This window comes from Littorina saxatilis, linkage group LG11, assembly GCF_037325665.1.
Source record: "Littorina saxatilis isolate snail1 linkage group LG11, US_GU_Lsax_2.0, whole genome shotgun sequence".
NCBI lineage: Eukaryota > Metazoa > Mollusca > Gastropoda > Littorinimorpha > Littorinidae > Littorina > Littorina saxatilis.
Window position 1 is genome coordinate 11,518,625 of NC_090255.1, and position 60,621 is coordinate 11,579,245.

General features: G+C 40.9%; 1 protein-coding gene across 1 annotated transcript; it reads right to left on the reverse strand.

Moving 5' to 3' along the window:
* Positions 1 to 4,015: 4,015 nt before the first annotated feature.
* LOC138980844 (protocadherin gamma-A4-like) lies at positions 4,016 to 52,768 on the reverse strand. The gene is made up of 15 exons (XM_070353726.1): positions 52,569 to 52,768; positions 43,547 to 43,754; positions 37,964 to 38,134; positions 35,527 to 35,670; positions 33,684 to 33,812; positions 32,572 to 32,772; positions 31,307 to 31,497; positions 29,143 to 29,274; positions 22,682 to 22,825; positions 18,399 to 18,686; positions 16,049 to 16,200; positions 14,852 to 15,001; positions 7,710 to 7,773; positions 6,796 to 6,993; positions 4,016 to 4,150 (listed from the first exon to the last, which is right to left on the reverse strand). Exons 1-15 carry the CDS (start codon positions 52,632 to 52,634, stop codon positions 4,016 to 4,018), a joined length of 2,373 nt encoding a protein of 790 aa, XP_070209827.1. The 5' UTR covers positions 52,635 to 52,768.
* Between the last annotated feature and the right edge of the window lie 7,853 nt (positions 52,769 to 60,621).

The window sequence follows — 60,621 nt, forward strand, 5'->3', positions numbered from 1 at the left end:
GTGTGTGTGTGTGTGTGTGTGCGTTTGTGTGTGTGCGTGTGTGTCTGTGTTTGTGTGTATGTTTCTGTCTGTCTCTCTTTCTCTCTCCCCTCCGCCTCCCCCTATTTTGCGGTTTACTCGCGATGCTTTCGAGACAGAAAGACGGTGTGGCGAAGTGCACACAAGCAATTAGACAAAACGCTTACTGTCAATGATGGTCTTTATTTCATACGTGTAATCATTATTTGTTAATCATTCGTGCAAATAAACAGTAGAACATGGTTGAGACCTTATTATGACATAACAAATAACCAAATAACCAAAAGCAATAGATGACAATCAAACATGGTAACCTCACAGTAACTTTAAGTCAAATTAAAAGTGTTTATCTCATCCGAAAACAAAAACCACATTCAGAATCATATCCATGTTTGAATACGTTCACCGGCCGACCCCCCCCCCCCCCCTTTTTTTCCACGCCCTGACCCCAAAATACATATTTAATCAGTTGTAGAAAACTGTTGTCATTAGGATTATTGGGTAAAGGCAGAAACACTTTCAAACTCGCAAAATACTGGCAATTAGTGATCACACACACGCACACACACACACACACACACACACACCAGGACTAACTCAACACACAATCCCCCCCCCCACACACACACTCACACCACCACCCACCACGCCTACCCCCGGTATATTGACAACATGTAAATAAAGCAAAAATGTCAATGCGTTGAAACTGGACAACAGGAAGATAACAACATATACATGAGATACAAAACTTAAGCTTTACAATTGCCGTATTTCAGCTTGTTTACAACTATTATCATGATTCAAGACGGGGGAAAGCTTACTGACTGGTCGATTTAAACCCACACAATTTGAAGAAGAGGCCAGGGCCAGAGCCCATCATGGAAGAACATCACGCATTTTTGAAGCATGATCAAGACACAGTGGAAATTACACAGAGTCTAAAGTTGACGAAGAGTCAAAGAAGGATGGGTTTGCAAATCATAAAGAATAGAACAATAAGGCTTTGGGAGGGTATAAATCTACTATTAAAACCGAGAAGTTCCGAATGGAAGCCTGTCAATATTATCATAATTCAATCTTTCTTTCTTTATTTTTTGTTTAAACAGTAATTTATTCGTAAACAGACACATGATCATATAACAACATCATTAAGAAGGAGCACAACAAGTTTAAAACTTATGATAAGTGCTCACATAAACATGCCTTTCTTTATTTGGTGTTAACGTCGTTTTCAACCACGAAGGTTATATTGCGACGGGGGAAGGGGGGAGATGGGATAGAGCCACTTGTCAATTGTTTCTTGTTCACAAAAGCACTAATCAAAAATTTGCTCCAGGGACTTGCAACGTAGTACAATGTATTACCTTACTGGGAGAATGCAAGTTTCCAGTACAAAGGACTTAACATTTCTTACATACTGCTTGACTAAAATCTTTACAAAATTGACTATATTCTATACATGAAACACTTAACAAGGGTAAACAGAGAAACAGAATCCGTTAGTCGCCTCTTACGACATGCTGGGGAGCATCGGGTAAATTCTTCCCCCTTACCCGCGGGGGGTATAATTCAATCTGTAACAAAAGCAAGGCAGACACGATTCTGTTATATACTCCTTTCAGTCAAGTTAATTTTCATTTTTATTGTGACAGCTGAATGTGATAATTAAGTAAACACATAGTGCAATATTCTTAATACAATAACCATGCGTGTTTTTTGTGCCTCTTTTGAATGTTCTTGTTCTTGTGATTCCTTTTCGGTGTGTATTTCATGATCGTTGACCGGCAGGTTAGACCTGTCGAAGGCAATTTTCCGTTTTAATGTATTCAATTTCATAGACAATAAAGTGTTGTTATTGTTAATATTGTTACCCCCAAGAGTCACGCTCACGAATGGTGTCCCCGTATCACAATCCTATCACTTTGCTCCCGCTTAATTTGTTCACACATATTATATTTTCTTCTTCTTTTTTCGTCAGAGCTGAAAGTTTGCAATGTGAAATGAGATCAAGAAGTGCAGGATACAAGACAATGGTGCTGAAGTCTTTTACTGGACATAAGGAAGTGTACAGTTATTATTTTGCAGAGTTATTACTGATTAAAAACTAAATATTGAAACCAAACAATGGGAACTATTTCGTGGAGTGATAACTAAGTAAGAGATACACAAAGCAAGGAAATGGAGCTAGAAACTATTCACTGGACATACGTAAGAGGACTATTTCGCGGAGTGATCATTTCCAGGTCGAAGGTCTCCCTAACTTTTATTTTGGGTTTTAACGGATATTTCACGAAGTTGACCTTTCCTTTCTCGGGCTTTTTGGCTTGGTCTGCATTGCCATTTTTGGCATTCGTTTTTCCCTTTGCTTTTTCAGCCTTCGCCTTGTCAGCCTTTTTGGCGTCTTCCTTCCTGGGCGAGTTCTTGTCCGTCTTGTCCTGGGTCTTTGCGGGCTGGTCGTCTGCGGGTGAAAGATATAAAGCGTAACACTTTAAACAAGAAAATGTAAAAAGCCAACATCAGAGATTCCCGTTCACTAAAAAACTTATATTTTTTCCTCCCGACCTTGACACTCTTTTGTTACCCTTCCAATTTCGATTTTAAAACCACAGAAAAGATTGGTTGTCATTGTAACTCATATATGACTCTATGACTTTCAAATTAAAGTAAGGATCTGAAGAATCAAGATAGTTTGTGATCAATTAATTGATCGTGTCAGATTGATTCAGTGGTAGTGTGGCGTCTCCGGCAGATGAATGACTTACTCTATCAATGTACTTTTGATTGATTGCTTTATTTATCCGGTATTACAATAATGTGGCATACAGCAAAAATGATACAGCACATTTTGTACGCGAACAGAAAGGGTATAACTGTCCTAGTTGTTGTTGCTGTTGTTGTTGTTGTTGTTGTTGTTGTTGTTGTTGTTGTAATATAAACTTACTTTCCATAGTCACTCTGCTTTTGGTTGGAGGTGCGCTGAAATAATAAAAAATAAAAACACAAATATTGAAAATATTTTCCGTAAGCTTGTTTCTGAAATGGGTACGACGCAAAAGGAACCATTGGATACTTGAACATGCACATCAAAACATGCACATCAAAACATGCAGAACAAGTTAGCGCGACCAAAGACTTAGTGATGTTTTAACAGAATGCGATGAAAACACATCGCAGGCAAGAACAAAGCTTCAAGACAAATACGATTCAGTTTAATAAGAAACATTACTTTTTCATTAATTAAATATATTACAAGCAAATACAAAATGAATTCATTTTGTAAATATTTCACTGCACGAAAGCGTTCACAGAAGTCGAGCTCTCTTCTCCCTCTCCCTACCTCTCTCTATCTCTCCTCTCTCTCTCTGATTCTCTCTCTCTCTCTCTCTCTCTAATGCTATCTTTCCTGTAATAAAGTTCAATGTTTCAATGTTTCAAGTTCAATGTTTCTCTCATTTTCACTCTCTTCTTTATCTCTGACACACCCACACACACACACACACACACACACACACACACACACACACCCACATACTCACACACACACACACACGCACACACACATACGCTCACACTCACTCCCCACCCCACTCACGATACATAAACCACACAACACTATCACCCGACCACCCAACTCAATTTCACCAGCCCCCTGCCCGCCCCCTCACATCCTCCACCACCATCCCAATAGACGAATTCCGAAAATAACTCTGTGTGGTTCGTATGGGTTGTGAGAGAGTTAGCACCCTTGCTTATGCTCGGACAAATATTGACATGTGTTTCCTGTACACGTGTTTGAGACACACCCTTCCGCTGGTGACTGGCCTGTGTGTCACAATGTGGACTAGTCACAAGCGAAGGGGTGTGTCCCAAACACGTATACACGAAACACATGTCAGTATTTGTCCAAGGAAAAGCAAGGGTACTCACTAGTTCACAACCCATGCAAACCCGATAGAGTTATTTTCGAAAAGCGTCTGTTGTCTTAAACAAAACAACACTACACATACGGGGCGTTCACGAAAGCGGGTATAATCATGCGTGGCTTGCTTGCAACCGTCTGTCCTTGATGCTGCTGTGGGTTGCTGGACTCTGGTTGCTGAGGATTCGATGAATTTGGACCAGGTCCATTGGGCTGTTGGTTGAAACAAAACTTAATCCACATGCAATATCGTGACATACAGCATGACTTCCCTTCTTTGTCTCTGTTAATCTAGGGAGAAAATATCCAGCGATATTTCTCCGTAGGCCTGAAGTTCGGCCATGACCTAGGCAAAATAACTTGCGCAGCCGCAGAAACAAGAAAATGGAAATCTTTTATGAAATCAGAGATCTTGCTACAGTATCTCTGATGAAATGATTGGGAGCCACGCAAATTTGACCTCTTGATTCCGACCATGAACCCGCTGTTGATAATCTGGAAGGTCGTACCAGAAATGCAGATCTATCTCTGGCCGATTCATAGATTCAACCTACAAACTGCGACCTCATCTGTGATCAGATGGCCAAGCAATGCGTGAAATCTTTTATTCTAAAGCCTTATGGCTCGTTTCGACAAGCATTAAACGGATGAAATTAACCACATGCAGTTTATTCTTCAGAAAAATACACACAAAAAATGGGTTGGGTTCGGTGATTTGTACATAAACGTCTTCCTCACGATAGATTCGCTGATTTGTCTTATGAAGCCGTCATCAACACGAACACAATGATTGCAGTAGCAAACTCTGTACCTACACGACCGAGACACAAGACTGATTATTTCACAGCTGCAATGTGAATAGAGAACAAAGACGTTTTAGGTAAGCTTACTCACGTCAGGTCTTCACTGACAAGCTAGGAACAGACAGAAAATTCGTAAATGACGTCAAAGTCTCTTTCGCTTTGCGTGTAACTTTGTCATGACGTCTTTTTGTGACGACAGTATACGCGACAATTTGTTCGCTTCCGGTGTCATTTTAGACTGAGAAGCAACTCAAAAGAAGGAGCTAAGCCTGTGTCTTGAAACAGCTGAAACACTCCTTTGGATTGCCGTTTCAATGTCAATCAAAAAGTTAAAGAAAAAAAACAAGGTTCAGTTGCGAACTGAGAGCGGATTGAGCATTTATTCCTGTTGATGAAGGTACGATTGAAGCTTTATTCTCTCCGTCAACCAACAAGACTAGATTTGTAGCAGACGAAAAACAAACTTACAAAGTGTGCATTTTCCTGTCTTGTGAAGGCGATTATGTCGTTATAAGTTATCTGTACGTTGTGAAGACATTTCAAAACAAAAGTTAGCTTTGATGCGTCACGGGATATAAGCTTATACGTTTTCATCCATGGAATTGTTTTTTTCATCTCGGCAGGGTGAATGAATTTATGATGTCTTTTGCGGAACTGGACAAAACTGGCCTTGCCAAGACTGAAACAAAATATAGTTCTACAACTTCTAGGCTTGGGTTGATTGCCCATGGTGAATTTCCAATGATTTGTTTCCACATCCCATGACAAATTCTCTTTACTTTGGTCATGCCATATATACGTTACAGCTCCGTCCATCCATGGTATCGCGTGATATTTTGTCTCGACGGGGTGAAAGAATATAATGACGTCACTCTCGGCATAGCCTCGAGTGACGTCATCATATTCATTGACCCAGTCTCGACAAAATATCAGGCGATACCATGGATGGACGGAGCTGTAACTTATACATATTCACACATGTGATGATTGGATGCGTACTTAAAGCATAATGCTTATATGTGCAGGTTTTGAGGATAAATCGCTTGTTCATTTAAATTTTTGTTATAGTCTAAGGTGCCAGTTCTGCATAACTCAAACTTTCTCTTTTTGCGCAGTCACGCCTTCCATAGTTAAAAGCACTTAGATCCTTTGTTTCTTGGAAACTTCATAATTTTACAAAGCAGAAATTAAAAACGACGGCGAACATATTTATGTAATTTTTTTTTTCATTTATTTATTGTCCCATCGCTGGGAAATTCGGGTCGCTTCCTCCCAGTGGAAAGCTAGCAGCAACGGGGTCGCGCTACCCAGGTGTCTGCGTGTTTAGGTGTATTCAGCCACCTGCACTTATGGCAGAATGACCAAGGTCTTTTACGTGCCACTGTGGTGACACGGGGGTGGGACATGGCTTCCGTCTCTGAGTCTGCACATAAAGTTGACCCGTGTCCGTCCCGGCCCGAATTCAAACCAGCGACCTTCCGATCACAAGTCCAGTGCTCTACCAACTGAGCTACCGAGCAAAAGGACTTTGAAAATGCAAATACAAAAAAAAAGATTAAAAACACAACAAAGGATTTAACCACGAGATAGCACGGAGAAAAAGAAATGTAATCTTAAAACAAAACAGGAGAAGGATAAGAAGTTATGAAGCACCAATCGTTGGGAAAAGCAAATCTGACGACACGTACTAAACTTAGGTGCACAGAAGTCTCACTAATATACACCTTGCAATGAGGAGAATTTTCGACCGGAATCAGAAATATTTCGAAACATAATTTTTAGCACACCGAAGATACACAAATGAGGGGAACTTTCAACCGAGATCAGCAACAATTCGATACATAATTTCTGATAAAAACTATCACAAAATAAATCCAATAACAAAAGGACTGCGAACGTTCCAAAATTCCGAATATAAAAACAACTATGGTGAGTTGTTGGAACGTTTGTTATTGACAAAACAAACCACAAACAAAGTTTGGTAGTGACTCTAACGTATTGTTTTGTCCATAACAAACATTGCAACAAATCTCAAAATACACAAATGTTAAATACACTGGGCTGCCGTGGGCTGTAGGGGCTCGGCGAAGGTCCTTTGGCTTGTCGCGGATTTGGTGGTTTTGGAGCGGCTCCGTTTGGCTGTGGATGATACGGGCTCGGAGAGGCTCCGTTGGGTGGTTGCTGTCTGGGACTGAGAGGGTCTTGAGCCACTCTGTTTGGATTATACGGAGCTGTGGTTGCACCGGGTGCGGCCTGTTTCGCAAAAGACTGTGGTATGAATTGTGTGTGATTTGTTGAAGCATATTACACAATGAATTAAAGAAGCTTACTAAAAAACAGTTGAAGAACAAGAAAACAATCACAAGCATAAACAAACGGGGACATACAATTCAGTTAGGGTTTCAAATTGCAATGGATAATTCTGATTGAGTTACATTGTACTGTCAAAAAGGAAGGTCGTTTGATCAGTGTCGCAGCATCCTAATTTAACACAACGATTTTTGACAATAAATATATACAAAGGAAAATAAAACATACGAACATACGTAGCATTCAAAATTATGAACAGGATCAAAATAACAACAACAACAACCACAACAACAACAACAACAACAACAACAACAACAACAACAACAACAACAACAATAGCAACAACACATTACGAATGTAACGGTTTTTTGGCAAATGCAAATTGTCCGCAATACGGGAAGTACTACAGACTCATAAAATGTTGTTTTACAGACAGCTACAGATACACATTAGCAGGCAATCCGTGGTTAATCTGACCATGTAATCATTTTCTTGATTTTTATCTTGATATTCAAGTAGTTGCTATGCCTTTCCTGTTGTTGTAATTGCTATATATGGGTTAATCATAGTCTTCAAGCGGGCCCCCTGTGATGCGCTGAAATAAAACGCTGAAACCTTGACACACGAACAAACAGACACAGACAAACACACACACAGACCTGTTGCTGGTAGGCAAGCGGTGGGTTCACTTGACCAGAATCCTTGCCGTACTGCTGAGGGTAGCTATGGAAACAGAACATAATATCCTTCACATTTGTTGGACTATGATAATTTGGGGATGCGTTTTGTCAGCATAATATAAACACAATTTATATGATTAACATGTCAAAAGATTAAAAAGACATTTCAAAATGCATTATGAATATCAAGCAACGATGTAATATTATCACATAATTATTTACTTGTTTCCAAGTGAAACAGCATGTACATTTCTTTGAGGAAAGTTTCACTGAATTGCATTTTAATTAAATCAGGAATGGAGTTCCACAATAAGGCGCCAGAATAAGAAAGACTTGATTTGTAAAGGTCAATTCTAGGGGTTGGGGTAATTAATTTGTTTAGTTTTATTGAATTATTCAGTTTGAAATTTGAGGCAATGAATGTTGGTGCATTCCCTGACATAATTCTATGCATCATTGCACCCTTGTTATACGAGATGCATTTTTTAAAAGAATTAATTTAACAGCTCGTCAATGTAAAGAGCACAAGTGTTTCAAAGTGTTTGCACTTGCAGAGTCCCACACTGTGGACGCATAATCAATAGTTGATTGAATATATGCCTGAAAAAACAGTTTCCGTGTGCGTTGGTCTAGAAAGTGTTTAATTTTTGATAACTGATATATTTTTTTAGAAGTATTTTTACAAAGTGTATCTAATTGTTTTGACCAAGACAGATTATTATCAATGGTTATTTCCAAGACTTTTTGGTTATCAACTTCAGTTACATCTTGATTTTGTATTTGTAGTTTAGGAAATTTTGATGATAGATTTTGTCGTTTTTGTCTAGTGGTTAGAAGCATGCATTTAGTTTTATTTGGGTTCAGTGACATATGGTTTAGTTCTGACCATTCCAGCAATCGATCAATGTTTTCTTGGAGGACTATTGCTAGCTCACTTAGATTTGTGTGACTACAATGAATTGTAGTATCATCTGCAAAAAGTTCACACATACATTTAACAAATGATGGTAGGTCATTAGTATAGATAGAAAATAGTAAAGAACCAAGAATATAACCTTGTGGAACTCCAAACCTTACTGTTTGTTTACAAGAGTATGATTTATTCAGATAAGTACTTTGCTGTCTGTCTGACAGGAAAGATTTTAAAATGTTAACAGAATCAGTTGCCAATCCATAAATTTCAATCTTTTTGATGAGGAGTTTATGGTCAATTAGGTCAAAAGCTTTAGCAAAGTCAACAAATAGAGCAGCACAGAACTGGTTATTATTGTCATTTTTGCTTTTCTATGTACTGTGAGAAAGTAAGAAAACCCCTACCCTCTCGTGCCCACTGTCCCATTTATGGGACGGTAACGTTTTGTCTTCTAAATCACTAATTTCAAAGTTTTACTCCAAATGAGTATGAAATAGGTCAATTATAGACCAAATGCCATGCAAACAAGCAATATTTGTTTGAAAAAAGATGTGGGCATATATGGGTTAAGGGGTGCGTGTTTGTTATAAATATTAATGAATATAGATATCCAAAAATCCAAAGCTTGGTCAGGGTTTGTAAAATTGTAAGTATTTGAAAGTGGACTATTTTTTTTATATCAGAAAGAAATGCACTTTCATTGAAATGAGAGAATGAACGATACGAAATTGTTCTGTGACCTGTTTTTGGAATTGTACCCCTTTACGAGACCATGTAGTGCAAATGGGGGAAAAAGAGAGTGAGAGAGAAAAATAGGGGGGGGAGAGTGAGAGAGACAATGACAATGACAATGACAATGACAATGACAATGACAATTCTTTATTTTACGAGGGTAACAGAATAAGCATTGGTATACTTTTTTGCATCTGGCCCTCGCCCTAAAGAGGGACTAAATCTACTATAATAACTACTACTACATACTTACATAATTAGTAAAACAGTATAAGTGTATATACATAAGTGCATTATATGAAACATTGTAGTTTATAAATGTTCATGACAAGGTGCAAAGTAAAAATTTGCAAGTCAATTAGAGTCAGAATACTATATGCAATAGTACATCAACTCTGTAAGACAATGGATATTATGCAGAACATCATAATTTCGTGAACAAAACAATAAATCAAAAGTGAGTGACTGTGTCCCAAAGGACATAACAATCAAGAATATACTATTTTCATTAAATGGGATATATATTTGTTTTTGAAAGAATCTGTGCTGGTAGCTTCCCGTAAGGCATTCGGAAGAGCGTTCCAGAGACGGCCACCTGAATAAACTAGACTAGACTTAAATAAGTCTATCCTAGGAAGAGGAGTGTTACATTTCATAAGGTGGTGTGAATTCTTCAAAGAGAACTTTGAACAAATGGTTTGGGGTAGAGTTTCGGATATGATTTTATGCATAAAGATTCCTTTGTTAAAAAGCAGTCTTGACTTTAGAGGTAAGATCCCTAAATGTATGTAGTCTAACTCTGTGAGGGTAGTGTGCTTTAGTAATACTACTTTTAGCGCTCTTTTATGTAATCTGCTGAGTGGTTTTAAGGAATTTTCACTTGCGGAGTCCCATAGAGTGGATGCGTAATCAATAACAGATTGAATATGAGCAATGAAGAATAACTTTCTGGTTTGGCAGTTCAGGAAGTGTTTAATTCTAGATAAGAGATACACTTTCTTAGACACCACTTTACTAAGTTGCTCTATGTGGGTTGACCAAGACAAGTTGTTATCGATATTAACACCCAGCAGTTTGTGATGGTCGACTTTTTCCACTATTTCACCATCTATCATTAAAGCAGGACCAGCTGAACAAATATTCTGGCGTTTTTGTCTTGTTGTTATGACCATATATTTGGTTTTCTTTGGGTTAAGAGACATATGGTTTAGTTCAGTCCACTCTGTCAACTGGTTTAAACTCCTTTGAAGTGATTCTGATAAGCGAGTTACATTTGTGTTGCTGGAGTGAATTGTGGTGTCATCTGCAAAAAGTTCACATACATTTTGAATATGTAAGGGGAGGTCATTAATGTATATAGAGAAGAGGAGGGGTCCTAAAACCGATCCTTGTGGTACACCGTATTTTACTTCTTGCATGCTCGACGCCGAGGCGTTTGTTAGTACAGTCTGTTGTCTGCCGGTGAGAAATGAACTAATAAGTTTGACAGTTTCGATTCCGACGCCATACAATGCAAATTTTCTCAGTAATAACGTGTGATCAATAACGTCAAAGGCTTTAGCAAAATCAACAAAAATGGCACCACAGAATTCATTGTCGTTTATTTTCTCCAGCCATTGATCAACAAGAGAAACTAAGGCAGTATGGCAGGAATGGTTAGCTCTAAAACCCGATTGTTTAGGGTGAAGTAAATTGTTTTGGTTAAGATGCATTAGAATATGTTTGTTAATGTGTTTTTCAAGTAGTTTTGATAAAACAGACAATATTGAAATTGGCTTATAGTTTGATGGGTCTTTTTTGTCACTTGATTTAAACAGAGGCATGACTTTAGCCTGTTTCAGGGCGACTGGGAAATAATCTTTGTCTAAACAAAGATTGTAAAGGTAAGTGAGTGTTTCAGAAATTATAGGGGCTGACAATTTAAAAATCCTATCATCGAGGCCGTCGATTCCTCGGGCGCCTGTTTGCTTAAGGTGTGTAAGTGCGTACAAATTCAGGTACTGTAAGTAGAGGAATATTCGCTTGACTTGAAACTTGTTTCGACTCACAATATTCTTCTAACACTTTCAAATTGTTCAAATTGGATTTGTCATTTGTAATAATTTTTTCAGCTATTTTAGAAAAATGCGTGTTTAAATCATCAGGGGATATGTCCTTAACACAACTTGAATGACTGGCAATCGTTTTATTTGTAAGTTCATTTATTGCTTTCCATATATTCTTTGAATTTTGCTTTGATGACGCTAGGTCATGAAAGTACTTAATTTTTTTTGTTCGTTTAAGTGAGTTTACTTTATTTCTCTGTTCTCTATACTCTGCTTCCTTGCCAACTGATTTTAAGAAATCACGATGGCCAATAGCATCTTGTAATTCAGTATCAAACCATTTAGGTTTTACTATTTGCTTGACTCTCTTAATTCTCCACGGGGCATGTTTATCGTATATTTCTGTAAAGACATTTATCCAGTGTGTTATTGCATCATCAGGATCCGTATAATTATAAACATCAGAGAGAGAAGAATTACTTAAGTCTACAAGAAAAGCGTTCTCGTTAAATTTAGTAAAGGAGCGGTACTTTACTGTCTTGTGACCAACTTTGGGGATTTTTACACCCTTTCTTGACCACGTGAGACAAACAGGAAAATGATCACTACAGCCGCTGGTTGGAACACAAACTTCTGCAACGTTACGGGTGTTAGAAACATAGACATGATCTATCAAAGTGCTTGTAGATGCAGTAACCCTAGTAGGGGTGTTCACGACTTGTTTGAGATCATAAAGGTTGAACATATCTAACCATGGTTTATTTTGTTTTAATAAATCAATGTTAAAATCTCCTAAGAGAATGGTTTCTTTTGATTCTAACAAAGCAGCATCTAACATATGTGAACATTTGTCCGTCCAGTTTACACGTTCTGCTGGATTTCTATAGCAGAAACCAATAAGCATTGGAGGTGCCTTTTTTAATTTGACCTCGATCCAGACGGATTCCACATACTGTTCAAAATGTGTTAAACGTGTGTAGGTCAATGATTCACTTATATACACAAGCAATCCAGTTTCTTTACATTGTTGGGGGTTTCTGCGTACAACACTGTAACCTGGAACACAAACCTCAGAATCCGAAATCGTGTCAGATAGTCTTGATTCTGTAAACCCCATAACATGAAAATGTGTTCCTGAGTTTAAAAGCATGGTGGAAACTTCGTGTAATTTATTAATTGCATGGTTTATATTAAGGTGTCCAATACGAAGACCCTCTTTTGTGGGCCATGAGGTAGAAGAATTACTCATGATAAATCTCAAAACAGTGTTTTCACGTTTTAAGAAGAAAAGAAAAAAAAAGAAAAAAAAATCAAAATTACTTTAAAACAGCAAAAGTAATCAATAATCGATAAGGAGAAAATATTGAATTATACTATACACAGATACACACAGAGATGCGACCAATGGAGTTTAACACTGTCTTGGTGTCAAACTCAAACGAAAGACAAAACAAAGACTCGCGAAAAAAAAAGCTACACTACTTTACACAAAGAGAAATAAGTAGACTTAAGAGTAACAAGAATTAACCAGAGCAGATTAACTCAAATTCAACGAGTAAAATGACCCGACAGTGAATAACTGAAACACCAGTAGTCACGTTAATGACACGCGAAGATGAATGACGAGAATGGAGGGCTTTCACACAGTCCCAACTTGATAATAGCGGACACAGTATCAGATCAGAATCATCAGTAACTGATTCAACTCTGAGCGTTTTTTGGCTTCACAAAATGTATCGACACAATCATCAGTTGTAATAGAGTTCTGATTCTCAAGAGTGCAAGGAAAGCTTAATTAAGAATATTCACAGATTCACTTGCATAATTGCCTTTAAGCACACGCTGTAGACCTAAAAGAATAATCAGTCACTGCTAATATACTTTGAAGAATGAATTGTCAGTTTGTGACCAAACTCTCTGTCTTTCAAAACTTCAAGAGAGAGAAAGAGAGCGAGAGAGCGAGAGAGAGAGAGAGAGAGAGAGAGAGAGAGAGAGAGAGAGAGAGAGAGAGAGAGAGAGAGAGAGACTCAGACTCAGAACTTTATTACAAAAGGATAAAGGTTTTAGGCAAAGCCTATTCTTCCAACATGTCCTTTATACAACACATAATGACAGACGCACATAAAACATATAAATTCAATCATATACAATACAGAAATACATTGTATGGAATGCAACACAATGTGCATTTAAGGAATTACATGAGAACTCAAAAATTACAAAATTACATTGACATATAGTTATACCTTTCATTTGGGAATAAAGTTGCTCCGATCAGAGAGAGAGAGAGAGAGAGAGAGAGAGAGAGAGAGAGAGAGAGAGACAGACAGACAGACAGACAGACAGACAGACAGACAGACAGACAGAGAGAGAGAAGCTGGTAGGTAGGTAGACAGACGAAGAACAAGGAAGGTAAAAACACAGACAATCTCTCTCTCTCTTTTTCTTTCTCTATCTCTCTCTCTCTCTCACTCTCCCCCCCCCCCTATTTTTCTCTCTCATTCTCTTTTTTTCTCCCGCAATCAGGATGTAAACTATGTATATGTATCCAAGACAGGCGCAGTGGCGTGGTCGTAAGAAGACGGCCTCCTAGTGGAGATTTTTCCGATCTCCTAGGTCAACATATGTGCAGACCTGCTAGTGACTTAATCCCTTCCGTGTGTACACGGAAGCACAAGACCAAGTGCGCACGGAAAAGATCCTGTAATCCATGTCGGAGTTCGGTGGGTTATGGAAACACGAAAATACCCAGCATCTAATAAACAATGCAACCTCCCCTTTAAGACCTCCAAAACTCTTAGAAAATTAGGTCTTAAAAAGGAGGGAGTCTTAAAATGGGGGTACATTTACAGAGGTTATGAACAGAAAGTCTGAGTACAAATGATCTTAAAAAGGAGGGAGTCTTAAAATGGGGGTGAACTTACAGAGGTTATGAACAGAAAGTCTGATTAAAAAAGATCTTAAAAAGGAGGGAGTCTTAAAATGGGGGTGAACTTACAGAGGTTATGAACAGAAAGTCTGAGTACAAATGATCTTAAAAAGGAGGGAGTCTTAAAATGGGGGTGAACTTACAGAGGTTATGAACAGAAAGTCTGAGTACAAATGATCTTAAAAAGGAGGGAGTCTTAAAATGGGGGTGAACTTACAGAGGTTATGAACAGAAAGTCTGAGTACAAATGATCTTAAAAAGGAGGTAGTCTTAAAATGGGGGTGAACTTACAGAGGTTATGAACAGAAAGTCTGAGTATAAAAAATCTTAAAAAGGAGGGAGTCTTAAAATGGGGGTACATTTACAGAAGTTATGAACAGAAAGTCTGAGGAAATAAGGTCTTAAAAGTTAGCGAGTCTTAAATATGGGGGGGGGTGTCTTAAAGGGAGAGTTCCACAGTAGTAAATAGAGCTAAATGGGAAGGAATGTGCCTGCAACCTACCTCTGTGTTGTGTTTTGTGGGACAGGTTTTCTTGCCCCAGGTCCTGATGGTTTACAGAGGAGACACATGACCACGGTCAGTATGATGACCAGTGCTACAAAGGCTACAGCTGCTGTGGTAATCCAACCCACACTGTGCGAGTATCCAGCCCTGAAAACAGCGAAAAACAAAAGGTGTGTACCATACCATGCCTAACTGGCTACAAAGACTACAGCTGCTGTCGTCATCCAACCTACACTGTCCAACCCTGAAAACAGCGAAAAACAAAAGGTGTGTACCATACAATGCCTAACTGGCTACAAAGACTACAGCTGCTGTGGTCATCCAAACTATACTGTCCGATTGTCAAGCCCTTAAAACAGCGCAGAGAAACAGGTGTGTACGATATAATGCCTCGCTGGCTACAAAGGCTACATCCGCTGTGGTCATCCAATCTAAACTGCCTGAGTGCCCAGCGCTGAAAACAGCACAGAGCAAAAGGTGTGAACGATATAGTGTCCAAAAAACACCAATTAGACTGCCAACGTTCCAAAATTCAGAATCTAAAATCAAGAAAGGTATTTAATAGGAACGTTTACTGTGACAAAATTGACGTTTTGTTTTGTAATTTTCAAACGCTTACAACATACTTTTGTTTATTTTTTTAAAGTAGCGTCCTGTTCGGTGCAAACGAAACGCTCAATCGGATTGAATGCAAGTGAGATGCGTTTGAGATTTGTTCCACTCCAGCTCCTGGATTACAGCCATGTCCCGTGCATACCTGGTCCTGTGCTTGTGTGTTGTACACACGGAGGGGCCGGGATAAGGCACTAGCAGATCTGCACATAAGCTGGCCTAGGAAATCGGACAAATATCCACCCCTAATTAACTGTAACGCGCAGCCGAGATTCGAACCCCGAACTGTCCACTTGGACGTCCCACATATTAACAACTAGGAAATTGCAGGTCTGCACAAAAAACTCCACCATTAAACCACCATGCGCAACCAGGATTGGAACCTCTAACTTTCCACATGGAAGTCCCACATATTAACTACTAAAAAAAAAGTGCAGGTCTGCACACCAGCTGACCTAGGAGATCGGAAAAATCTCCACCCTTAACCAACCAGGAGCAACCGGGATTAAAACTTCGAACTTTCCGCATAGAAGACCCACATACATCTATAAACCCCTCAGATATTGCGCCTGTCGTACCCACCTCCTGTTGCTAGACGTGTCTGTTGCCTTCAGCAGTTCTTCAGCCTTGGCATTCTTGGGCCCAGTGAACTGGGTGGTCGTTGTGGGGGGAGGGGGCGTGGTGGGGGGTATCGGCGTCGTGGTGGTAGGGGGTGTCGGTGTTGTCGGACATGTCTGGAAAAAGGAGAACACCAATAATGTTAAAATCAAACAGCACCGAGTTTATTTTTGTAATGGGACGCTTAATTTTGGACAAAACAGAACATTTAAAACGACATCAACCCAGCCCAAATGGTTGTGTGATGCGTCTCAAGCGTGTTGGCGTTGACATACATGTGCTTAAGTGTCGCATCCGCTTTCAGCCTTCATCGCTGGCTAGCCAAAGCTGCATGCAGCACCGGTCGAAAAGAGAGCAGCCATCCGCGTAGGTCTCTTCTGCCGGTTAGCCTCTCACCAACAAGTCCTATGCATTGCCTCCACGTGGCGTTGGGTGGAAACTGGGAGCCCTATGCTCCCAGGCTAAAATGCAAGGGCGCGGAGGAGATTTTCTCCGTACGTGCGGTACGCAGGCCCACCCGTGTGTGGATACGCCCTGGTGCCCATGAAACAAATCCCCAGGTATGGGTGAAATACCAAGACTAGACATCCCAACGGCGGAACTGGCGGAAGAGGAGAGTGAACTCCCAACGGCAGCGAAGGCGGAAGAGGACGTCTAGTCACCCATCCCAACGGTCAGACAGGCGGACGAGGAGCTTGCTCCCAACGGACGGACGAGGATACCCCATGTTACTGCTGCTTCCACAAGCGCTGGGTAGGAACGACTCGTTAGCCAAGGTAGGCAGCATTCCTAGGAGAAGGAAAACTCTGAAGACAAACCTGGGGGGTTGGACCCATTAGCTGAAACCCCCATGTCACCCCCATGTCACATCCAACTTGCTAGGGGAACACATCCGGCAGAGGTGGCAACAGGACAGATATGCCCACAACCTGGCACCGAAGGCGAATACAACAGCAGACTGGACAGCCCAGGGCGTCAGCATGGATGCGGAAGATGCGACGGCCATCCAGAAAACGGGTAGATTGAACTCGGCAGCCCGGTAAAGCAATCAATCTAGGAGAGCGAACACTCTGATATAAAAACAAGCTGAAGTCGGATGTGGTGGGCCTGACTTGTCAGGCGCGTAACGGCAGCACAACGCATCTACGCTCACATGACAGGAGCGAACGACGAAGAAGAAGAAAATACATCGACCCAATGGTCTTTACAATGAAAAGAATAACAAACAATAATTTTAATAGTACTGTGGAATGATAAGAATACAATATACATAAGTTATTTTGCTTTGTTTGCTTTGTGGGTAAATTTTTCAAAGAAATTAATATGTAAGCGCCTAGGGCTATATCTAGATTAGGCGCATAAAAATGATCACAATAATAATAATAATAATAATATGACAGCAGTCAGCAGCACGATTTGTTATTTTCATTTTTGTCACTTTTTGTCTATCTGCTTGCAGAGAAATTTGTTTCGCTTTTCCCCAGTAGAAAGCGAACAGAAATAAAGTCGTGGTACCCAGGGCTTAGGTGCACGAGAAAGGTACCGCCCGAACAGGAGCCATGCAGCCGCGGAGCCGGATTGGTTGAATTCACACACACACCTCTGTTTCAACCAATCCTACCACGCGGTTGGCTCCCGTTGGGATTGTAACTTGTTCGTGCACGTCAGCGCGGGTGTGTGCATGTGGATGTAATGCCACCTCATCTTCTGGCAGAATAACACGGGAGGGGGTGGGGGTCGGAGCAGTTAAAAGAGGTTTGGGCGTATTAAAGGTCTGTCACACTTATCCACGCCTTAACGGTGACAACAGCCGTCAGCTCCTGTAACTGTACATGTACAGAGGGGTGGGGAGGAGGGCACTTTCAAGTTGGTTTTATTTAAAGGAAAACGGCCCGTGACACCCACCCCAACTTCTACTATGACGATGACCACCAGCAAGGCAAGGCAAGCAATGTATTTCAGCCCGGTAGCTCGGTTGGTAGAGCACTGGACTTGTGATACGAGGGTGACAGGTTCGAACCCGGACCGGGTCAGACAATGGTCGACTTTATGTGCAAACTCTGAGACAGCATTCATGTTCCACCCCCGTGGCACCACTGTGGCACGTAAAAGACGTCGGTCATTCTGCTATAAGTGTAGTTTGCTGATTACACCTAAACAACGCACACACCTGGATAGCGCGACTCTGTTTCTGATAGCTTTCCACTCGGAGGAAGCGACCCGAGTTTCCCAGCCATTCGACAATAAAATAACGAAATGAAATGTAAAACATGTAGGCGGGGGTTTCATTTTCAATTAAATCAACGACACCTACCCCAGCCGTTACAGTGACAACGGCTGCCAGCCCTTGTAAAGGCCCAGGTTCCAGCCCCATGTCCGTGACGAAAGCAGCCCCTGTGACGACCTGTCCGGCGTCCATCTTCTTGGTGAGCAGTACAGTGCCGTCGCTGAGAATTGTGAAGTAGTCTCCAGGTACGTTGCCACTGAACACCAGAATATTGTTACCGTTTCTGTCAGAGTCGTCGTCGGTGGCTGCCACCTTTCCGATTGATGTCCCCGGCTCTGTGCAATCGTCGATGATGCCGGCGATGTCGTACGTTGACTGTAATTGTTAAAGAAATAGACGCAAATATATGTATTTTATTCATATTATATTATATTATACTATGTTGTATTATATTATATTATAGTATATCATATTATATATTATATTATATTATATTATAATATATCATATTATATTATATACTATTATATTATATTATATTATATTATATTATATTATATTATATTATATTATATTATATTATATTATATTATATTATATTATATTATATTATATTATATTATATTATATTATATGATATTCTGTCACACGCATTCCCTCTTTGCCACTGCTAAAGCAAACGTGTGCAAGATTGTACGTTACACGCTTTGATGCCGAAATTTATTACTTTGAGTATGCATTTATTTCAGCAAAACGTTACCTTCACATACATTTAGTCACTACCTGCAACACTTATTTTTTTTGGTTTTCATTTCAAGTGACCACAAACATAGAAAAATTGGTATCAAAGTATTGTTACATTTTGTTGTGCATTCTGAATAGTGTGCCAAGAGGCCTTGGCCAGTCAGTCACGTTTTATCTGTATTTCTTTATTTGGTGTTTAACGTCGTTTTCAACCGTTCAAGGTTATATCGCGACGGGACGTTTTATCTGTGTGCTTCGTGTTTGACGTAACAAGAATAACACCAACTCCGTTCTCCTGTATATATGAAAGCCACATTTTCTTCTTCCTGCAATTTCTTTTTTCAAAAGCTTCGTAAACTTTTCATTTACACGACGAGCTCCCTTTACCAAGCTTTGATTAAGAACCCTGAAAACGAATGGTCAAACAAAACAACAGGTACTACTTTAACTATTGTCGTCTGCAACGAAAACCAAAAATAGTGAAACGCTTTGCCACGTACACAGAGGGCGACATTGCATCGAACCGTACACACCTGTGACTACGAAAAGGTGCACAGACAGTTCAGTGGGGATGTCACCACGTATCGACGTACATGCGATGTTCAGAAACTACATATGTGACCCTCTACCACGAAATGAGTCGCATGTCACCTCGCGCGGTTCTGCGCTAGACTTGATATAAGTCCGGAGAGTGTATGGTAACAGCATGAGGGTCACCTTAGTCACAGGCTTATAACTCAAACAGTTTTTGCTCTTTTCTAAAACGGGTTTCACCACTGGATAGAGCATAAAATACTCTAAGAAAATGTAAAAATATGAAAATCATGCAAAGGTGACATGCGACTCATGCCGTGGTGGAGGGTCACAATTATGGGCGACGCTTTGGCGATGTAGGCTTCGTCTTCAGCTCTAACACGCACGCAGACAGGCAGGCAGGTCTAAGGTGCACCAGCGAGGATGGAAGGATTGGATTTAGAAACACTAGACTGTTCCTTCGACGAGATAAACGCACCGAAAGACAAAAGTGTGCCCCAAATGACAAAAATAGTCTTCCAAAACTGCACTGTAAACATGATCAACATCACTGTGAGAAAATGAACAATCCAAACACATCCAGTTCCCCTGTGGAACAATTTGGATGGACTTTCCCGCGACCTGACCTACACAAATTATCCGTGTTCGTTCGCGCTTTGCATTCAATCTGTGGTTGGTTGGCACAGTCTGTCTTTCATGGGGTGAGTTGGCAGTCGTTTGAATTTAGCTGCCTGGGTGAGGAGTTTGGTGTCCCTTCTGTCTTCCATGGGCTCAAGGCCCATGATGTTTTCCAGCTCTTGGATAGGGGTTGACCGCATGGCGCCAGTGATGATTCTGGCCGCCTGGTTCTGCACCTTGCTGACTCTGTCAAAATTTGACTTGGTTGCTGTGCCCCATGCTGTCACTCCGTACTCAAGTACTGGTCTGACGCTGCCCACGTACATCTGAAAGACTACAGGCTACCATCCAGTACAGGGGCGGTGCGTGTGTGTGTTTTCGCCGTGAGAGTACTGGCTTCGCTCATAACTTTTTTTCTCACTTTTTTTATATTTTTTTTTATAGCATCATTGCGTGAGCATCTCGCGACGGCTACAATGTTTGACCTGTGTACGGGACTCTTTAAAACTGCTCGCAAAGGCAAAAGAAGTTTCGTTCAGGAAGAAGTCCTTACTTGTTCACTGCTATCCAGATAGTACTGGTTTGCCAGGTAATACTGTAACACACGTCTCATATTTCGACGTGAGATCATAACGGTTTCGAAGCAATTCATTCAGACATTGCTGAAATACAGCGCCTTTTGTAATGGTACCCCTCAAAATAAACGCAAAAACCTCTCGTGTTCTACTCCTCATGCGCTCCACACCTGCATCAGTAGAAATGACATAATACAAGAGATACGCAAGATAGCAAAACAAAACAACCTGTTCTGGATAGATAATTGATTTGGCTTTTCCATCGTATGTAACAGTTACCACGTTCCGCCTATTCTGAATTTTTGTCGATTGTTTAATAGGTAATCGATTTGGGGGGGTACCCTTACTTCGGCGGCGGTCACGTGATACCCATTTCAGAAATCTTTAATTCGAAAAGTGTAGCAGATTGCCAAGTTAAAGGTCTTTAATGCCATATGCAGTTTGAATGAAATAACACGGGAATTAATGTTTTAGTTGGGGTACGAAAATGGGTGCAATAATTTGTTTGCTCAGTTTATATAGTACCTGCTAATCAGACTTGGTCGTGTGACGGACGTTTTCTTCCACATGAGATTACGTTGATTGTCTAACAAAGCCGTCAGGTTTGTTCTTTTCTGGATCTTTGTCTTATTTGTACACAACTCTGTCCTTCTAGATTCAGACCAACAGGCCTCGTGAGAGAGCCACTTTCCAATGACAGCTAAATTCGCGTATGAAAACAGTACTGTCGTTTAGGATGCCTTTTTCAGTATTCTCAGCATTGACGAATTTGTAAAGAGAAGAAACGATAACAGCAGGAGAAATGAAAGTCGTGTGTGCATTTTTGGGCTTTTGGAGAGGCGATTTTGAGTTTGAATTCGTTCTTGCCATGCTCAAAAGCGCGTAACATACAATCTTGCACACGTTTGCTTTAGTAGTGGCAAAGAAGGGAAGCGTGTGACATTTGATTATATTAGACTGTGTTATTACAGTTGGGTTGATGTATTGTTAGTGTCGTGTTTTGTTTAAACTAAGACATTACATAACCTTACCATTCTTAATAGACGAATTCCAAAAATAACGCTGTTGGTTGTGAAAGAGTCAATACTCTTGCTTTCAGTGAGCCAAACAAGCCAAAGGACAGAATCTAGCGAGGGTGGTGTCTGAAACACTCAGATAAAGAGTCAATACTCTTGCTTTCAGTGAGCCAAACAAGCCAAAGGACAGAATCTAGCGAGGGTAATGTCTCAAACACTTCAGTGAGCCAAACAACCCAAAGGACAGAATCTAGCGAGGGTAGTGTCTGAAACACTTCAGTGAGCCAAACAACCCAAAGGACAGAATCTAGCGAGGGTAGTGTCTCAAACACTTCACTGAGCCAAACAACCCAAAGGACAGAATCTAGCGAGGGTAATGTCTCAAACACTTAGATAAAGAGTCAATACTCTTGCATTCACTGAGCCAAACAAGCCAAAGGACAGAATCTAGCGAGGGTAGTGTCTCAAACACTTCACTGAGCCAAACAAGCCAAAGGACATAATCTAGCGAGGGTAATGTCTCAAACACTTAGATAAAGAGTCAATACTCAGCTTTCAGTGAGCCAAACAACCCAAAGGACAGAATCTAGCGAGGGTAGTGTCTCAAACACTTCACTGAGCCAAACAACCCAAAGGACAGAATCTAGCGAGGGTAATGTCTCAAACACTTAGATAAAGAGTCAATACTCTTGCATTCACTGAGCCAAACAAGCCAAAGGACAGAATCTAGCGAGGGTAATGTCTGAAACACTCAGATAAAGAGCACGTGTGGTTTGTTTGTCTCACTTCATCCAACAGTACTCAAAAGGTTCATGAAAGAGTGAATATATTATTTCCTAATATCGCCTATTGTTTTTGTTTTTTGGTATTTTATTCTTCCTACCTGGGCAAACTCAGGTTTATTGTCGTTGATATCCAGCACTGTGATCTGGACCTTGAATGTTTGACTGTGAGGTGGCGTGCCAGTATCTTCTACATCGACTGTGATAGCCATTTGTATGTTCTTACTGGCGTCTGCTTTAATCTCCTGCAAAACACGAAGGCGAATAGTTACACAAATGAAAATACGTTCCAAAGCCTAAAGATCTCAACTAGATAGCATTAAGAATGAGTCTCTTTCTTGACACTGTCCTTGAAAGGGACTTTTGTCCCTGGTAGGGGATTATTTTGTCTAGTGTGCAAAGTAAAGAACTATGCGCAATACGTAATTACTGAGATACAGAGAAAGATGAAATACAACACAATGACATACAGCACAATACAGCCCAAAACAACGTTGTCGTCTTTGTCGAGAAACAGAATCTGTGGAATTGTCAACTAAGCGAAAAAGTATCGCACAACACAACACAGCGCAACAAAACACAACGCAACACAACATCGCTATATTAACTCAACAAAGGAATTATCTCTGTGGATGTGACGATACAATAGACTGCAATATAATGCCATGGATTACAGCAAAACACATCATAAGGCAAGGCAACAAAGCACAATCCTATTTTGTTAAATCATAAGATACGTAACATTACTTCTGTGTATGTTGGTGGTCTAACCAACGACAAAAACAATACAACTCAACCAGATGAAACACAATCATACTTCATTAGCTCAATAGAAAACTGCCTCTCCAGAGTTCACCCCAGCCAGCAAGACATTAGCGGCCGATAATCGGCCGAACACCCTTCAAAAAGTCGGGCCGGTGACGTCAAAACATACGACGCGGGTGTTGGCCCGACTAACTTTTGCAAAGAGGCAACGATGCGGCCGATAGGCGGCCGAACACCTGCACTATGGCGGCACGCATCCGGTCCGATGTTAATCGGCCCGATGACTTGTTTGACCTGCGGTCCGACACCTTATGCCGACATCGGGAAGATATCGATTTCAGCGGGAAGACATCGGGACGATGTCGGCATAAGGTGTCGGGCCGCAGGTCCAACAAGCCATCGGGCCGATTAACATCGGACCGGATGCGTGCCGCCATAGTACAGGTGTTCGGCCGCCTGTCGGCCGCCTCGTTGCCTCTTTGCAAAAGTTAGTCGGGCCAACACCCGCGTCGTATCTTTTGACGTCACCTGCCCGACTTTTTGAAGGGTGTTCGGCCGACTATCGGCCGCTAATGTCTTGCTGGCTGGGTGCAGCTACAGATACAGCAGTATGTACCACCACCACCCCACCCCCCCCCCCCCCCAAGTGTAACAGTGCAAAATTCACTTACAGCTACAGCTACAGCAGTATAACCCCCCCTCCCCCCAGTGTTACAGTGGAAAACAAACCTACAGATACAGCAGTGTGTACAACCCCCCCCCCCTCAGTATTACAGTATAAAACACACCTACAGCAACAGATTCAGCAGTATATACAACCCCCCAAGTGTAACAGTGCACAAATTACTTACAGCTACAGCTACAGCAGTACGTACACCTCCCCTCCCCCTTAGTAACAGTGCAAAACACACCTACAGCTACAGCAGTATGTACAACCCCCAACCCCCCCCCCCCACCACTGTAACAGTACAAAACTCATTTACAGCTACAGATTCAGAATTATGTACATCCCCCTCCCCCCGCTGCCACCACTGTAACAGTACCAAACATACCTACAGCTTCAGATACAGCAGTATGTACAACACTCAACCGCCTTCCCCCGTGTAGAGTGCAAAACACACCTAGACCTACAGATACAGCAGTATGTACAACCCCCCCCCCCCCCACCCCACCCCCCCCACCCCCTGTGTGCAAAACACACCTACAGCTACATATACAGCAGTATGTTCAACCCCCCCCCCCCTCCCCGCCTACTGTAACAGTACATAACACACCTACAGCTACATCAGTATGTACAAACCGCCCCCCCCCCCCCCCAAGTGTAACAGTACAAAACACGCCTACAGCTACAGATAGATCAGTATGTACACCCCCCCCCCCCCCCAAGTGTTACAATGCAATACCTACAGCTACAGATACATCAGTATGTACACCCCACCCCCCAAGTGTAACAGTGCAAACCACACTTACAGCTACAGATTCAGCAGTATGTACTCCACCCCCCCCCCCCCCCCCCCCCGTGTAACAGTGCAAAAATCACTAACAGCTACAGCAGTATACCCCCCCTCCCCGTACAGCTACAGCAGTATAAACAAGAAGGGCAAAGCCCATACGACTCACATGCTTGACCTTGACCTTTACATGACCTTGGCCTTCAGGGTCAAGGTCAAATAACTAAACCTAGCAATGACATCATACACTAAGAACTGCTTTACACATTTTTCCTACCAAAATACATGTGACCTTGACCCAAGGTCAAGGTCATCCAAGGTCATGCAACACAAAGCTGTTAATTCAAGACATAGGAAGTACAATGGTGCTTATTAGCGAGCTTTAGATTGACCAACGAAACTTAGTTCGTAGCGATCCCTTTCGTTTCCGGTTATGCAATCGGGAAATCCCTGCGAACTTTTCTTCGCGCCTGCGGTTCTGAGGCGGTAGCACCTTTAGAAGCAGACGAAATGTTTGTCGTGCTCATCCAAACCAATGGCTAAAACATTGGATAGTGTTCGTGTGTTGCACCACACTTTGAATTGTTGGGTGTGACGAAAACTCGTGGAGACGATTTTAAACCATGTTGGGTCACGCATGGTCCAATCTTACATGGTCCAATCTTACATGGTCCAACCTTACATGGTCCAACCTTACATGGTCCAATCTTACATGGTCCAATATTACATGGTCCAATAATATATATGGACCATGTAAGATTGGACCATGTAAGGTTGGACCATGTAAGGTTGGACCATGTAAGATTGGACCATGTAAGGTTGGACCATGTAAGGTTGGACCATGTAAGGTTGGACCATGCAAGATTGGACCATGTAAGATTGGACCATGTATGGTTGGACCATGTAAGGTTGGACCATGTAAGATTGGACCAATCTTACATGGTCCAATATTACATGGTCCAACCTTACATGGTCCAATCTTACATGGTCCAATATTACATGGTCCAACCTTACATGGTCCAATCTTACATGGTCCAATATTACATGGTCCAATATTACATGGTCCAATAATATATATATGGACCATGTAAGATTGGACCATGTAAGATTGGACCATGTAAGATTGGACCATGTAATATTGGACCATGTAAGATTGGCCCATGTAAGGTTGGACCATGTAATATTGGACCATGTAAGATTGGACCATGTAAGATTGGACCATGTAAGATTGGACCATGCAAGGTTGGACCATGTAAGATTGGACCATGTAAGATTGGACCATGTAAGGTTGGACCATGTATGGTTGGACCATGTAAGATTGGACCATGTAAGGTTGGACCATGTAAGGTTGGACCATGTAAGGTTGGACCATGCACGATTGGACCATGCAAGATTGGACCATGTAAGATTGGCCCATGTAAGGTTGGACCATGTAATATTGGACCATGTAAGATTGGACCATGTAAGATTGGACCATGCAAGGTTGGACCATGTAAGATTGGACCATGTAAGATTGGACCATGTAAGGTTGGACCATGTATGGTTGGACCATGTAAGATTGGACCATGTAAGGTTGGACCATGTAAGGTTGGACCATGCACGATTGGACCATGCAAGATTGGACCATGTAAGATTGGACCATGTAAGGTTGGACCATGTAAGGTTGGACCATGTAAGATTGGACCATGTAAGGTTGGACCATGTAAGGTTGGACCATGTAAGATTGGACCATGCAAGATTGGACCATGCAAGATTGGACCATGTAAGGTTGGACCATGTAAGATAAGATTGGACCATGTAAGATTGGACCATGTAAGATTGGACCATGTAAGGTTGGACCATGTAAGATTGGACCATGTAAGATTGGTGTGCATCAGTGCAAAACACACCACCAGCTACAGATAGATCAGTATGTACCCCGCCCCCCCCCCCAAGTGTTACAATGCAATACACACACCTACAGCTACAGATACATCAGTATACATACACCCCACCCCCCAAGTGTAACAGTGCAAACCACACTTAAAGCTACAGATTCAGCAGTATCATGAGTATGTACTCCACCCCCCCCCCCCCCCACTGTACAGGACAAAACACCTACATCTACAGATACAGATACAGCAGTATGTCCCCCCCCCCCCCCCCCACTGTATAACAGCAAAACTAACATTAAAGCAAAAAAAACAAAATCACTTACTCGCTGGATCCGTCGGTTGTCCTCGAGTTGACGTTAACAGCTTGAACACACCTGTAGGTTTCCATCCGTCCTTGGCTCCACAATTTTAACTTGTCAACTATCACCGCCACCACGTGGCACTGGGACCAGCACTCAGATTGAGATCCCGAGGCGACATTCGTCTCGGATAACATATCATCAATGTGCTGTCCAACATTCGCAAGAATGTCTCTTCTTTCGATATTAACTTGAACTAAGAAAACAAATAAACTTCGCTCACGCGGGAAAGTAGCAGCTAGCCGGCCATGCATGTTCACACTCAATCTTGTTTGTACCGTAAGGAAAGCTATTAGAGTATTTCAAGTATATATGATGGCGTATTTTTAAAATGTAAAACTCATGGTTTGAGCTCATGCTGTATTTGATTGCAAATATACAAACAAAACTTACAATTAATTATCCTACTCCTATGTGAAAAAGTCAACAAATATGAATAATTTAGTTTCGCATTTGCAGAGTCATGTCACGCCGTTCCCGACGCTTGAACAGGGGACGTAACAAATGCTAAAATAATGATAATAAATTCAAGTTGTTATCTCCCGTAACTCTGCATATTTTTATCGACAGCAACATTGCGTCGGGCCGATGTCGGGGTTTATTACGTACATTTGCTGAGTTTTACACACAGTCAAAACGATATCGGCGCGACAACGGACGTCGACACACGACATTTGACGACGTCACCCGACTGAAATCGTCAGTCGGCCGACGAAAGCTTGCTAGCTGGGACAAGGTCAAAGGTTAATTCAGATGCAATCACAACAGAGCGCAAAACAGCCCAACACAACTATGCAATATGACTTCATCAGATGAATTAAACATGTGGATTTGATAAGACTATTGGTCTTCTGAACGGGTAGAGCAACACCATTTCACACAACGTAAGAAAATGATAAATAAATCAATAGAGAAACTACCTCTGTAGAGTTTAGAATGCGAACAAGAAACACAGCACAACACAACGAAACACAACACTAACAAACAAGTCGCGTAAGGCAAAAATACAACATTTAGTCAAGCTGTCGAACTCACAGAATGAAACTGAACGCAATGCAATTTTTCAGCAAGACCGTATACTCGTAGCATCGTCAGTCCACCGCTCATGAATGGTAAAGGTAGTTGCGCTGAGAAGGATAGCACGCTTTTCTGTACCTCTCTTCGTTTTAACTTTCTGAGCGTGTTTTTAACCCAAACATATCATATCTATATGTTTTTGGAATCAGGAACCGACAAGGAATAAGATGAAAGTGTTTTTAAATTGATTTCGAAAATTTAATTTTGATCATAATTTTTATATTTTTAATTTTCAGAGCTTGTTTTTAATCCAAATATAACATAATTATATGTTTTGGGAATCAGAAAATGATGAAAAATAAGATGAACGTAAATTTGGATCGTTTTATAAAAATAAATTTTCTTTTTACAATTTTAAGATTTTTAATGACCAAAGTCATTAATTAATCTTTAAGCCACCAAGCTGAAATGCAATACCGAAGTCCGGCCTTTGTCGAAGATTACTTGGCCAAAATTTCAATCAATTTGATTGAAAAATGAGGGTGTGACAGTGCCGCCTCAACTTTTACAAAAGGCCGGATATGTCGTCATCGAAGGTATTTATCGAAAAAAAGAAAATAACATCCGGGGATATCATTCCCAGGAACTCTCATGTCAAATTTCATAAAGATCGGTCCAGTAGGTTGGTCTGAATCGCTCTACACACACACGCACAGACTCACACATACAAAACTTGACTAAATGTAAAAAACACGTATCATTTCAACAGGGAAAATGCCTCTGTAGATGTAGCGACCCCGGCGGTCCTAACACATCACAACACAACACAACACAATACTAAACATTGCAACATAAGTTTCGTTAATTCAACGGAAAATTCTCTCTGTAGGTTTAACATGTCTGGTAGTCGTAGCATGCACAACACAATACATGAACAGAACAAAAACAATACAATAAAACACAACACAACACAACACAACACCACACCACACCACACCACACCACACCACACCACACCACAAAACAACACAACACAACACAACACAACACAACACAACACAGTTGATATGGTGTAAGAATTCAGCAAGAACATTACCTCTGTAGATTTGATAAGCCCGGTGCCGGACTCCACGCCAAGTTTTGCACTCGAAACAGCAACCTTCTTTGTGAACGTGAACGTTTCTCCCACATCCGGGTCTCTGAAGGTGAGCGTGGGGGCGTAGGTCAGCTGATCAAATATCAGCACATCGTACAGTTACACATGCCTTCTTCCAATCGGAAGTTTTAACCCTTTGACTGCAATAATACGCATCGGGTTTGAGGTGCACGAAGCACCACTGGAAACCACCCAACTGGGAGGAACACAGACGCGGGGTTGGATAGGTTACAATTGAGATTCGTTGTAATTTCAACCAATCAGACCCCGCGGCTTATTCCCACCTAGTCGATTGGGAGTTCCCGTCTCGCTTCGTGCAACTCATCCCTGCTATACCAACCCTCCACAACTAAAGTGTTCCGTGTTTGAACACACTAGTCTTGTTGTTACCAGTTGTAAACAATGGGTTGATTTATAATTATATGATTCTACTTGCAAAGGTGGCACACATGGTAAACACTCTTTCGTGTTTACCACGTGTGCTTCATTTGCAAATAGAGTTATATAGTATATCGCCCAGTGTTCACAACCGGTTACAAAGAGTGTGTTCAAAAGTGTAACACTTCAATGTACAGTGAACTTTGGTTTCATCAAAAACTCAATACTATGACAAAGCAAACAACTCCTGTATAATTATTGCACTTTGGTTTTCAGTAAAGAGATTGCCTCCCCTGGACACAATTTTTTGTTTTATTAAGATAAGATAAGATAAGAAAACGTCAATGTTTATTTTACACAAACATGGGAATTTTTCTTTTGGCACAACATCGCATTTCTAATAAGACAAACACACGATCATTAAGCATAATCAAACATAAGTATACCACTAAGATTAACTTGTAATTATGAGCATTTAAGCAATAAGCATCATTTATATATTTGTTGTTGGTCTCACTGGTACATGTATTGACTGTATGTTATGATTTCTTATTCACTTTTAAATCCAAAAACAAAGAGACTGCCAACGTTCCAAAATTCAGAATAAATAAAAAAGAAACGTAAGTTGTTGCAACTTTGTTATTGACAAAATTACGTGACAGTCACAACTACTTTTAAGCCTATTCTCCTGGCAGTCAAACATATTTTTTAAGTCAACAACAAGTCTGACCATTTTTACTTGGAATACGACCCATCTGGGGAAAATACCTACACAAGTCTGCACCTGTTTGCCTGCTGTGCAGCATGACAAATATAAGCTAATTTAGTTTGGTAGAATTGACACTGGTGCTATTTTCAAAATGAAAATAGAAAGGGAATTATCCTAAAGAAAGCACCCAGGCTGTCCAAATTTAGAAGTGTGCTCTTTGTTTGTGTGTTTGTTTGCTTAACACCCAGCCGACCACGAATGGCCATATCTGGGCGGTGCTGCTTTGACATATAACGTGCGCCACACACAAGACAGAAGTCGCAGCACAGACTTCATGTCTCACCCAGTCACATTATTCTGACACCGGACCAACCAGTCCTATCACTAACTCCATAATGCCAGACGCCAGGCGGAGCAGCCACTAGATTGCCAATTTTAAAGTCTTAGGTATGACCCGGCCGGGGTTCGAACCCACGACCTCCCGATCACGGGGCGGACGCCTTACCACTAGGCCAACCGTGCCGGTTTAGGGTGCTCTTGAATTATATTAACACAGTATATAACTATGTACACGTTTGGCCGGAACTTCATGTATAATTAGTAATATGGTTGATACAGAATCGAACATATGTTCAATTTCCATAACAATAAAGCAGCACTCAAAAAGGAAAGAAACATGCAGGATTTGCTCTTCTACAAAATACTGCCCAGCCCTTTCCACCCAACCCCCCCCTCTCCCCTCCCATTCCTCCCCCCTTCCCCCCCCCCCCCTTCCCCCCCCCCCCCTTCCTCACCCCCCCCCCCCCCCCGACTTCCCGAGAATACGAATACAAATACGAATACGAAAGTGTAATTGTACTGTAGAAGAAAAAGAAGAAGAACAAGAAGAACAAGAAGAACAAGAAGAACAAGAACAAGAAGAAGAAGGACAAGAAGAAGAAGAAGAAGAAGAAGAAGAAGAAGAAGAAGAAGAAGAAGAAGAAGAAGAAGAAAAACAAGTTACAAATATATACTCACATATCCTTCATTCAAGGTAGTTTCCAGAAAATCAGGAAAGAGCACGAATGGTTCATTCATTTTTTCAATAATGACTGTGACCTTGTATTCCCCAGAGAAACAGAAACCGTCGAAGGCACGAATCGTCAGTTCCACTTCTCTAAGGGGAACATACTCGTAGTCCAGTTGACGACGCACTTCCACACTCCTCCCTTTAAGAAAAACGCATTATTGTCGTCAGTTGCAAATATGTGAATGAAGTTGTTAAGTCTCTGATAAAGAACACACAAAACAAGAAAGGCTAAAACAAAACAATAACAGTCAGATTATCTTAGAATCTTGAATCAAAACACTAAAGCTTCAAACAATTGAACAGAAAATAAACAGCAGAAAACAAGTAATGACGGAGTAAGTTATCGTTTTGAAAAATACTTTATGTTTGTCCCGACACATGCACAGTAACACACACACACACACACACGCACACACACACACACACACACACACACACACACGCACGCACGCACACATACACATACACATACACACACACACACACACTCACACACACACACACACACACACACACACACACACACACACACACACACACACACACACACACACACACACACGTAGCGGATCATGAAAAATGCGAGCTGCAGTGAGCGTTTTCATGACCGCGAACTTCGACCATTATTTTTAATAATCACTGAGACGAGGTGCGTAATCTCTTTATTCCTCATTTCTTCAATTATTCAAAGAAAAGAGGAGTTTTTGTGCGAAAGTTTGATTGAATCATATTCACTCAACCAGTCAACCTTAACGATTAATGCGCGGTTGTATAGTTCCGTGCAAATTATTCCATTCGGTTAACACTTCTTGTCAGTTTCCCTGTTTTGGACTAAAAATCAAGTACACAGATATGTTGTTATGCTGCTGTGGCGATGCGGTATGTTTGTATTGTTTGCTCCAGAAAATTAATGTATACTTCGTACATTAGAGCGCTCGGAACTTTTCATTCGCAAAAGTAGTACCGACACAGAACAGCTTCTCAACCCATTGCGCTATCGAGGATAGAGGCTGTTGCTGGCTCGTCATTTGTTTGGTTGCTGGGTGTGTATCGAAATATAACTAGCCCTACAAGTTTACAGAGGTAAAGAAGCAGAGGGGGGAATAAACACATACACACACACACACACACACACACACACACACACACACACACACACACACACACACACACACACACACACACACACACACACACAAACACACATACTTACCTTCAACTGTGTAAATGTCAAGGCCTTGCTTTGGTTCAGCGTTCATTTCAAAGTGAGGATGTCTGGTACCCATGTTGTTTGGGGGCAGATAGATGGTAGCATCGGTATATTCAATTTCGAACACCTCAGAGCCTATATTTGCGTCTTCGTCAATTCGTATTAGGTTTTTCGTGTTGTCTATTGTCGGAGCGTTGTTCATATCTGCAGCAAAAAGTACATGCACGCACGGATACACCGATAAGGAGACATGCACGCATACGCATGCAAATATGTACGCTCACAGACCGATAGACTAGACAGACAGACAGACAGACAGACAAACACAGACACATTCAGACACACACGCGTGCACACATACACACAAACGTGCGCGCACGCACACGCATGTACACACACACACACACACACACACACACACAAACACAAACACACATACACAAACACAAACAGACACGTGCCTGTGCGCATCCATGCACGCACGCACGCATTACGCACGCACACACACACACACACACACACACACACACACACACACACACACACACGCACACACTACAATCACCACCACCACCGCCACCACCACTCCCATCACCACACAAACTCACAAGCACCGCCAATCTCGTCTCGATTTCTAGTCTACCTGAAAGCATTTTTTAAGGACTTGACTTAATGTAAAAATGTGTTGCCACTAGGACCGGCATTGAATATTAGTGGAAAAGTTGATGTGATGATAGCTAAAATGGCTTTAACTGCTATTCACGTCACCAAGTTAAAAAGACTATCAAGGTTTTTTCGTACATACTCCCTTATCCAAGGACATTACCTGAGGCTTTCCTGCTATCCGAGAGATGCACAGTCAGCGAGGCGCCCCATTGCATAAGACCACTTGGGACTCAGCTATCGAAACATCAATACAATACCGGCGTATCACGCCGCTGGCTATTCAAGGGGAGAGAGGGAGGTCGGTTAAGTCTACAGCCGTCACGTGACTTTGGAGGGACGTAACTTGGTTTCTTGAAAGGCAGTTAGAGCGACTTACAGAACAAACATTGCCAACATGCGGTCAAGTGTCGCTAACAAGGTGTCCTGAATACCTTCCCAGGAGTACTTACTTTCAAAATCTAATTGTATAGTTTTGGGTCCGACTCGGGGGTTGTAATCATCCCTGACGTAGACTTCAAAAGTAACCGGAGTGCTGCACAGGTGTCTCAGGTCTTCCTTTGCTCGGATCACACCGGAACCTTCACACACACATACACACACACACACACACACACACACACACACACACACACACACACACACACACACACTCACACACACACTCACACACACATACATACACAAACACACACCCCACACATATACACACACACACACTCACTCACACATACACACACACACACACACACCCACTCACACACACACACACACACACACACACACACACACACACGCACACACACACGTAAAATGTAAACAAACGGACAGAGCGCTTTTTCAGATAAACAAAAGCACAAATGGGAAGTAAACGATCTAAATGCATACGATATGTTACGTATATTATCTACAAAATAGTATTCTCCTTCATTAGCTTAGTTAACGGGAGCATAGGGTCAGTTATTAACTTAATTTGCCTCGAAACGTGAGATCGACATAACTTACACTACACAAATGCTACCGGAGAAACTCGGAAACCGACGAGTCGATACTGACACGTGCTGGAGAACCCACGTGTAAACTTTAAACTAAAATGCTGTTTAATTAATTAGTCTATTTAGACACAGTGTGTCCGGATTTCTCAGTCGTTAGAACGTAAGAACGTGAAGTCGTTACTTTATTTATTTTACGATAGCAGTCAAAAATATTTTTCAAATTTGTTTCGTAATGTTTCATTTTTTTCTCGTGTGTTATGCATTTTAATCAATTTATTCATTCCCAAGGTTTGAGTGATGTATTGAAGATTGAATTCATCAAATGATTGCATAATAATATTGTCGAAAACTTCTGATGAACAATTTCCCAGAATTACTCATTCCATTTTTAGTAACATTTTGGGAAAATCCCAATGCGCGTCGACTGGATGTAATGATGGTTAGCTACTTCTAATTCATGCACTTCTGGAATGTGCAATAGGGTAAGATGAAAGTCGCTTGTTCATGTCAATGCTTTTCACTCTCTCAGGTGCGAGGAGATTGTTTCCGCATAATTCCCACCTACTGTATTGTACATGTCGTATGCATTTAAACCGCTTACTTCCCCATATTTCTCAGAACAGAAAACAAAGATATTCATAAAAACAAGTCGTTAAATTGATGTCCTAAACTTATTTGTCTACCTTGAAGGACGAGAGATACCTTAGTGGGAACCGGAACCGTAACACACGCAAAATAACAATACTAAGGCAAACCAGTCTCCTAAATCAATACATTTTAACATATTAAATCTTTTTCTTTTTCTTCTTTTTTTTGGGGGGTGGGCGGGAGGCGATGGGGGAAGAGGGAGTAATGGCGTCATCAAATGTTCGTTTTCTCTCACCCAATAAAAGCGTCTGTGAATTTACCGAAACAAATGAATCGGTAATATTGCATAACCATGTTTCTCGTTCCTTTCTGTGTACTGCACACGCACCCCCCCCCTCTACTCCACCACCACCAACACACACACACATACACACACATACACACATACACACACACACACACACACACACACACACACACATGCACACCCACGCACGCAGACACACGCACACAATCCCAGAGTTTTGTATTGTATTGTATTGTATTGTATTGTATTGTTTTGTATCGTATTGACTTGCCTTGTCTTGCCTTGTCTTGCCTTGTCTTGTCTTGTCTTGTCGTGTCTTGTCTTGTCTTGTCGTGTCGTGTCGTGTCTTGTCTTGTCTTGTACAACATTCAAGCACGGTATGACAATTATTTCAGCCCAACTCACCGTACTCAATCTCAAAAAGGTCTGAGCGGTCTGGCACGGATGTCATGGTGAAGTACATGGCATCCCCTTCTGCGTCTGTTGCCAGCACTGGGAAGATTTGGGACCCTCGAGTCTTGTCTTTCGTGTTGCCGATCTTACCGGTCTCTGTAACACGCACAGACAGATATGCCCTACCAGCACCGCATGCGAGCCTCATGTCGGCCCCATGTTATTTTGCACATGTTTTTTGGGCCCAGTTCGCCGATCTGGGTCCCACATGGGTAGCATCAGGGGTAACCACGAATTTAGCGGAGAAATGCCGCCCACATTCATCCCACATGTTCCCTACATAAAGCAGAGCTACCCAGCCAGCACGCCAAGATATGCCCCAGATTGGCCCCATATGTGCTTAATTTGTAAGTAAGACCAAGAAATACGGGTATTCCCGAAAACAGTGTGACACATTTTTATGTTTTCACCGTGTGAATATACACACATCCTTGGTCAAATGCGAAACGACGATACAAACTGTTAACACGAGAAGGCGTAATGGATGAATGTGGTAAGGGGGTGAGGGGAGGGGTGATGTATACGGAATGCACGCGTGCTCAATGTGGGGTGCACCCTGGACCAGTGCTGGCCGAATGTGGGCTGCATCCGGGCCGAATGTGGGGTGCGTTCTGGCTCAAAGTGGGCTGCATGTTGGATGCATCCTGACCCAAAGTGGGCCACATGTGGGGAGCATGTGAATTGCCCAGATATGACCCACAACAATACCATTTTTGCGTCCAGTATGGGTCCTATATGGGTTGCCCAGATCGGCCCCATATACAAGCACATATGGGGCCAATCAGGGGCACATTTGGGCGTGCTGGCTGGGGATAGACGTACGGACAGACATACACGCAGACACGCCTCGATCTGATATGATTCAGCCATTCGAGACATTCAGAATGATAAGTATTGATATCACGGTCAAATCTAACGACAACTATTTTATCGCATTCGATTTCGGAACAGTAGGAACCATTAACATGTGTCTCAAGAAGTCGGACAAACGCAAGGGAGGCTACTGCCATGTTGGAAATGTGGATTTTTCTTTTTCTGCTTTCGCACTGAACTTCGTTGCTCTTACTTTTATTTTTCAGTAACAGTTTCTTTTTCTCAGACAAAAATAACGCATTTAAAATGCAAACAGAACAAAAATATACGGTCTAAACAGATCACAAGCAAAGGCTAACAAGTTCAGTGGAGTTGGAAGGAACAGCAAAGTACGAAAGTCCAAGTTACTTCATCAGTCCGGCGTAGACTTTTTGACTGTGCGATTTGGCAATTCTGAACAATGGGAGGAACTGAAGTGCGCCAGGCTGTATCAGTGAAGTCCTCTGGCTCATTCTGTGTGTCCAATAAAGCTTCCAGGTATTTGTCGGCGTCGACGGATTGAATAATAATGTTGTCGAAGCTCAGTCCAACAGAGTGCGGACGACACATATCCAAAATGGCGTCCTCCGAAGGCGCTTTAAATGTGTGAAACTGAAAGATGCCTAGGGTTGATGTTGTATGGCTACGACTAAGAAGGGTGGAGAATGGTTCATGCAGGTGCGAACTGTTTAAATCGTCTGCTTATTTCCTGCCTGTTTGTGAGTGATGTGCGCTGAAACACTGTAAGAGATCTCACAGTTTTCTGAGTACTGGTACTTTCAAGGTCAGCCTTGTTTATGGCTGTTCCAACCACCTCAGTCAGCAAGATTGTAACATTCTTTTCTACTGCTTCTCTGTTGGGAGGGAGAAGTTGTTTTGTCGTCATTGCACAGCTTACTCTTTCTGATGCAATTACTTTCCTTTTATAAATTTGGGATTTTAAAAGCAGGGAGACATTTGTTTCCTTCAGGTGTGATTTTTTTCTTCAACACTAAAATTCATAAACTACTAGCTTCCTGCACGATATCAAATTCACTAGGCACTTCCTGCACGATATCAATTGATATACAGTTCCTAGTTGACCAATGACAACAGCTGCTTTTGTCATGTGATCAGTAAAAATGCGATAAATATATATATTGCAATTGCTGTGTTGTAACTATAGATGCTTGGACTGTGTGCCTTTGAAGAAGGCATACGGGCCGAAAATTTGGATTTTAAAAAGATGCGACATTCTGGCTTGGTTTTGGACTTTTTATTGTCCAAAACCCTACCGCACATCCCAACCTTCACCCTCAAAACCACAGACAGACAAAAACAACGAATGAAATACTGGCCAATTCCTGGTGTGGTACATACCGGCTGCTCGTTTTTCATCACGGCAACCTCTACGGTTCCCGAACTGGTTGGTTGGTCGTGTCATTCAACCACACTTACCCCCCCCCCCACCCCCCAATACCCCCACCCCTTGCTTACACCTCCACCCCGCCCAACTTCCACCCCACAGACAGGCAAAAGCACAGGACTAAATACTGACCAAATCCTGGTGTGGTAAATGCAGGCTGTTGGTTATTCACCACGGCAACTTCTACGGTTCCCGTAGCCGCAGGGTCAGCCGTGTCATCCGTGCAAACAATATCCACCCGGTAGTTGTCCACTTGGGTAAAAACAAACTTTCCCTGGCTGGGCTGGTAGGTCAAACAATAATCTGCAGACACGATCATAAAATCACTGATAAGTTTCTTGGCTGGTTTTATGGTCAAACATTGTCACTGAAAGGTCGAAGATCATACAATCACTGAAACATTTCATTGATGTGTCAAACATGAGACAATAAAAAAAAATCATTGTAAAATTCCATAGCTAGGTTTGTACGCAAAACAGTAATCAGTAGACACGATACAAAAAAATCCACCGATAAATGTTCAAGGCTGGATTGATGGTCATACAGAAGAAAAGAAAAAAATCATAATAAAACTGAAAGGGCGCAGTGGCCTACTGGATAAAACATCGGCCTCCGAATCGGAAGGTCGTGAGTTCAAATTCCCGCCGCGGCCGCCTGGTGGGTTAATTTTTTCCGATCTCCCAGGTCAGCTAATGTGCAGACCTGTTAGTGCCTTATTCCACTTCGTGTGTACACGCAAGCACAAGACCAAGTGCGCACGGAAAAGATCCTGTAATCCATGTCTGTGGGTTATAGAAACATTAAAATACCCTGCATGCTTCCCCCGAAAGCGGCATATGGCTGCCTAAATGACTGGGTAAAACACGGCCATACACGTAAAAACCGTGGGAGTTTCAGACCATGAACGAAACAAACAAACATATTGAAAAATGTCCACTGCTGGATTGATAGTCGAACATAATAAAATCGCCGAAAAGGCCTTTGCTGGGTTGATCGTCAAACATAAAAACACCGACAAATTCCCTGGCGAGGCAGGTTGGTCAAACAGTACTCTGCACACACAATTATCAAATAACTAAACAAAATCCTTTCCTTGGGTTGGCAAACACCATGTTCAAATCACTGTCAATTTCGTTTGCTGGCCTGGTAGGTCAAACGATACTCTCCAGACACAATTATTAAATCACTGAGAAATTACTTGGCTGGATTGACATCACTGAAAAATATCATTGAAAGGTCAAACATTATAGCATCATAATACCATAATATCAACAAACAAAAAAAACCCACCTTGGCTGTTAAATACTATTGTAATTCAATCAAGTTGGCGTTTTAATTAAACGAATCTTGTGATTGGTCAAAATGCCCCAACTCATTAAAAATTACCGGTCATTAAATATAGGTTACACACTCCGAGTTCTGAATATCGTGCATATTTTCCCTAGGGTCGATTTTTAGGTATTACCGAGCCTCTGGCGAGGTAATACGTGAAAATCTACCCGAGAGAAAATATGCACGATATTCAGGACGAGGTGTGTTAGCTTTTTATCCCATTACTCCGACGTTTTCATTAAAAAAACAAAAAACTTTTTGACACAAACTCTGCGAGTGCCTGTTTTCTGCTCATCAAAGCTGCCGCGACCGCAAATCGTGTCATCAAATTCATGTGCGAAACGAGTCCTCTTTTGTCTTTTTGGTAAACGCGCCATAAAACGTCTGCTTTTAAATTCATCTATACTGCTTAAGAAAGCGAATAACAGTTATTTCTAGAGTGTTGAAATGAAATTGTAAATATTATTTTGCATCGTTGGCTTCTGGCTTTCGTCTTACCTGACCGGTACACCCGTCATATGTTTTTTAGGTTGCGCAGTTCAATGCATTTGCTACTGTGCAGTCACCGGCCGGTTTCAGTCGGTGACCCAAGTCGGTTGTCAGAGGCATTCGCCAAAAAGACTCTGTGTGCGATTTTACAAGCGATGAGGATGATTGCTGAATTTGTGCTTATTCGAGCTGTTGTGCTTCAGTGTTCAAATTTGGATTACTTACTTCTTCAATCGTCATTTAGGTAAGCCTTACTTTGATGTCTGTCGTTCCCTCTTAGGCCAGTAAGTTATCTGTACTGTACTGCGGTAGTTTTGTATCCTTGGCGGATGATGACTTTATTCAGTTATTCTGCAGAAAAACCGAAATGCTGGAGAAAACCCGTTCTTTTCTGCAGCATTTCTGCATAATGTCATCTTTCGCGAGAGCAACGGTTTTTTTTCTGCAGTAAAACAGTTTTACTGCAGTAAAATTGAAATCAAGAATGCTGCAGTAAAACGGAGATGTTGTTTTACTGGCGAAAAACAGTTTACACTTTTTCTTCAGCATTTTGGCATTATTCAGTTATTCTGCAGAAAAACAGAAATGCTGGAGAAAAACTGTCTTTTCTGCAGCATTTCTGAATAATGTCATCTTTCGCCGAAGCAACGCGTTTTTCTGGAGCAAAACATTTTACTGCAGTAAAATTGAAATCAAGAATGCTGCAGTAAAACGGTGCTTTTTACACTTTTTCTGCAGCATTTTGTACTGGCTCTTGGCGGATTATGACATTATTCAGTTATTCTGCAGAAAAACCGAAATGCTGGAGAAAAACTGTCTTTTCTGCAGCATTTCTGCATAATGTCATCTTTCGCGAGAGCAACGGTTTTTTTCTGCAGTAAAACAGTTTTACTGCAGTAAAATTGAAATCAAGAATACTGCAGTAAAACGGCGATGTTGTTTTACTGCAGAATAGTCTGTCACAGTTTTTCTGGAGAAAAACAAACGACCTTGTAAAGTAGCGTTTGTATTCGTCGCCCCCTGGGATAGTATAATAGTTTGTTCTGCAGTGTACCAATCAGAAGGCGTGTAGCACAACTATTGGTAAATCTGGATGAGTTCATCTCTCGACAGAGGGGGACTCGCGTGCTCCAACATTATAATGAGCCAGAACAAAACTCTGCAGAAAAGGTGTAAACAGGTTTTCTGCAGTAAAACAACAGCACCGTTTTACTGCAGCATTATTGATTTCAATTTTACTGCTCAAGAAATACCCGGTGCTTCGGCGAAAGATGACATTATGCAGAAATGCTGCAGAAAAAACAGTTTTTCTCCAGCATTTCTGTTTTTCTGCAGAATAACTGAATAATGCCAAAATGCTGAAGAAAAAGTGTAAACAGTTTTTCTGCAGTAAAACAACATCACCGTTTTACTGCAGCATTCTTGATTTCAATTACTGCAGAAAAAACATTGCTTTCGCGAAAGATGACATTATGCAGAAATGCTGCAGAAAAGACAGTTTTCTCCCGCATTTCGGTTTTTCTCCAGAATAACTGAATAATGTCATAATCCGCCAAGAGCCAGTACAAAATGCTGCCGAAAAAAATAAAAAACAGGTTTTCTGCAGTAAAACAACAGCACCGTTTTACTGCAGCATTCTTGATTTCAATTTTACTGCAGTAAAATGTTTTGCTGCAGAAAAAAACGCTGCTTCGGCGAAAGATGACATTATCCAGAAATGCTGCAGAAAAGACAGTTTTTCTCCAGCATTTTGGTTTTTCTGCAGAATAACTGAATAATGTCATAATCCGCTAAGGATAGTTTTGTTCTGCTGGTCTATTCAATGTAGGTCAAAACTTGTAAATCTATCTGCCTGCATGACCTGAACCTAGACACCCTTGTTTACTTTAACATTGAAAAATAACACACGCAAGATCCGACCTTCTTCGCCACCTTTTATTTTAACCGTATCTCCAACTTTGTAAGTGGCAATTTCCATGTTGCTAGTCAACTTGATCAGTAGCCGGTGATTCTGTAGCAAACGACAGATCTGCAGCAGACGGCAGATCTGCAGCAGACGACAGATCGAGACTCGGTGATGATGGATTATCAATATGGTTGTGATGGATTATCCAGAAAAATCACCTCCTCAGCTAACAGAGACAAAGAGGCAGGTCATGGGATAAGTGTCGATTATCACTCGCTGAACAAGAGGCGAAGCCTTCAAGGCTCACGTAAGAAATCGACAAACAGTAACACAAACTCAATCACTTCGTCACACATACACACACACACACACACACACACACACACACACAGTAAGCGGCATAGGTGACACTGTGCAAGAAAGCGAGACACTAGATCTAGATCTGAATGGCCGATTTCGAAGAAAAAACTAGTCTCGGCCCGCTCGGCAAAATAACAATGACCGAGACTTTCAGTAATTCCTTCGCGTGACGTCTAACCCTCTTACGTCATAATGTGACGTCTTCAAATGTTGTGACGTCTTCAAATGTTAAAGTTTCTACCACAGACATACATACATACATACGCACGCACGCATGCACGCACGCACGCACGCACGCACGAACAGACAGACAAAAGTTAGCATCGCATAGGCTACACTTACGTGAGCCAAAAAGCTGGCGAGGCCCATTGACACAACCTCAACTAGTCTCGGTTAGCGTTGAGGGTCATTTTAGAAGTAGGAAATATGAAGGCCAACGAAATACCGAGACCATAAGGTTTGCGAAGTGATGACGTCGAATACGTGACGTAAGTTGATGCATGAATTTTTCCGGACTAGGTCAGTCAATTCCAAAGATCGCTTTTGTGATGAAAAGAATTTATTTTAGAGTTTGCTGGCCAAAAAACCCTCAAAAAAGAAGGGAAAATGTAAGTGATAGAAAAACGAAATCAGGAGCAGAGTGATAAGATAGGAATACAGAGACATATTTCTTGGGACTTGACCCTTGCGGGTAGGTGGACTGACAGTAGTGTGTGAACAGAACAGAACCAATTATGTCTGTTTACAACCGCATGAAAGCAGGAAAGAGATCGTCGTCAGATTGAATTACAGTAAAATTGACAGGCTTCCATTTGAAACTTCTCGGTCTTCATCGTGGATTGACGCCCTCCCAAAGCCTAATTGAAGCCCTCTGTCGCTTGCTCCGTCCGGTCGGGCTTTGATTAGCTTTGGTCGGGCGTCAATCCACGATGACGACCTCGAAGTTTCAAATGGAAGCATGTTAATGTGTAATTTGCAGACACAACACACCATATTTGTTTCCTAAATGAAAGGTTCCATATATAATTTAAACTTTTCGGATTTGTTAACAGGATAAAGTGTAATATTCAAAAACATTAAAGCACATTGTATTGATCCTTTGAATTAGTCACGCTGATATTTGCATTTCAAAAATTAAGTTTGTCTTGTTTACTTTTAGCGTAATGAACTATATTGGTCAGATATACATATTCCTTATTGTGAATGGCTAGCACCCGTCGCGATATAACCTTGAATGGTTGAAAACGACGTTAAACACCAAATAAAGAAAGAAAGAAAGAATGGCTAGCAATTAACTAACAACAGCAACAACCACAACAACAACAACAACGACAACACCAACAACAACAACAACACAAACAACAACAACAACAACAACAACAACAACAACAACAACAACAACAAGAGCAACATCAATTTGAACACCACCACCACCACCGCCATAAACAACAACAACAACAACAACAACAACAACAACAAACACAAACACCGCCAGCACCAACACCAACACTAACAACAAGAACAATAATAACAACAACAAAACCACAAACAAAAACACCAGCAAAAATAACATCACCACAGCATCAGCAACACCACCTCCACCACCACCACCAACACAACAACAATACCTGTAGGAGGTGTATTCACTCCGCAGATTTCCAGAGCAAAGCAGCCAGCGCAGGGCGTGGAAGGATTCATGGAAGAGATGTAAGCTCTCGTCAGATCACCGTCTGCATCCGTGCAGGTGATGTAGTTTGTACCTTCTGTCAGTATCGTGCGCTTGGCTTCCTTTTCTTCCACCAAAAGTGCGGGTTGCGGGATGGTTAGAAACGGGGACTACAACAATAACAACAAACAAGTCGCGTAAGGCGAAAATACAATATTTAGTCAAGTAGCTGTCGAACTCACAGAATGAAACTGAACGCAATGCCATTTTTCAGCAAGACCGTATACTCGTAGCATCGTCAGTCCACCGCTCATGGCAAAGGCAGTGAAATTGACAAGAAGAGCGGGGTAAAACGTAGTAGTTGCGCTAAGAAGGATAGCACGCTTTTCTGTACCTCTCTTTGTTTTAACTTTCTGAGCGTGTTTTTAATCCAAACATATCATATCTATATGTTTTTGGAATCAGGAACCGACAAGGAATAAGATCAAAGTGTTTTTAAATTGATTTGGACAATTTAATTTTGATAATAATTTTTATATATTTAATTTTCAGAGCTTGTTTTTAATCCGAATATAACATATTTATATGTTTTTGGAATCAGCAAATGATGGAGAATAAGATAAACGTAAATTTGAATCGTTTTATAAATGTTGTTTTTTTTTTACAATTTTCAGATTTTTAATGACCAAAGTCGTTAATTATTTTTTAAGCCACCAAGCTGAAATGCAATACCGAAGTCCGGGCTTCGTGGAAGATTACTTGACCAAAATTTCAACCAATTTGGTTGAAAAATGAGGGCGTGACAGTGCCGCCTCAACTTTCACGAAAAGCCGGATATGACGTCATCAAAGACATTTATCAAAAAAATGAAAAAAATGTTCGGGGATTTCATACCCAGGAACTCTCATGTCAAATTTCATAAAGATCGGTCCAGTAGTTTAGTCTGAATCGCTCTACACACACACACACACACGCACACACGCACACACGCACATACACCACGACCCTCGTTTCGATTCCCCCTCGATGTTAAAATATTTAGTCAAAACTTGACTAAATATAAAAACAGAAACAATACACTCTAAATTTTATAACACTTTGTGAACACTTAAAGTGTTAGAATGAACACACTTTTACACTTTTGGAACACATAATGTGTTCTCCTTAATCATATTTTGCTACCTGAACACTTTCTAACACTTTTAGAACACATGGTAAACACTGTTTTGCACTGTGCAACACCAGGTGAACATATGTGTTCAACAAGTGTTCCACTTCATCGTCATTTAGTCATGCTCCGATTAAAATAATAAACTAAAAAATGTTCGGGCCATGAGTAGATTCGAACCAAGTACCTTTGCTTGTCCATGTCAGCGCTCTACCGATTGAGCCATGGAGACTCGTCGAGATCTAGCTTCGCTTAGAGTATCCAGCTTTCCCAATTGCTTCGTTTCCGGCCGATTTATGTGGAGCACGTGATGCGCACAAAAAATATTGGCGGTCTAGAAGTGTCGTCTGCGCAATGATTGCGGCGGCTTTCTTGACCGCCAAGGACGACCGCGCACGCTGTGAGACGTAAAACAGTACATTTTAAGGGGCTTATTGTCCGTCAGGTCTTAATTGCCTATATTGGACATGAATTGGTTTATACGATTCGAGTTTTACGCCCTCACGGCTTTTTGATGTTTGCGTGTTTAGGTGGTACCAGCAATCTGCACTTACGGTAGAATGACCAAGATCTTTAACGTGCCATTGTGGTGACACGGGGGTGGGAGATGGATACCGTCTCTGGGTCTGCACATAAAGTTGACCCGTGTCCGTCCCGGCCAAAGACGTCATTCGTTAGACCTCAATATTATACCCCTCCGCGCATTGAGACCGCCGCGGGACGTTTTTTTTAATTTTTTTTTTATCGGGTTGTGCTTATATTTGTTCATCAAACATTTATTTCATCTAAGCCGTAAGTATCAGCATATTTATTTTTACAGAGAGAGAGAGAGAGAGAGAGAGAGAGAGAGAGAGAGAGAGAGAGAGAGAGAGAGAGAGAGAGAGAGAGAGAGAGAGAGAGAGAGAGAGAGAGAGAGAGCATAGCGCTTCCCCAAACAAACACACACACACACACACACACACACACACACACACACACACACACACACACACACACACACACACACACACACACGCGCACGCACACACAGACAATCGTGCACACTACCATGAGCACTATCGCACACTTCAATTCAATGTGTATAATCATACTCTCATCCTTGGTAGATATGGTTGATGACAAATGACATACTTATACTGACATTTATTTCTGTAGAAATATTATGAATGTAGCTGCCACTGATATTTTGTTTAACTCCACACACCATGACCATTACTAAAGTCTGACGCGGGATTTTTGGTTTGAACGTTTTTACGCGTCTGAAGGGAATAACCTGAATTTTTATCCATGAATTGCCTTTAAATAGCAGGGTGCATTAATACTTTAATAAATTACCTTTAACATTTGTTCACCTCGTTTTAACAAGTCCTTTTCTCAAACACAAATGCAAAATAGCACTGCTTAGTAATGTTTACGTACCAACCATTGTCACGTACAATTTAAAGTAAAAACATAAGCTTAATGCTGAATTAAAAAACACTCTTTGTGGATATATATATATATGTGCACTCCAACGTATGTTTTTCACATTGTTTATGTTTTCTTAAAACAGTGATCTCTGGAGCGCTAGTAATACAACTCTAGCATGCGCATACAGATTCTTACAAAATGGGGGTAAATTTACAACATACAGGTTATCTCGACTGTTGCAGAGTAAAAACATACCAAATGCATTAACGTGCTATTTAGGGTACATAAAACAATGCTCACATGCTTTATTGGTGAAGCTTAGTACTCTGTCCTCGTAGCAAACACTAAAGTTAAATGCGCTATGACCGGAAAACGCAAAATTCTGACGCCATCATGGATGACGTAATGCCCCATAAAACGCAAACAAAGCTGAACTCTACGACTCTTATCTTCCAGGGATGTACTTTCGAAAAGTAAGAAGTTATCGTTGTTTAATTGAATATAAAACGGTGAAAACTAATGAGATGAATAGCAAGTAGGTAGGAAAAAGACCTCCTGGAGATACCCACAGTTACCCCACATTCCTTCAATTGTCTACAATCGCCACGTCAGAATCATATTTTAAATGTCAAAATCTGATGCAGCAAAGAAAGGGCTAACTTAATTTGTATCATAAAGCCAAACTGTGCATATGTTGTCGGGGTAACTCCTTAACGGACCGTCTTTTTGGGGGTATAATTGCAGCACTGTGCCTATTTCAGTAATCAGAAGTCTTAGTAATGAGTACAGTAAGGCTATCCGGCTAAAAGTGGTATGTGGCTTTGTGTGTGTGCTGGGGGGCGGGGGAGGGGGCATGATAGTAGCACACACATGTTATGAAATCTTCTGATTCTTTCATGAATTCTTATGAATATGATCAGTAGAATATTATAGGGTTTTAACAATAATGTATGTATTTTGCTATACTTGTTTCCATTTTAAATATGATTTCATCTGTTCATCTTGTGCCTGAGTTTGAGCTATGCAGTTCAAACTTAATTTTAAAACAGGTCGCGTGAGGCGAAATTACTACATTTAGTCAAGCTGTGGAACTCACAGAATGAAACTGAACGTAGTCCGCCGCTAGTGCAAAAGGCATTGAAAGTGACGAGCCTGTTTGACGCGGTAGCGGTTGCGCTGTGCTTCATAGCACGCTTTACTGTACCTCTCTTCGTTTTAACTTTCTGAGCGTGTTTTTAATCCAAACATATCATATCTATATGTTTTTGGAATCAGGAACCGACAAGGAATACGATGAAATAGTTTTTAAAACGATTTAGGAAATTTAATTTTAATCATAATTTTTATATTTTTAATTTTCAGAGCTTGTTTTTAATCTAAATATAACATATGCATATGTTTTTGGAATCAGAAAATAATGAAGAATAAGATGAACGTAAATTTGGATCGTTTTATAAAAACATGGTTTTTTTTTTACAATTTTCAGATTTTTAATGACCACAGTCATTGATTAATTTTTAAGCCACCAAACCGAAATACAATACCGAAGTCAGGCCTTTGTCGAAGATTGCTTGGCCAAAATTTCAATTAATTGTATTGAAAAATGAGGGTGTGACAGTGCTGCCTCAACTTTTACAAAAAAGCCGGATATGACGTCATCAAAGACATTTATTGAAAAAAAGGGATGAATTGTTTCGTTGCTAAACCACCTTATGAAACAACCAATACACCCCCTCCCCCTGTCAACCTGTACATACAGTACACAGACAAAATAATGAGAAGGGTTCAACAAACAACCACACCACTCCCCACATTTACCTGTACCATCAGTACACACAACAATACGGGAAAAAAACACCGTTAAAGGCACGATGTACTATATAATCACCAAGCCTTACATAAGCCTCAATCACTGAGAGGACAGTACACACAAATACTAGCAAACAAGGGAAATGAAAAATAGTCATCTATAAATGATTATTCTGAATCGAGGAACAAAAGTGATGAGGATATGGGTTTGAATAGTTGTCCCCTGACGAGGCTACCTTTCAGTTTCCCCAGAACACCTCTATAAAATCACAAAGAAGCTATCCTAGCAATTTGAAACTGTAAATATTGCCGAAAAGTACTATAATTGGGAGAGGTACTTAGGGATCTCTGGGCTGCCTACTGCATTTGCCGGGTTTGGCAGACCCTTGATTTTTTACCCCCACATCACGAGTTTCTCCTGATTCAGACCTACCACGCTTTCCAACTACGCTCCTCGACCTACACCACCCTCCATCACTATGGCCAGCAACTTCAACAATGAGATTGCCGAGACCCTATTCGACTTCTCTTTGGAAAATGAAGAGGATTCCACCATCCACGCCAGCCAGTACCACACCTCCAGGGAGCTGGAACTGAACAGCATGAGAGAACATGACATCATACTCGAGATCAGTCTACTACCCGCGAACGCGGACGCTCCAAACCAAACCCTTCAACTGAACCAGAAACCAACCAAAGAAAGGGTAAACCCCATTCTGGAAAGACTACAGGAAACGTTCAAATCTAGAACGAGCTTAACCACAGCGAAACAATCGATAACACTCGCAATCAAGAAGAATCGGTGTGTACCCTTTTTGAAAGGGGCCACCGACTTCAACCCAGGTTTGTACGGCTCAACTACCAGAATGCAGGGTCTCAGAGAACAATTTCGGGACATCATAAGGGAAAACAACAATTCCCTCCAACACCATTTCGCCGAATTCATCGAGGGGGAAATTGGAAACGAGACAGAAACCATCAAATGTCTCCGCGATGAAGCCCTCGCCATCGCGGGTAAAGATGAAAAAACCCTCAACATGCTGAAACTCAGCCTCCAAAAATTCATCAAGTATGAACAAACTTTGGTACAACGCCACCGTGACTACGGGGAAGACAGGGAAAGACGCGAACACCGCAACCAACAACGAAAACGGCCACGGGACCACTCAACAAGTAACTACAGAATCCCAAAGCTGCCAAAGCGACAATAGGCAAAACTTTTGTCTAAAACCTACACTCTGGTCTGCCCTCGGGCGGACCACCCTCATCTTCCAAAAAGGGATGAATTGTTTCGTTGCCAAACCACCTTATGAAACAACCAATACACCCCCTCCCCCTGTCAACCTGTACATACAGTACACAGACAAAATAATGAGAAGGGTTGAACAAACAACCACACCACTCCCCACATTTAACTGTACCATCAGTACACACAACAATACGGAAAAAAACCCGTTAAAGGCACGATGTACTATACAATCACCAAGCCTTACATAAGCCTCAATCACTGAGAGGACAGTACACACAAATACTAGCAAACAAGGGAAATGAAAAATAGTCATCTATAAATGATTATTCTGAATCGAGGAACAAAAGTGATGAGGACATGGGTTTGAATAGTTGTCCCCTGACGAGGCTATCTTTCAGTTTCCCCAGAACACCTCTATAAAATCACAAAGAAGCTATCCTAGCAATTTGAAACTGTAAATATTGCCGAAAAGTACTATAATTGGGAGAGGTACTTAGGGATCTCTGGGCTGCCTACTGCATTTGCCGGGTTTGGCAGAACCTTGATTTTTTACCCCCTCCGGGGATATCATTCCCAGGAACTCTCATGTCAAATTTCATAAAGATCGGTCCAGTAGTTTAGTCTGAATCGCTCTGCACACACAGACAGACACAGACAGACACAGACAGACACACAGACACACACAGACACACACACACACCTAAAGTGTGGATGGTTACCTAAGAGGCGGCACTGGGTGTAGTGCCTTTCTAGTGCACTTGCACTACAACAGCACTGGGTGCAGTACTCGCTCCGGCATCGAAGAATTTTGCACTAAAAAATGCACAAAATTTGACCTATTTCGTCGCCTATAGAGGACGGAAAGAATGTCATTTTGAACATTGTTATGACATTCTTTCCGTGAAAAAGGTAAATTAAACGGTGTCAATTTAACCATAAGGCAACCATCCACACGTGTGGACGGAAAGAATGTCATTTTGAACATTGTTATGACATTCTTTCCGTCAAAAAAGTCAATTTAACGGTGTTAAATGAAGCGACCATCCACACAATTAGGTTGCCATCCAGAGTTTAGGTTGCCATCCACGTGTGGATGGTTGCCTTATGGTGATTTAGGCAACCAAACCTGTGGAAACATGGGTACACATACACACACATAAACACACACACACACACATACACACACACACACACATACACCACGACTCTCGTCTCGATTCCCCCTCTATGTTAAAGCATTTAGTCAAAACTTGACTAAATGTAAAAAATCTGCATTTTTGTCAATTAAAAATACTTATTTGCTCAAAAATTTGATTTCAAGGTCTTTCTGAATTGTATGACAGTGCAGGATGAAAGTGTTCTAAATGTGTTCTGAAAGTGTTCTGAAAGTTATCTGAAAGTTATCTGAAAGTGTTCTAAAAGTGTTCTAAAAGTGTTCAAAAAGTGTTCAAAAAGTTTTAACCTGAACACTTTTTATGTGTTCAGAAGTGGTTATAGCAGGGTGAACACTTTTTAAGTGTTCAGATGTGAACACATTTAGAACACTGTTGGAACACTTTTAGAACACATTTTGTGTTCAGAGCACTTTATGTGTTCCAAAAGTGTTCTAATGTGAACACCCTTTTACATGCAACATGTAAGAGGGTGTTCAGAAGTGGTTACACAAAGGGGGTTCAAGAGTGGAACACTTCTGTTTAGAGTGTAGAAGCATGTTATTGGACCAAGAGACTGCAGGTGAGAAGAACAAGAACAAGATATAGAGAATACCAAATGGCTTGCTGTGTCGTACCAGATTTACACGAGTTGTTTTTTTAAATATTGAACTGCGAGCGAAAGCGAGCTGTTCACTATTTGAAAAAGCAACGAGTGTAAATCTGGTACGACACAGCAAGCCATGTAGTATTCTGTTTATCCTACATACTGTACTTACGTATATTTTACTGAAAATGTCTTCCAGTCGAGGCAGCTAAATTGAAGACGCTTGTTTTGGAACCTCGATCTCTTCTAAAGCATCGTGCAATCTATTACGTCAAAGCAAAGAAACGTCATTCTGAAAGTGTGGCGTGACGTGTTAGTTCTAAAGATTCATCGAGGGTAATTAGCGAGCGCAATTTTTGTTTCTATAATGATGTTTGTCTCGGTGACTTTGGCATCATAAGCAGTGGAAACACAGGTCCCTGCCAGACTTGCTTGACATGACCTCATTTACATGATATACACACGTGTGATTTGAACGATTATTATCTCACGGGTGTCTCTCTCACGTATGTGGGATAAATTATTGTTATAAATTCCATCTCACACGGCATAAATAGCTCCATGCGCCTTGATTCCGAGGCTGGAGATATGCGCGCGATATAAGACTTCATATAACAGGAGTGGAACACTTCTGTTTAGAGTGTAGAAACATGTTATTGTCTATTAAAATGAGATTTGGACCAAGAGACTGCAGGTGAGAAGAACAAGGACGAGATATTATTGTTTGTGTTCCTAGTACTGGTGAGTACATTTTCATTGTCATCTGGTTATCAAAATGAGTTCATTAAAATGAAGAAAAACAAATTGACGAACTCGATCTGCATGTAGTCGAACATTAGACACGCCATCATGTTATACGAATTATTGGGATATTCAATAAGACAAATACGCATACAGCAAGCTGTAACAATTAATGAACAAACCTATTACCCCTTACTCCAGAGATACACATGAAATATAGATACGATCATTATTCTTTATATATCTATCCCAATCAAATATTCAACTCGATATACCAATGCATATCACACACATTTCGTTTCAGAAATCTTGGCTGAAATACTCTCTCCTTCCCATGTAAATGATTTTGGCTCATCGTCTCGGATATGTCGGGGCTTGTAGATGAGAGGTAATCGCAACGTTTAGACTCATAGCAACGTTAAACAGCCTCTCTCTCTTTTGTTTTGCTCTCTCTCTCTCTCTCTCTCTCTCTCTCTCTCTCTCTCTCTCTCTCTCTCTCTTGCTACCAGCTTGTATTTATAATTACCTGCATAGTATGTATTTGATTTTATGAATAACCACACAATATTATGTATGCTCTTCATGCCTCATCTTCATCATCATCATCATCATCATCATCATCATCATCATCATCATCATCATCATCGTCATCATCATCATCATCATCGTCATCTTTATTATCACGTGCTGAAGTTTTCCGACCTTTTGTTGGTTAACTTTTTAGCTTTTTAATTTTTAATGTTTTAATTATATAATTGTGTGTCTATGCGTCCCAAGGACAGATTGTAAGAAAAGGCGTAGCCTTAAATCTTAATCCTTGTTAAATAAAGTTCAATTCAATTCTCTTACCGCAGCACATGCCCAATGCACGATGCACAGCAACACAAGGGACTGTAGCACCCACGGATTCTTCATTCTCAAACCGTGTCGTCTCCACAACTTGATCTCAAGATAAGGACACTTTCTAGACCGTGATAAAATCAACAAGAAGGTAACTTTTTGAACACATGTTCTCAACCATCCAGTTTACAAAACGAAAAATGCTTTCCTTTCTTTATGAAAACATGTCGAGTTTGTTTGGAAAAAAAACACCACTTGACTGAATGCTACGTTGCACAATTAGTCAGCTTTAGCTCTACCATTTCCACCAGAGACTGTAGAGTACACAGAGACGCGTCATGCTTCTTTGCGCTGCGGTGCGAAACTGAGACCGGCCAGCCAGAGCGCGGGAAAAGAGCCTCTCTGTTAACGCGTGATTTGTAAAAATGTAAAAACATTATACAAATCACGTCCTTGCGTCGAACCTAAAACCGCGATTTGTAAAATTGTAATAATGTAAAAATATCGCATTCCACAAAGTAATGCATGCCTTTTATTATTATTAATATTTGTTGTTTAGAGCCTCTACGCTGAGTGGTGGGGGTGGTTTTAGATCCACATCCCATTTTGGTGCAATCCCATTTTGCCGCTGTCCCATTTTTTGCCCCATCCCATTTTCGCGACATTTCACAAGCCAAGCGTCATTTTACTAACATGTCATAACGCGACATCCCATTTTGACACCATATCCCATTTGGCCGCCTTGTCGTTTCGCCGCCATTCCATTTCGCCTCCATCCCATTGTCGCGACATTTCACAAGCCAAGCGTCATGTTACTACAGTGTCATAACAATAGCGCCACATCCCATTTTGACACCATCCCATTTAGTCGCCATCCCATTTTTGATTTATTCTTCTTGCCAAGCCTCACTATACTACTATACTGCGTTATTCAACTAGGGAGACATTCCGTTTACGCGAAATCCCATGTTGCCACAATCATAAATGTCGCGAAATAGGGATGGCGGCGAAATAGGATGACGGCAAAACGGCATGGCGACAAAATGGAATGTGGCGCTAGTGGTATGACACGTTGGTAAAATGACACTTGGCCTGTGACATGTCACGAAAATGGGATGGGGCGAAATGAGCAAACGGCGAAACGGGATTGCGCCAAAATGGGACGTATGGTGGTAAAATGACACTTGGCGTGAAATGTCGCAAAATTGGGATGGGGGTAAAATGGAATAACGGCGAAGCCGGGTATTCGGCTCTATTTCTTCCCGGCGAAGCCGGCTACCCGGCGAAGCGGATATTCATCTAGTACTGAATACATGGTCAGTTAAGCCTAAGAAAATATGTCAGGAATAAATCGTTTAACGAAATAGTTCCCAGTTAAATCGGTAACTAAGGCATTTAATCAATTTGGCGTCGTCCCAGCACCTCGAAACTGAAATGTGTAGTCAATTACACGGAGCTAAGAAGTTACCATGTAAGGAAAACTGTAAAATACAGCATTAAACAACATTCTTGTGACCAAGCTGACTTAAAAGAGTCTTGATCGATCGATGATTTTCTTAGTTCTTTTCAGTTGCTTCTTTCTTGTTCAGAAAGCTCTCTCACTCTCTCTCCCTCTTTTTACATTTAGTCAAGTTTTGACTAAATGTTTTAACATAGAGGGGGGAATCGAGACGAGGGTCGTGGTGTATGTGTGTGTGTCTGTGCGTGTGTGTGTGTGTGTGTAGAGCGATTCAGATCAAACTACTGGACCGATCTTTATGAAAGTTTACATGAGAGTTCCTGCGAATGATATCCCCGGACGTTTATTTTTTTATTTTTTCGATAAATACCTTTGATGACGTCATATCCGGCTTTTTGTAAAAGTTGAGGCGGCACTGTCACACCCTCATTTTTCAATCAAATTGATTGAAATTTTGGCCAAGCAATTTTCGACGAAAGCCGGACTTCGGTATTGGATTTCAGCTTGGTGGCTTAAAATTAATTAATGACTTTGGTCATTAAAAATCTGAAAATTGTAAAAAAATAAAAAAGTTTATATATAAAACGATCCAAATTTACGTTCATCTTATTCTTCATCATTTTCTGATTCCAAAATCATATAAATATGTTATATTTGGATTAAACACAAGCTCTGAAAAATAAAAATATACAAATTATGATCAAAATTACATTTTCGAAATCACTTTCATCTTATTCCTTGTCGGTTCCTGATTCCAAAAACATATAGATATGATATGTTTGGATTAAAAATACGCTCAGAAAGTTAAAACGAAGAGAGGTACAGAAAAGCGTGCTATCCTTCTCAGCGCAACTACTACCCGGCTCTTCTTGTCAATTTCACTGCCTTTGCTATGAGCGGTGGACTGACGATGCTACGATTATACGGTCTTGCGGAAAAATTGCATTATGTTCAGTTTCATTCTGTGAGTTCGACAGCTTGACTGAATGTTGTATTTTCGCCTTACGCGACTTGTTTTTTACTCTCTCTCTCTCCCCCTCTCTCTCTCTCTCTCTCTCTCTCTCTCTCTCTCTCTCTCTCTCTCTCTCTCTCTCTCTCTCTCTCTCTCTCTCTCTCTCTCTCTCTCTCTCTCTTTTTCTCTCTCTCTCTCTCTCTTTCTCTCTCTCTCTCTTTCTATGGGGTTGATATTTTACCTGTTGTAAACGTGTATAAGTATTTAGGAATATTGTTTTCAACTCGACTCAGTTTCACTGCTGCCTGTAGTGATCTCTCAAGCCGGGCCAAAAATGCTCTGATGTGTATTATACAAAGATTATCTGTGCTTAATAATAATAGTTTGCATGTCTTTTTGAAGTTGTTTGATTCCCAAGTACAACCAATAGTACAGTATGGTGCTGAGATATGGGGATTGGATAAAGCTGCTCTGCAGTGTGAAAAAGTCCATTTAGTTGCATTGAAGAAGTTCTTCGGAGTTCGTATGCGAACACCTAATGACCTGGTATATGGTGAGACAAACAGATATCCAATATATTTGAATTCTATTTTAAGATTCGTTAGCTACTGGATGAAATTGTTAAAGATGGAGGCGCACAGACTTCCTCGTAAATCATATGATATGTTGTATAAAATGGATGAGAGTGGTAAAAAGAACTGGGCCTCAAGTGTCCGTTGTAAACTGTATCACTACGGTTTTGGTTTTGTGTGGTTGAATCATGGCGTTGTTATTGACAAATATTGTTTGCTTGTTTTTAGGGAAAGTTTAGTCGATTGCAGATGGCAAAAGTGGATAATCATGTGAAAATAGTGAAAGATTTGCTCCTTTTCGGCCATTTTGTACTGTACATGACATTAAACCCTACCTTTTGTTGAATGTGGATAGACATCTAAAGTTTATTATGACTAGGTTTCGATTCGGTATTTCAGAAATAAATGTGCATGCTAACCGATATAAACAGCATGATGCCGATCAGTTAATGTGTCCCCTTTGTAAAGTAAAGCAAGATGATGAAGTCCATTTTGTTTTGTGTGGTCCATACTTAAACAGATTAAGAGAAAAATTTATCCCATTTAAACATTATAAAAACCCAAGCACTTTTAGACTCAGCTTGCTCCTGGCTTCCCCTCAAGAAACTGTTGTTAGAAATGTATCCTTGTATTTGTATAAAGCCTTTAAATTAAGAGATGTTTTAACCTCTTAGTTAAATAACGTGTAATGTATGTTTTAATCCGTAGTGTTGTGCGATTGTTATGTTGTACCTTTTTTGCACCTGATGAGTTAAATTATTTGCAACGTTAATCATTTGTTCACACTCCGATCCTTCATAAGGGGCTATGGCCTATGAATAAATTATCTGCGTCTGCGTCTGCGTCTCTCTCTCTCTCTCTCTCTCTCTCTCTCTCTCTCTCTCTCTCACTCTCACTCTCTCTCTCTGTGAGTCAGTCATACACACACATAGATCATCTCTTCTGCAGTGTTGTATCCATTGTTTGCATCTGTATGTCACAAGCAAAAGAATAACATTAATGACTCTCTCTCTCTCTCTCTCTCTCTCTCTCTCTCTCTCTCTCTCTCTCTCTCTCTCTCTCTCTCTCTCTCTCTCTCTCTCTCTCTCTCTCACTCTCACTCTCACTCTCACTTTACATGAGAGTTCCTGGTAATGATATCCCCGGACATTGTTTTCTTTTTTGTCGATAAATACCTTTGATGACGTCATATCCGGCTTTTTGTGAAAGTTGAGGCGGCACTGTCACACCCTCATTTTTCAATCAAATTGATTGAAATTTTGGCCAAGCAATCTTCGACAAAGGCCGGACTTCGGTATTGTATTTCAGCTTGGTGGTTTAAAAATTAATTAATGACTTTGGTCATTAAAAATCTGAAAATTGTAAAAAAAAAAATAATTGTTTATAAAACGATCCAAATTTACGTTCATCTTATTCTTCATCATTTTTTGATTCTAAAAACATATAGATATGTTATATTTGGATTAAAAACAAGCTCTGAAAATTAAAAATATACAAATTATTATCAAAATTAAATTGTCGAAATCAATTTAAAAACACGTTCATCTTATTCCTTATTGGTTCCTGATTCCAAAAACATATAGATATGATATGTTTGGATTAAAAACACGCTCAGAAAGTTAAAACGAAGAGTGGTACAGAAAAGCGTGCTATCCTTCTCAGCGCAACTACTACCCCGGCCCCCGTGGCGCAGTGGTTAGCGCGTCGGACTGCGGGCCGGGAGATCGTGGTTCGAATCCCATAAGGGGTGCGTGGGTTTTTCGAGCTTCGGTCGGCTCCTACCCAGAGTGGAAGTGCTAAAGTTCCAATGGGAAGGCTGGGATTCACTTCACGAATGCGATTGACGCAGAAAGCGCAAAAATAAAAGAAACTTGTCTCGATTCTTGTGACCCTTCCTGCTCAGGGCTCTCATGGTGACCTTGGTTCCAGTGTTCCTGTTCCAGCCGTCCCTGGATACTCTGCTGCCGGCCTGGGATACTCCAGGGGGGTCGACGGAAGGACGCAGTGGCGGTCTGCTCTCTGAGGAGACGCTCACTCAGTCTGGCTCCGCGACTTAACAGTCAGTGTCGTAAGTAGAGGGCTTAGTAGGTAGCGGTGCCTGTGTCCCTTGCCAGGAACAGGACCAATACTGAACACCGTCGAAGTGACTCAGCAGCAGTGCAGTGTCATCTTCCGAGGGTAGCCTACTGCAGCGGCCTGACATCCTTCCCTGGAGTGTCTGTAGAGTTAGTGAGGGTGCCCAGGTGTCTGACCAACACTGGGGGCTCACTGATTCGACAAAGTCTGGCGGCAGAACGAAGTTCAGGGGTGGATGTTGCAGTGAGTGCTGGGACGGGGCGGCGTGGTAGCATACTGGGAGAAGGAACAAGCGTCGGGACAAGCAAAAAGAGAATGAACAAAAATAAAAATTAAAAATAGAGAGAAAGAAAAGAGAGAAAACAAGTCGCGTAAGGCGAAAATACAATATTTAGTCAAGTAGCTGTCGAACTCACAGAATGAAACTGAACGCAATGCCATTTTTCAGCAAGACCGTATACTCGTAGCATCGTCAGTCCACCGCTCATGGCAAAGGCAGTGAAATTGACAAGAAGAGCGGGGTAGTAGTTGCGCTAAGAAGGATAGCACGCTTTTCTGTACCTCTCTTTGTTTTAACTTTCTGAGCGTGTTTTTAATCCAAACATATCATATCTATATGTTTTTGGAATCAGGAACCGACAAGGAATAAGATGAAAGTGTTTTTAAATTGATTTCGACAATTTAATTTTGATAATAATTTTTATATATTTAATTTTCAGAGCTTGTTTTTAATCCGAATATAACATATTTATATGTTTTTGGAATCAGAAAATGATGGAGAATAAGATGAACGTAAATTTGGATCGTTTTATAAATTTTTATTTTTTTTACAATTTTCAGATTTTTAATGACCAAAGTCATTAATTAATTTTTAAGCCACCAAGCTGAAATGCAATACCAAAGTCCGGGCTTCGTCGAAGATTACTTGACCAAAATTTCAACCAATTTGGTTGAAAAATGAGGGCGTGACAGTGCCGCCTCAACTTTCACGAAAAGCCGGATATGACGTCATCAAAGACATTTATCCAAAAAATGAAAAAAACATTCAGGGATTTCATACCCAGGAACTCTCATGTCAAATTTCATAAAGATCGGTCCAGTAGTTTAGTCTGAATCGCTCTACACACACACACACACACACACACACACACACACACACACACACACACACACACACACACACACACACACAGAGGAAACAAGTCGCGTAAGGCGAAAATACAATATTTAGTCAAGTAGCTGTCGAACTCACAGAATGAAACTGAACGCAATGCCATTTTTCAGCAAGACCGTATACTCGTAGCATCGTCAGTCCACCGCTCATGGCAAAGGCAGTGAAATTGACAAGAAGAGCGGGGTAGCAGTTGCGCTAAGAAGGATAGCACGCTTTTCTGTACCTCTCTTTGTTTTTACTTTCTGAGCGTGTTTTTAATCCAAACATATCATATCTATATGTTTTTGGAATCAGGAACCGACAAGGAATAAGATGAAAGTGTTTTTAAATTGATTTGGACAATTTAATTTTGATAATAATGTTTATATATTTAATTTTCAGAGCTTGTTTTTAATCCGAATATAACATATTTATATGTTTTTGGAATCAGCAAATGATGGAGAATAAGATAAACGTAAATTTGGATCGTTTTATAAATTTTTATTTTTTTTTACAATTTTCCGATTTTTAATGACCAAAGTCATTAATTAATGTTTAAGCCACCAAGCTGAAATGCAATACCGAAGTCCGGGCTTGGTCGAAGATTACTTGACCAAAATTTGAACCAATTTGGTTGAAAAATGAGGGCGTGACAGTGCCGCCTCAACTTTCACGAAAAGCCGGATATGACGTCATCAAAGACATTTATCAAAAAAATGAAAAAAAACGTTCGGGGATTTCATACCCAGGAACTCTCATGTCAAATTTCATAAAGATCGGTCCAGTAGTTTGGTCTGAATCGCTCTACACACACACACAGACACACACACACACACACACGCACACACACACACACAGACACACACACGCACATACACCACGACCCTCGTTTCGATTCCCCCTCGATGTTAAAATATTTAGTCAAAACTTGACTAAATATAATAAAAGAAACAAGTCGCCTAAGGCGAAAATACAATATTTAGTCAAGTAGCTGTCGAACTCACAGAATGAAACTGAAGGCAATGCCATTTTTCAGCAAGACCGTATACTCGTAGCATCGTCAGTCCACCGCTCATGGCAAAGGCAGTGAAATTGACAAGAAGAGCGGGGTAGTAGTTGCGCTAAGAAGGATAGCACGCTTAATTTTTCTGTACCTCTCTTTGTTTTAACTTTCTGAGCGTGTTTTTAATCCAAACATATCATATCTATATGTTTTTGGAATCAGGAACCGACAAGGAATAAGATGAAAGTGTTTTTAAATTGATTTGGACAATTTAATTTTGATAATAATTTTTATATATTTAATTTTCAGAGCTTGTTTTTAATCCGAATATAACATATTTATATGTTTTTGGAATCAGCAAATAATGGAGAATAAGATAAACGTAAATTTGGATCGTTTTATAAATTTTTATTTTTTTTTACAATTTTCCGATTTTTAATGACCAAAGTCATTAATTAATTTTTAAGCCACCAAGCTGAAATGCAATACCAAAGTCCGGGCTTCGTCGAAGATTATTTGACCAAAATTTGAACCAATTTGGTTGAAAAATGAGGGCGTGACAGTGCCGCCTCAACTTTCACGAAAAGCCGGATATGACGTCATCAAAGACATTTATCAAAAAAATGAAAACAACATTCGGGGATTTCATACCCAGGAACTCTCATGTCAAATTTCATAAAGATCGGTCCAGTAGTTTAGTCTGAATCGCTCTACACACACACACACAGACACACACACACACACACACACGCACATACACCACGACCCTCGTTTCGATTCCCCCTCGATGTTAAAATATTTAGTCAAAACTTGACTAAATATAAAAAGAAAGAAGAGAAGATGAGAA

What these genes read in the sequence shown, in the direction of transcription:
- LOC138980844 (XM_070353726.1), bottom strand. Translation starts at nt 52,634, where the DNA reads ATGAAGAATCCGTGGGTGCTACAGTCCCTTGTGTTGCTGTGCATCGTG. An exon ending in TGCATTGGGCATGTGCTGCG is followed by an intron (nt 43,755 to 52,568) that starts GTAAGAGAATTG and finishes TTATTGTTGTAG; the next exon opens with TCCCCGTTTCTAACCATCCC. An exon ending in TATACAATTAGATTTTGAAA is followed by an intron (nt 32,773 to 33,683) that starts GTAAGTACTCCT and finishes TTTTTGCTGCAG; the next exon opens with ATATGAACAACGCTCCGACA.